At 39.4% G+C, this 72,089-nt stretch overlaps 2 protein-coding genes and 1 long non-coding RNA gene across 5 annotated transcripts; 1 reads left to right on the top strand and 2 right to left on the bottom strand.

Moving 5' to 3' along the window:
* Positions 1-16,016: 16,016 nt before the first annotated feature.
* LOC127942769 (uncharacterized) lies at positions 16,017-17,859 on the bottom strand. 2 transcript variants are annotated; one of them, XM_052538725.1, is made up of 8 exons: positions 17,729-17,859; positions 17,351-17,463; positions 17,175-17,254; positions 16,967-17,083; positions 16,802-16,849; positions 16,630-16,713; positions 16,482-16,547; positions 16,017-16,390 (listed from the first exon to the last, which is right to left on the bottom strand). In XM_052538725.1, exons 2-8 carry the CDS (start codon positions 17,391-17,393, stop codon positions 16,211-16,213), a joined length of 618 nt encoding a protein of 205 aa, XP_052394685.1. In that variant the 5' UTR covers positions 17,394-17,463; positions 17,729-17,859; the 3' UTR covers positions 16,017-16,210. The 2 variants fall into 2 exon arrangements, 1 of the variants encoding a protein (XP_052394685.1); XR_008149404.1 differs by lacking the exons at positions 16,802-16,849; positions 17,175-17,254; positions 17,351-17,463; positions 17,729-17,859 and having other exon boundaries at positions 16,020-16,547; positions 16,967-17,168.
* Positions 17,860-22,689: 4,830 nt separating this feature from the next.
* Positions 22,690-65,704, top strand: LOC127942767 (CD9 antigen-like). Its single transcript, XM_052538721.1, has 9 exons — positions 22,690-22,829; positions 48,289-48,367; positions 48,778-48,880; positions 48,955-49,052; positions 49,235-49,309; positions 49,395-49,496; positions 49,577-49,666; positions 49,767-49,850; positions 65,228-65,704. The coding sequence occupies exons 2-9, from the start codon at positions 48,308-48,310 to the stop codon at positions 65,300-65,302; spliced, it is 687 nt and encodes a 228-aa protein (XP_052394681.1). The 5' UTR covers positions 22,690-22,829; positions 48,289-48,307; the 3' UTR covers positions 65,303-65,704.
* On the bottom strand, positions 23,386-29,306 carry LOC127942772 (uncharacterized). Of its 2 annotated transcripts, none has more exons than XR_008149406.1 (6): positions 26,245-29,303; positions 26,084-26,145; positions 25,617-25,694; positions 25,217-25,244; positions 24,909-25,005; positions 23,386-24,187 (listed from the first exon to the last, which is right to left on the bottom strand). It is a non-coding gene; the product is annotated as an uncharacterized LOC127942772 (long non-coding RNA). The 2 variants fall into 2 exon arrangements; XR_008149407.1 differs by lacking the exon at positions 23,386-24,187 and adding an exon at positions 24,397-24,821 and having other exon boundaries at positions 26,245-29,306.
* Positions 65,705-72,089: the final 6,385 nt, after the last annotated feature.

The raw sequence follows: 72,089 nt of genomic DNA, 5'->3' as shown, positions 1-72,089 counted from the left end.
ATTTACAGCAGATTCTCACGATTGAAATAAGTCTAAAATCAAAACAACCCATTTCGTATTTCGTGTGAATAATAATACCTAAACCCATGAATTAAAGAAATCAGTTGGAAATATGCTTTGAACACTTGGCAAGCAGAATATAAACCCTAGAATGTTTCTGTATTTTATCTTTTATATAACTTATAACTATATATAATTAAAGAAATTAAATATTTTTTTTTGTGCCTTGTACCCTAATATGTCAGAAACATCATACAGCTCAGTTAGTTGTTGTCATATGTAATTTGAAAGGTCTCATAGTAAAATAAAACAAGTGTAACAACAATTTCTAAACTGTCAAGGACTAAGAGAAAGGCTACCTTGGTTCCAAATGCTGATTACTTCATGATATCACCATAAAATGTCATTCACATACATGAATGAATCATGTAGAACATCACCAAAAATGAAATTTTCTCCTACCTTATTTCAGACAGGAACCACTTTGGCAAGTTTACTTGAGTTTATTGAACACAATTTTTGTCTTTTGGCGGTATGGTTCCTTATGGGGGTTCTTGCTCCCAGAATAATTGGACATACAAGAGCTTTAACATTAACCCCCTGGAACCATGAATTTAGAAATACATAACAATTAAGACTTTTAATAAAGTCTTTAAAGCAAACGGTGATAATCATGTAGATGTGGCAGAGGGATGTCTATCCTGATGCCTGGTTGTGAAGATGAGTGTCTCTCAGCAGTGAGGTCCACCAGCTAAGATTTGGGAAGCCTTAGTGATCTGAAACAAAGAAGACGACAGCCAGAAGGTGCGCAGTAATGTGCTCATGTTCATAATGGGGAGGGAGGGAGGGTTGTGAGCCGTTGAGTATACTTACTGAGCAGTAGAGCCACGTATATATATATATGTCCCCGTGTCTAATAGGAGAGAGGTGGTGCCTCCGTGGCCTGACTGAACTAACGCTGTGCTCGATTTATCTTGAGATGAATATAAAAGAGATATAAAAAAATATCCCTTGACCACGCAAATCTATCTTACATTTTATCATCTATTTCTCCACATGAGAATATTCAGAGGGCAAAGATTTTTTCCCCTAAAAATATAGAAAGATTTCTATCAAATGACACCATCCTTTTGACTCTCCTTGCTACAGTTTTTGAGTTATGAGTCATTATTTTTGTGTATGTCAAAGCAAAAACAATACCTTCACTGAGGTGAAGCCTCAGGGCTTAAAGGGTTCAAACTGTCTATAATCAGAGTAAATTGGTAATAGGTCAGGGTATCAGGTTTGACTCATCAGACATCAATTCTATGCAGTGATGTTTATTTCTGTTAAAATTAGCCTCTTCTATGTCAAGATCACAAAGAAACAAGAAAGAAATGTAATTCAAGCAGAAATCATGCATTTCATCTCAGTTTTTCCCTACTTTTTGTAGCATCCAAGCAAACTGAACATTAATGTGCTGTACTTCAACACCAACTTAACAGATAAACAGAACTTATCAAACATAAACTTAAACTTAACATAACTTCATGCAGTAATTATTATGCACTATTACCTCGTTTTGGGAAATATCTTAATAACAACCTGTTACAAATGCATCTACTGTAATGCAAACTTTACATTTTGTGTAAAGTGACGTATATTGAGACGATGTATCAGGCGTCTTGTGAGGCTACGTATATTGAGACGGCGTATATATCAGGCGTCATCTAAGGCGACGTATATTGAGACGGCGTATATATCAGGCGTCATCTAAGGCGACGTATATTGAGACGGCGTATATATCAGGCGTCATCTAAGGCGACATAGCTAGTTCAGACGTACTTAGTACACATACTATTTTGATAAATTTCTTACGTACGCTGTCGTTACGTCGCGCCTATGATTGGTTCCAACAGTGACGTTACCGTGACGTCGCCGAGGGTCTGTCGTCTGCCCTCCCATTCAATCCCATTCAAAAATGGACACGGACTGACGGCGACGGAAGGGTCGACTGCTCCTTCTCCTTCTCCTGCTAAGCCTTCGATGTGTCAGAATCCACACTTCATAAACAAAACATCGTGGGCTGAGGGAGACTGACAACGCGCTGACAGACGGGACACACCAGAGTACTTTTGATGACACTAAGTCTCACCTTTCAAATTTGGTCATTTTTTAAAGAAATGTTAGCAATAAATATGGTTTTGTGGCTCTTTAGTGTGTCTGACAGATCGCTGTAAAGCCTCAGTTAAAGGCAGCTGCTCGTGAACCATAATCTCTTCCTTCTAGTTCATTTATAGCATCAAGTAAACATAAATGAACAGCAGGAGGAATGTTCTTTTAACCGTGGAAAGAAGTCTGTACACACCGTTTCTTAAGTTAAAACCCTCCAACGTTAACTGCTTTGTCGGAGAAAATGGTGGATTATGATTGGTCAGATCGCCTGTCAATCAAACTCCCTTTGAGGGGGTCAAATACGTATGATTCATTTTCCGGTCTTTCATCATTGATAACGGGCAGATTCAGCTTCACACACTTTTTTTTTTAATATATATTTTATTTACGATGTGTAAATGTAAGCTATGTTTTTGCTTTACATGATTACAAAAGTTAGTGTTAACGTTACTTTCATTTGCTGTGAGGGCACGCCGGAGAGAGAGAAGATTTGCATTATAAGTAATAAATAGGCCTATGTAATCAAAGTAAAACATTTAGGCCATGTTTACATCAGGAAAAGTTTGTAACTATTTTCTGTGCCACATGGTGATTTTGTACAGTTACAGTGCCAATGATCACACTTGTGTATTACATTATAATAGTATAGCATTTTGATATAATGTCTGTAGATACTGTAGCCTGTACTGATATGGAACATACACATATTCTAGCACATATTGTCCACCTAATTCTTTTTCTTTCCATATTTTGTTGTAGTATAATCTACTTATGATGTTCATATTCATAACATATTGGTGTATTCATTTCTATTGACTGTATAAAGTTCATCAGTACATTCTATTTCTCACTATTCTATTCAGACTTACTGTATATAGTATTGTAGACATTATATGGTCATAGGCATAGCAAATTGATTGGTTAGTGATGTATCTCTTTAGATTGTATATAATTAATCTGCACATTGACTATAGATGTTCAGTGATGTTTTTCTTCTACCTTTTACACTACAGATAACGGTCATTGCCTCTGCTATGTAAGTATTCTTTTATAACCATGTTTTCCAAATTCTCACACACCTATATAATATATAAGATAGTTTTTGATGATTTATTTTTCTTCTTTTTTTGTATTTCTCACAGCATAAGCGAACCCAAAGGCTCTTTTAAGAGCCATCTGCCATCTCCCGTCTGCCATCTCTCAACATCTCCTATCATCTCCCATCATCTGCCATCTCTCATCATCTGCCATCTCCCATCATCTGCCATCTCTCATCATCTGCTATCTCCCATCATCTACCATCTCTCATCATCTCCCATCATCTGCCATCTCTCATCATCTGCTATCTCCCATCATCTACCATCTCTCATCATCTCCCATCATCTGCCATCTCTCATCATCTGCCATCTCCCATTATCTCCCATCATCTGCCATCTCTCATCATCTGCTATCTCCCATCATCTGCCATCTCTCATCATCTGCCATCTCTCATCATCTGCCATCTCTCATCATCTGCCATCTCTCATCATCTGCCATCTCTCATCATCTGCCATCTTTCATCATCTGCCATCTCCCATCATCTGCTATCTCCCATCATCTGCCAGCTCTCATCATCTGCCATCTCCCATTATCTCCCATCATCTGCCATCTCTCATCATCTGCCATCTCTCATCATCTGCCATCTCTCATCATCTCCCGTCTCCCATCATCTCCCATCATCTGCCATCTCCCGTCTGCCATCTCTCATCATCTCCCATCATCTGCCATCTCCCGTCTGCCATCTCTCATCATCTGCCATCTCCCGTCTGCAATCTCTCATCATCTCCCATCATCTGCCATCTCTCATCATCTGCCATCTCCCGTCTGCAATCTCTCATCATCTCCCATCATCTGCCATCTCTCATCATCTGCCATCTCCCGTCTGCCATCTCTCATCATCTCCCATCATCTGCCATCTCTCGCCATCTCCCATCATCTGCCATCTACCACAGGTGCGAATATATTTGTTGGTGTCATTTAAGTTACTTCAGTTCCACATGCCCTGCTCATCCATTCAGATGAATGCATCACATTCTGCTGGTTTCATGCAGTTTATTTTTATTATTGAATTTAATTAATTTTTTGCCAAACTCCAGAGCCAGTGTTTCTCACACATAGACTTATTTGTGGCGATGTGCCGCAGAATCAACACCGGTCGCCACATATTGCATTTCGTTATAAAAAGAATTACAAAAAATATGCTATTTAAAACACGCAAGCGTATTCATTCAGCTACATTTCCTTTCCCTGCTCTCCCTCCGTCACTCTGTCATTCACGCGTCTCTCTCACAACACAAGCAATTTTTTATTTTATTTTTGTCTCGCCAAGACCTTAAGACCTTATTTGATCGGTGAGTGATGTAGGGCACATATTACTGAAAGAATGAGCAGAGATAGAGAGCAGAGGTCGTGCGCGCGCTCCCTCACCGTCTTCAAACTGTCTTGCTCTCTCTCGCTCCCTTGCACATATTAATACACATCAATTGAGAATTGACACGATGGTAAAAGATGGGAAGAACGAAGTTTCACATGAAGCATTCGGGTATTTTTTTCCTGAATTACTGCTGTGTGTTGTGCTAAAAAAAAAAAAAATTGACATTGCCTTATCTTCTCTGAAAAGCGTTCAGTCCGTTCAGCTGACATGAAAAACACTTTCTATAAACAAAACAAAACTTATCTAATGATGAAATGTTTTCTGTGTTGACAAATCTTGTGCGATGTCCTAACTGCCGGGATAATCGCACAATGCGTACAAGTCCGCTAATGACGTGTCCGATTCGTGAACTAATGACTCCTTTGAACCGATTCAACCAAAACAATCTTTTAGTTTAGACTGCTTGCGATAAATGCAGTTGGGTTCTCGAGGTCAAAACTCTAAATTAGATTAGATTAGATTAGATTCAACGTTATTGTCACTGCACATGTAGGTACAAGGCAACGAAATGCAGAATAAAGGTCTGTAATATGTACAATAACTATACAGGTAAGTATTATGGACATAATTTACAGATATTAAATACTGTAAGCACGATATACAGATAGGTGTACTATGAACATACTATACAGATGGGCTATGTAAAAGTGTATGTACACTATAGGCAGAACTATGAACATAATTTACAGTATTGCAATGGACAGTAAAGTGCATAGAAAAAAATATTTCAATGTGCAAATGGATTATACATTGTTCCTGGATGAACAGGCAGTAGTGCAAGTAATAACAAGTTACTTTTTGCTTGTTGTGAGTAAATAAATAAATCAGAGTGTTGAAGAGGGGGAGGACTCTATGTGTGGTGTGGGGGGTGTTGAGGGGTGTCAGAGGGCAGAGTTCAGCAAGGAGACAGCTTTAGGAAAAAAAAGCTGTTCCTGAATCTTGTGGTCCTTGTCCGGAGGCTCCTGAAACGCCTCCCGGAGGGGAGGAGGTTAAACAGTTCGTGATCAGGGTGAGAGGAGTCTTTGAGAATGCTGCGAGCTCGACGTAGACAGCGTTTCCTCAGGATGTCCTCAAGAGCAGGAAGTGGTGTCCCTGTGATGCGCTGGGCAGTTTTCACCACCCTCTGCAGTGCCTTGCGGTCAGCCACTGAGCAGTTCCCATACCAGACTGTGATGCAACTGGTCAAGATGCTCTCGATCGCACACCGGTAAAAGTTCACCAGGATGTTTGAAGACAACTGGTTCTTCTTCAGTGTCCTGAGGAAGAAAAGGCGCTGGTGAGCCTTCTTGACCAGGCTGGAGGTGTTTGTGGCCCAGGACAGTTCCTCCGAGATGGTGGTTCCCAGGAACTTGAAGCTGGAGACACGTTCAACAGCCAGCCCGTTAATGTGGATGGGGTCATGCGTGCTTCCTTTCTTCTTCCTGAAGTCCACAATGAGCTCCTTGGTCTTATTGGTGTTAAGGAGCAGGTTATTGTCAGCGCACCATGTGGCCAGGTGCTGTACCTCTTCCCTGTAGGCAGTCTCATCATTGTCACTGATGAGGCCAATCACCGTGGTGTCATCTGCAAACTTAATGATGGAGTTGGATCCATGCACAGGCTTGCAGTCGTGGGTGTAAAGGGAGTAGAGGAATGGGCTCAGCACACAGCCCTGTGGTACGCCAGTGTTAAGTGTGATGGTGGTGGAGTGGGTGTGGCCTGACCGAACATGCTGAGGCCTGTTGGTCAGAAAGTCCATTATCCAGTTGCAGAGGGAGGTGTTAATGTCCAGGTCTCCAAGTTTTGTGGTCAGCTTGGAGGGAATGACGGTGTTAAATGCTGAACTGAAGTCAACAAACAACATCCTAACATACGTGTTGTTATGGTCCAGGTGTGTGAGTGCAGAGTGCAGCACTGTGCATACTGCATCCTCTGTGCTCCTATTCCTACGGTAGGCAAATTGGTGTGGGTCCAGTGTGGGTGGGAGGCAGTCTTTGAGGTGTGCTAGGACCAGTCGCTCGAAGCACTTCATAATGATGGGTGTGAGTGCTACGGGGCGATAGTCATTGAGGCACGTTGGGGAGGAGTGTTTCGGTACTGGCACAATGGATGTGGACTTAAAACATGTAGGCACAGTTGCTTGGATGAGGGACAGGTTGAAAATGTCTGTGAAGACCCCTGCAAGCTGCTCTGCACATGCCCTAAGCACACGTCCAGGAATGCCATCCGGGCCAGCAGCCTTGCGTGCGTTGATCCGGCTCAGTGCAGTGTGGACATCTGTGGAGGTGAGTTTGAGAGGTTGGTGGTCTGAAGAGGCTGAGATTTTGGTGGCCGTCTCCTTGCTGTCGCTGTTTAAGCGAGCATAAAAGTCATTTAGCTTGTTAAGGAAGGAGACGTCCGTGACCGTTGGAGTGGAGTTGCTAGACTTGTAGTCACTAATGATCTGGATGCCCTGCCACATGCGTCGGGGGTCAGAGTTGGAAAAGTGTTCCTCTACCTTCAGCTTGTAGAAGTACTTGGCCTTTTTGATGCCCCTTTTCAGGTTAGCCCTGGATTTACTGTAGGCCTGAGCGTCGTCTGACCTGAAGGCGGTGTTGCGGGCTTTCAGCAGAAGTCGCACCTCCTTGTTCATCCATGGCTTCTGATTAGGGTATGTTGTTATCTGTTTTTCTGTAGTTACACTGTCAATGGTGGAGTTGATGTGATCCAGTACAGAGGAGGTGTAGGTATCAATGTCTGTGTGAGAGCCACAGGCAGCCTGTGAAGCAAACATACTCCAGTCAGTGTGTTGAAACCTGTCTTGAAGTAAAGAGTCTGCTCCAGTTGGCCACACTTTGATGGTCCTCACTGATGGCTTCACACGGTTGATGAGGGGTGAATACTTAGGGGTGAGAAACAAAGAAAGTTGGTGATCAGACTGTCTGAGGTGGGGGAGGGGGCTCGCGATGTAAGCTCCATTAATGTTTGTATAAACATGATCCAAAGTTTTGTCTCCTCTGGTGTGGCAGGAAACATGCTGGTGAAATTTGGGGAGTACTGTTTTTAATTTGCAGTGATTAAAATCACCCGCGACAATAAAAGCAGCCTCAGGGTGAGCAGTCTGTTGTTTACTAATGGCTGCATGAAGTTCGTTCAAAGCAAGCTTGGCATTAGCATCCGGTGGAATATAGACTGCGGTTATTATGGTGGAAGTGAACTCCCGTGGCAGATAAAAAGGTCTACATTTAACCATGAGAAACTCTAGGTTAGCTGAGCAGTGTCTCCCAACAATGACAGTGTTCGTACACCAAGCTTTGTTGACATAAATGCACAATCCACCACCTCTTGTCTTACCGGAGTCATCTGCCGTTCTATCTGCCCGGAGCGTGTAGCGTCCGGCTAGCTCAATAGCATTGTTGGGTACGTCGCTGTGTAGCCATGTTTCTGTGAAAACGAAGCCTCAGGTGTTCTAGCGATCTCAGGGATGAGTCGAAGATTGGTGATAAAACTGCTGGTAAAGTCCTCACCGATATCCAAAAGCTCCTGTCGGGTGTATGATGTTAAAGCAAAGCTGTTCAGTACGAACAGACCCGAGATGAGCAGGAATAAAACTGCAAAATTGCAAAAACTGGAGAGACGCTGAGCCTCGCGATGTGTTCGCGCCGCCATCTTGGTCTATTATAAGCTGTGAATCAAATAAACTTACTATAAATAAGGTAGGGCTGTGCAAAAAATCAAATGCGATTTTCATGCACATCTCATCAGTAAAGACGCTCCTGTAATTAGAAGTATATCTCCAGCACGTGTGTTCAGATCAGGGTTGCCAGGTTTTTACAACAAATCCTGCCCAGTTGCGTCTCAAAACTAGTCCAGTCGCGCTTGCAGGAGGTTCCCCGATAAAAAACTGCTTTCCGTGATTAAATTTAAGTTCTATGGCAGGGTTACCTTGGTAAAGTTCGCATTTTAGGGGCTAAATATCACGTTATTTGTATTGGGGTCGCTTCGACCTGCGAATATGGTTGGCATTTACTACACAGAGCCGTAATTCACTGACAATCTACACAAAATTGATTTTAAAATCGGTGGCGATTCTTTGTCGATTTTGAAAGCGATTTTGTGTTAGTTGTCGGTAGACTACGGCTCTGTGTAGTAACTTCAGCTCCACCTGAACCAGTGTGGCCAAGGCTGCGGTTGTTTTTCATGTCCGCGGTTTGAAGCAATCCCAATAACAATAACGTGATATTTTAGCCCCTAAAATGCGAATTTTACCAAGACGTATATTTTAACCCCAGGAAGCAATTTTTTTTATCTGGGAACCTCCTGGAATCGCGATTAGTTTTGGACTAGTTTTGAGAAGCAACAGGGCAGGATTTGTTGTTAAAACCTGGCAACCCTGATCTGAACACACGTGCTGGAGATAATACTTCTAATTAAAGGAGCGTTTTTACTGATGAGATGTGCATGAAAATCGCATTCGATTTTTTGCACAGCCCTAAAATAAGGTTGTAATTTTTTTTACTCTTACACTGAATTTTTGGATTTTGTGAAGGTGTGAATAATTAAAAAAAAATAATTAATATAATAAAGTTCTGTGTAACAGATTATTAACGGAGATTATTAACCCCGCCCGCCACAAATTGATTTATAATCTGTGGGAAAAAATGAAAGCTATAACTAAATTACTTAAAATTATTGGTTGAGTATCATCATGAATTTGTTTTGAATATCTTCTGACAGACTTTTCTAAAGTCTGTTTATTTAATGAGTAATGTTTTGTGTAGTGCTTTTTAACATTGTTATGATTATCTTTTAACGGAATGGAATTCTTTACATCTGTTTTCAGCATTGGTCATATCTGGTGACGCTCACCATGTAAGTATGACTGTAATGCTAATTAGTAATGCCATTTGCACTGCATACACTTACTGCTAAATGTTAATGCAATATTGGACTTCATAAACAATATATCTTGAAGGACATTGTATAACAACTTTTAGATGATTTGTCTCTTTTTTGTGGACATATTGGACATATTCTGTCCATCTAGGTGAGTAAAGTACCATTATTAAACATGTACAATTACACAGATTGTTAGCTTTATCATCATAGTGAATGAAACATGTTGGCAGTTTTGTTTTGCTGTTAAAACTTAAGATTGTTTTCTTGTTCGCAGTGTTGCTCATCTCTGGAGAAGCTCACCATATGTAAGTACTACTGTAATGCTAATTTGTAATGCCATTTGCACTGTATGTTCACTTAATTTTGATTGGTAGAAAGTTTTACAATCACTGCAGCATGTTAATGAATTATTATGGGACAACATAATATATCCTGAAGTAAAGTGTTTTACAATACAAACGTTTGATAAATGTGAACATGAGGACTTACTTGACCTGTGTGAACAAATCAAACCAAACGCGCAAACCAAAACGCAGTGCAATCTCTTCTACTATGCAAAACTAACCCAAACGCACTGAAGCAGCTTGCTAACGCATCTTCAAATTAGAGCCAGTAAACCCAGTTCTTGAACCGTATAACAAACCCAAACCTTGAACCAATATAACAAACCCAAATCTTGAACCAATATAACAAACCCAAACTTTGAACCCAATAACCATTTGATTTACAGTGCCGGACAGCCTGAAAGAGGGACCAGCTCCATCTCCAGTCTGCTCTCCTGATCTCTAGTCTGCCCTGCTGCCTTCCTGATGTGAGGACTGCTTTGGAAGATCATCCTCCAAGCACACACACACACACACACACACACACAGTCATTTGTTTGATAACCAACTGTTTAGCTTTATATTAAATAGTGTTTCATTTTCTATAGTCTTATCATTTATTCAACTTTATTTAGCTTTTTTTTTAAATGACTGCTTTGAATCGGCTCTTATCAATAAATCCCAGTTTATGTTCAGTCTTGGAACATCTATATTGTATAGTTGATTTCACAATTGTAATTCTATAAACCAGTCTAATGCCCAGCTGCCCTTCCTGATCTCCAGTCTGCCCAGCTGCCCTTCCTGATCTCCAGTCTTCCCAGTCTGCCCTGTTGATCTCCAGTCTGCCCAGCTGCCCTTCCTGATCTCCAGTCTGCCCAGCTGCCCTTCCTGATGTCCAGTCTTCCCAGCTGCCCTCCCTGATCTCCAGTCTTCCCAGCTGCCCTCCCTGATCTCCAGTCTTCCCAGTCTGCCCTGCTGATCTCCAGTCTGCCCAGCTGCCCTTCCTGATCTCCAGTCCGCCCAGCTGCCCTTCCTGATCTCCAGTCCGCCCAGCTGCCCTTCCTGATCTCCACTCCGCCCAGCTGCCCTTCCTGATCTCCAGTCCGCCCAGCTGCCCTCCCTGATCTCCAGTCCGCCCAGCTGCCCTCCCTGATCTCCAGTCCACCCAGCTGCCCTTCCTGATCTCCACTCCGCCCAGCTGCCCTCCCTGATCTCCAGTCTGCCCAGCTGCCCTCCCTGATCTCCAGTCCTCCCAGCTGCCCTCCCTGATCTCCAGTCCGCCCAGCTGCCCTCCCTGATCTCCAGTCTGCCCAGCTGCCCTTCCTGATCTCCAGTCTGCCCAGCTGCCCTCCCTGATCTCCAGTCTGCCCAGCTGCCCTCCCTGATCCCCAGCCTGCCCAGCTGCCCTCCCTGATCTCCAGTCTGCCCAGCTGCCCTCCAGTCTTCCCAGCTGCCCTTCCTGATCTCCAGTATTCCCAGTCTGCCCTGCTAATCTCCAGTCTGCCCAGCTGCCCTTCCTGATCTCCAGTCTGCCCAGCTGCCCTTCCTGATCTCCAGTCTGCCCAGCTACCCTTCCTGATCTCCAGTCTTCCCAGCTGCCCTCCCTGATCTCCAGTCTTCCCAGCCGCCCTCCCTGATCTCCAGTCTGCCCAGCTGCCCTCCCTGATCTCCAGTCTTCCCAGCTGCCCTCCCTGATCTCCAGTCTTCCCAGCTGCCCTCCCTGATCTCCAGTCTTCCCAGCTGCCCTCCCTGATCTCCAGTCCGCCCAGCTGCCTTTCCTGATCTCCAGTCTGCCCAGCTGCCCTTCCTGATCTCCAGTCCGCCCAGCTGCCCTTCCTGATCTCCAGTCTTCCCAGTCTGCCCTGCTGATCTCCAGTCTGCCCAGCTGCCCTCCCTGATCTCCAGTCTTACCAGCTGCCCTCCCTGATCTCCAGTCTTCCCAGCTGCCCTCCCTGATCTCCAGTCTTCCCAGCTGCCCTCCCTGATCTCCAGTCTTCCCAGCTGCCCTCCCTGATCTCCAGTCTGCCAAGCTGCCCTCCCTGATCTCCAGTCTGCCCAGCTGCCCTCCCTGATCTCCAGTTCGCCCAGTCTGCCCTTCCTGATCTCCAGTCTGCCCAGCTGCCCTCCCTGATCTCCAGTCCGCCCAGCTGCCCTTCCTGATCTCCAGTCCGCCCAGCTGCCCTTCCTGATCTCCAGTCTGCCCAGCTGCTCTTCCTGATCTCCAGTCTTCCCAGTCTGCCCTCCCTGATCTCCAGTCCGCCCAGCTGCCCTCCCTGATCTCCAGTCTTCCCAGCTGCCCTTCCTGATCTCCAGTCCGCCCAGCTGCCCTTCCTGATCTCCAGTCTGCCCAGCTGCCCTTCCTGATCTCCAGTCTTCCCAGCTGCCGTTCCTGATCTCCAGTCTTCCCAGCTGCCGTTCCTGATCTCCAGTCTTCCCAGCTGCCCTTCCTGATCTCCAGTCTTCCCAGCTGCCGTTCCTGATCTCCAGTCTTCCCAGCTGCCGTTCCTGATCTCCAGTCTGCCCAGCTGCCCTTCCTGATCTCCAGTCTTCCCAGTCTGCCCTGCTGATCTCCAGTCTGCCCAGCTGCCCTCCCTGATCTCCAGTCTGCCCAGCTGCCCTCCCTGATCTCCAGTCTGCCCAGCTGCCCTCCCTGATCTCCAGTCTGCCCAGCTGCCCTTCCTGATCTCCAGTCTTCCCAGTCTGCCCTCCCTGATCTCCAGTCCGCCCAGCTGCCCTCCCTGATCTCCAGTCTTCCCAGCTGCCCTTCCTGATCTCCAGTCTGCCCAGCTGCCCTTCCTGATCTCCAGTCTTCCCAGTCTGCCCTGCTGATCTCCAGTCTTCCCAGCTGCCCTTCCTGATCTCCAGTCTGCCCAGCTGCCCTCCCTGATCTCCAGTCTGCCCAGCTGCCCTTCCTGATCTCCAGTCTGCCCAGCTGCCCTCCCTGATCTCCAGTCTTCCCAGCTGCCCTTCCTGATCTCCAGTCTGCCCAGCTGCCCTCCCTGATCTCCAGTCTTCCCAGCTGCCCTTCCTGATCTCCAGTCTTCCCAGCTGCCCTTCCTGATCTCCAGTATTCCCAGCTGCCCTCCCTGATCTCCAGTCTGCCCAGCTGCCCTTCCTGATCTCCAGTCTGCCCAGCTGCCCTTCCTGATCTCCAGTCTGCCCAGCTGCTCTTCCTGATCTCTAGTCTGCCCAGTCTGCCCTGCTGATCTGAGGACTGTGTTGGAAGATCATCCTCCAAGCACACACACACAGTTACTTTATTTAGCTGTTGTTTAATTTTTGTGATTGCTTTTATTCAGCTATTATTAATTAAGTCCAGTTTCTGTTTAGTAAGTTCAGTCTTGTAACATCTATATAGTATAGTTCATTTCACAATCTTTGGGTGTAATTTTATAAAACAGTTTAATATTGTTCGGTGATTTCAGTGGTTAGCATTTTACAACTTTCTCATTTTATGAGTAACCTTTAACCTAAGTTACAGTTTAACAAGCAAGATCTGGTTTAGTATTGTGTTAAGTTCCTGTATTATTTATATCACATTTAACTATCGATTACAGACAGATTTTTTTTTGTAAAATTTCCTATATTGGTCAAATACTTTGATATACATTGTCTAAACTAATATTAGTTTCTGTTTTATTATATTTACTGTAAAGTATATTCATTGTTAGGTATAGTAGGTTCCTTTTCATAGATCAATTAAATTTTGTGTATTTTATATAATTGTTTTTTATTTGACTTAGTTGGAGTCCAACTGATACATTATAATACAAATATTAAGAATAAGAATTTATTTGTTTAGTGAGTGTTTTTATTAGGTGTTTTTGCAAACTGCTACCATTTGCGTTTTTACTTTTACTGGCTGAATCTTCAGAAACGGTGAGAGAGATATAAATTTACTTATACACGGTTTTCGTATTCTCAAAGGAGCTCCGGTTAATTTTTAAGTATTCAATAATCAGTAGTTCAATACATTTTCTTATATTTACTGCATTTATTTGTCAGCATTAAAACATCACCATGCCGAGAAAAGGTAAGAGGAGTGCATCTCAGAAACAGCACAGAATGCAAGAAGCTTCAGGTGGCTCCAGTAGCGGTAACTCCGTGTCACACAGCGTCGATGCAAACCCGTATGTTCTGTCTGTTACAGCATCGCACTTTCAAGGTGATACTAGGTATAAGATTTACTCCAGAGGCTATCAGTGTACGTGCAATGCTTTAATGTTCCTAGCTGTCCATAATGAACGCAATGAGTTGCAAAGTTGTGATTTAGACCGCATTTTACAGAGAGGTTTTGCAGTTTACACTAGTGTCAAACGAACACTGCAGAGCAAAAGACAATTTGTGGCTAATTTTTTTAAACTTTGATGAGCTGCCAAGCACAGTTAAGACCAGCTCGGCCTGTTACAACATCCTGAAACATCCTCCGAGAGTTGGATTTCTGGAAGATTCACCTGTCCTAGGTGAGTATGAAAACCTTGAGAATACTCTGCAGTGCCTCAGAGCTGAAGTGAGTGACGCGTTGCTGCTGATTGAAACCACGTGTATCGCCATAGTCAGAGATCGCTCAGGGAGGTTTGGTTATTTCGACTCTCACTGCAGATCAGCATATGGAATGCCTGAGTAAGAAAGCACAGGTACAGCCATGATGTTGACCTTCTTCCGTCTAGAAGACATGATGGAGGAGATAGGTCTGACTGCAGAACTGCAGAACCATTACGTCACAACAGTCTGAGGACGACAGCGCAAGCCCGACTGTCTGAGGGCGGAAGTGGGCGGGGCAAGGAATTACGCTCCTTCCGTGTTTTGGAACTTTTTAAGTTTAAAACAACGTTATTATTAAGACTTTGTTTTAAACGATTTATTTGAAAATGTATATTTAAGACTGATTAACAATATTATACATTAGACAAATCATAAAATTAAAAATAAATAATCCAATGAAAACAGAGCTTGAGAGTTTGAACATTTTATTCAGTTGAAAATAACTTTAAATACTCAAACAACATAGACCACCATACACAATAATATGATGGACTGAAAACAAAAAAAAAATATTAATTTAAATAAAATGAGTTTTAAATAAAATCACACACTAGCTGTTTTCTAATTAAATAAAATTACAAAATCAAACTATATAAATAAATTATATAAAACAAAATCAAAGGTTTAAGAATCAAAGTTTAAGAAGGGCCTCTTCCTGGTCTTCCTTCTTTAGGTCCAGATATGACGGCTCTTGCACAGAACCTCGGAAGGTGTGGCAGTTGTCCCGCAGCCATCCAACTGCGGTCCTGAGGTCTTTGACCATCTGTGGTTCCTTCATGAGAGAAGAGTACAAAAAAGGAATGAAATAATTAATTCATTTAAAATAATTATTCTCACAAGAGAAGAGATGCACCACATTTGGCTGCTAGCTCATTTCCATCTGTTGTCCCTGGGGAGATTGGAAGTGTCCTCAACAATACATTGTAATTTAATCAGGATGCATGAAAAGTAATGTTTTTAAATTATGCTCTTTCATGTGCCCGTTTGAGACAATAAAAACATACCATGTCGCCGGTTTCGGTGTCTTCTTGTGCTTTAGGTGGCTCCTGCACATCAACGGCAACATGTTTCCTGTGACAAATACATTTTTAAGTAAATTTATAGACAGAGAAAAACTTGAGAAAGCAGGAGAGTTACCTTTCAATGGCAAAATTCTCCATGAGAATAAGGCACCACCATTTTGGAATAAGAGGAAAATCCGACTTGCATAAGGGGAGAAAGTGTTAATAGGTCAATTTAATGGATTATATCATCTAGTTAAAATATATATTTTTAACAAAGACTTACAGCTGTAAAATCAAAGGGTGCCTCAAAGACCATGTGCAGAGCATACTGAAATTCCCCCCAAAAAAGGAAATCAGTCAAGTTCAGGCAACCATATAATGGTTTCATTCTTATGATTTATCTAACTTTTTTTTACTTTCCCTTTTTTCCCTCACCATCAGCATGAAGATCCCACAAATTCCCACGGAGCCAGTCAGCTGTTGTGGAACATTCTAAAACAATGCAATTATCATTAAGTTATCCCTGGAAAGGATGTGACAAACATATAAAAACACAATCTATATAAGTAGCTTATGTTTTTTGATAGCCTAATAAAACTAACCTTGTTCTTGATCAGCTTCCATGGTCCTGGAGCGATTCTGTTTGTCCATTTACTGCAACAAAATCAAACAGAAATATTTTAATATATTATAACCAGAAAAATTGGACAAAAAAGCAAAGTATATTTACTCTAAAGCAAAAAAAATTACCCCTGACTGAATTGCAAAAACAACATTTCAAATTTAGAAAATAAAAACAGCATGCAGATCATCATGCAAATGAACATCATGCACAGAACAATCAGCAGTGAACATCAATGAAGAGCAAACTTTGGAACAACGAACTTTGAACAGCAAACCTTGAACTGCGAACTCTGAACATAATATTTATATATGTAATGCAACCTGAAGACAGTCACATATTTTACATCACCAATCCCGTAGGGGTGAGTTGAATCAAAAAAATACATAGCCTTGTTTTTAGGCTTCAGAACCTGTGAAATACAGTTGTTAGTATATTGAATCCTAATATCACCATATAATCTTAAAGAGTTAGTTCACCCAAAAATGAAGGGAACAACATACACATAGCATCCAGTGTCCTGGCATCCAAGCAGGGAGCAGAATGTAATCCTTGGATCCTATGTTATCCTTGGGTGAACATAAGATCCATTCATTTGTTGTAACTGAATTTATAACTGTTCCAGTTTTAGATATAACTTGATGGACTTACTGGAAACGATAAAAATGGGTCCAATTCAAGTGGTGGTAGCCAGGTAACTACAACATAGGAATTTGCTGCAAACACATCTGTTCCCTAAGCATAACATTCATTTGCACATCCATTACAAAACACAATTACGTCTCCAGGTGATCATGAGTTATACAGTTGTAGGCAAAAATACCTTTTCCTTAGCCAACATGACGATCACATTAAGACAGCTGTTTGCAATCTGTTTTTAAATATATTATATATTAGTTATATAATAACATTAGTTAATTACTAACAAAATATATATTAGCTGTATGGTCAATTTTTCTATTTTTAAAATCATTATTTGTCCACTTACTGTTGCCTCAAGCGCTGCATTGAGGCCCAAGGTCAAGAAATCTTTTCGCTGCAGTTTAATGCTTCCAACTTGAGCAATTGTCTCATCTCTGTCATTTTTACTCAAAATCTGGTTAAGCTTTACCACAGATTAAGATAAAGAGACCAGAATTACATTCAGTATACATAAAATGTGTTAATAAAAGTGTGATAAAAACAAACAATTTTACCAATGATGACTGCCAATCACTTGGCTGGAAATCCCAACAACTTCTACTGGCAGACAACTGTTTAATGTCACAAACCATTCCTGTTGCAGTGAAGACATAAATTATACACAGAATAAAATACCACACAGTTTCTAAAGTATGTTACCACCATTTAACCCATGAATGAAAACACTCACCACCTGTTGTAACCATTGAAGCAGCCGGGGTACTGTCCTCCATCACAACATCAGTTCCACCTGCTTCCTCATGGTAGAAACAAGGCTGACCCTCTCTGAATCGATATGTGCTTCTATCGGTTAAATAAAATACAATTAATGCAATTCTCATGGTCAGAAAATTTAACAAATGCTGTAAAATACAACGCCAACAACAAATTAAATCACAAACCATGAATATGTAACCCAACAAAATGATACTGTGATATTGCTTAATATTAGCCTAACTTACAAAATACTTCCTTTAAAAAACAAATGTCAGTACAGAGCCGTCTTGTATAAGCATAACGTTATAATGTTAAGTATGTTGCATCTATCAAATATATAACTTCTTTTTACCTCTTTCTCTTCTTCTTTTCCTTGTTCTACAGTGTGCTCCGCCATAGTTAAACCTTTTATTGTCTATCTTTTACTGTCTAAAAACCTTTTACTGTCTAGTCTAAACAAACACGTCTAAACATGAACTTCCGGCATCAGACTGCTACCCCGCCCACTTCCGCTCTCAAACAGTCGGTCTGGAGCTGTCGTCCTCCGTCTGTTATGACGTAATGGTTCTGCAGTTGGTTATTATTGTGATCGAGAGGCTGATGCTATTGTTTCAATGGTGTTTCGATTTGAGAGACCAGCAACAATTTGATCTGATGCCTTTATCGTTCATTAACCAAATAGCTGAAAGCAGTGCACATCCTGAAGTCTCCCTGAACTGCTGTGAGCTCGAACGTGATGTACATCCATCTGTCTCTGCTCTGTCAAACAGTGAACAATGCAGGTCTGCTGATGTCTCACAACAGTGTGTCCAAGATCCGGAACAATCTGAGACGACAGCCACGTCAAATAATGATCAAGCCCACTTGACATATCAAGATAAAATGGACCTGATAACTTCTGTCACTCAGAATCAAGACAGTAACAAAATGTTGTCATTCAGTGAACTTTATCACGGCATGCTGCAGGATCAGTTGCCATTGTCGGCTCCAAATCACAATTATTCACAATCCACAAACAAGCAGACAGAAAAACTGAACAAGACTCGGAAGCGAAAGGCTTTCAAAAAATTGCAGAAAAAAATAGTTCAGATGCAAGGTGTATATGACAAAAAACAGGCGGTACGTAAACTCTATGATTATAAAAGAAGCAGTGATTCCAGGGAAAGACGTAAACAAGCCATGAAGAACAAGTATTGGAACAGTATGTTTTACAGGGAAGAACACAGACAAGCAATGGAAAACAAATATAGAAATATTAATGAATACGGAGAGAAAAGAAAGGCTTATGTAATTAGCAAGTACAGAAATAATGGAAAATACAAAGAGAAACAAAAGAGCTATGCAACCAACCAGTACAAAAATATGCAGCGTTTCCATCGAAATTACCCAGAGCATTTGTACCAGGAACTTTTTTCCCCCCAGACCTGTTGCTTTCTGCGTTTCCACCGCGGTGTAAAGTACCGGGAAGATTAGGCAAATAGACTGGTGACGTAGGTCTGCGCGCGTTTCTCAATACAATGCACCGTGGATAAAAAATAAATAAATTTTGGACGTGCATCATCGGTAGTTAGTTCTGACTTAGTGCATTCGACTGGGGAGTGATGTCCACGACGACGCAAATCCTGTAATTTTCCTCTCTGTATATTTACAATAAAACGAAATAGGATATCAAATACCACTGCCTCCTTTGGTTTTCATTCAAGCATAATAACAGCTGCAGAAATGTACTTAGTTCAGGGATATGTGTATATGCAGCCACAGAGCTGGGTAGATTACTTATGAATTGTAATCAGTTACTGATTACTTGAAAAAAATTGTAATCAGTAATATAATCTCTTAGATTACACATTTTTGGTAACGTAATCTGATTACTTTTGGATTAATCAATCAATCAATCAATCACCTTTATTTTTGTATAGTGCTTTAAACAAAATACATTGCGTCAAAGCACAGAGGCGACAGCGGCAAGGAACCGAAACTCCATCGGTGACAGAATGGAGAAAAAAACCTTGGGAGAAACCAGGCTCAGTTGGGGGTCAGTTCTCCTCTGACCAGACGAAACCAGTAGTTCAATTCCAGACTGCAGCAAAGTCAGATTGTGAAGAAGAATCATCTGTTTCCTGTGGTCTTGTCCTGGTGCTCCTCTGAGACAAGGTCTTTACAGGGGATCTGTATCTGGGGCTCTAGTTGTCCTGATTACATTTAGATTACATTTGTGCTTACCCTTATTTGATGTCACATATATTCAGTTAGCCTAATCTTGTACTTTTTAAAAATATATATTTAAATATATTAATTATTCAGCAAAAAAAGCCACAATTGCTTATTTGTCAAGTGCAATATATGGACAGTTAATACTTAGAAAATACTAACACTAATTTACCTTGCTGTTAAAGTTTGCTAGTAACACTGAAAAAAAAAAAAAAAATCACATTTTATGATTTTAGAGCATATTTACTTACATTTTAAAAACCAATATTGAAAAACATTAAATTCACAGCAATATCACTACTAGGTAAAATATTTAATCTAAAAAATTAAAATAAAAAATAAAAGTGAATAAGACAATGAAAAAACATCAAACAATATAGCTACACTGCGAACGTGAATTTTGAAAAGACTAAACCCACTCTGCGGTGACATTTCTATCCATCTCAAACCATTTTAAGTGCAAAGTAACAATGAGGAAAAGACAAATAATAACAACATTACATAAATGAATATTAAAGAGGATGAAACTCACAGCAATAACATTGCTAATACAGGGCTCCACATTAAGCTTTTTCATGAGCTTGTCCTTTGGACAAGTAAATCAATCATTCACTTGTAAAAAAGTATACTTGTCCAGGGAAAAAAACTTTTGTTAGTTTTTTGGCACAAATGTAATTTATTCTGAAACGGTCTCATCAGTGCTCTATCAGGTATTACTATAATCAGTATATTTTTTGATATTTGCCTTAAATTGATTGCTGGTACACTTTAACTTTATAAAGGAAAATATTTTCCTAAACTGATTAAATGTAGATGTCTACATATACGTTGAATTCTCACATGTGATCAATACATTACGTTAGAATAACAAGACATTAAGGTTATTGTTATTATTATTAAAATGAAATCAGTATCAACAAACTCCATCTGTCCAAATAAATAATTAATGTTATTACTTTTTTTACATACAAAATATGAAATGTTGAAAATGCAATGATACTTTTAAATATGATATTAAACCACCAGTAGGCGTCGACAAGTCACTGTCTTAATCAGATTAGCGCCGTATTGTTTACTCGCTGTATTATATTAGTCATCCGAGGCTGTCTTTGAGTTTCATTGCATTTAACTAAATGAACACAGCTGCTAACTAGTGTGATTAAACTCTGTCGTTCACGTGACGTGCCATAGACTTTCAATATATTCATTTCAGGTCAAAGATGTAAATTTGTAGTAAAATCATGGTAACCACGACACCTACAATAGTAACAAATTAAATTTGAAGTTAAAACCCAGGAACGGGACATTTACCATGTTTTTACCACAGTAACTGTAGTTTTACTATGTTATATTAATAATCAATACAATAGTACATTAATCATCAAACTAACTATGGTTGTACATGTACATGTGCGTTTATATTACAGATATCACACATTTACTGTACCATGCTTTTGATACCTTTTTATGTAAATCTAAAAAAATAAATAAATAAAAGGAGACATTTTTCCCCTCGTGCAGCTCATTCATATCAGTTTATAGTTTAAATATTTTGCAAAACATTATTAAAATTCTGTTTATAATTCTATTTTATTCTACCCCCCCCCCCCTTTCTTATTTTTATTATTTATGTATTTTTTTTTAGCTGAAAAGATGTAAAGGAAGCAGTCAGCCCAGTGGTGTTTGTGGAGAGGTATTCCTTCAGAAATGGAGAAGACAGAAAGCTGCGGAGGCAGACATTTGCAGCAGGAAGTCTGTGTTGGTTTTACCTTTTTATCAAACTGCTGTTATAAATTGCACAGCATTTGTTGTTTCTTAAACTTTTGCACTGTCCAAATACCCACACTTGCCTTCTTTGCACTTGACCACTTGATTATTTATTTGACGTCTTTCTTGTCAAAAACAGTTGGAGGGCCAGATAAAAACGATCTTTGTCATATAGAATTTTTTGTAACCTTTTTTTTTTTTTTTTTTATTTAGTCTTGTTGCGGTGTGCTGACCCTAACGTCAAATTTAAACGCTGCTGAGTTCTATAGAAGTCTATCGGACTAACCTGCACGTTGAAAAATAACAGCAAAGGTATACCCAGTGCGTCAAAAAAGTGACGCCAGATCCCTTGACCATGCATCAGACATTTGACGAGTAGGGAGTGAGACTGTGTTGCTTAAACTGATTAAAAATTATCTCCAAAATACAATGACACAAGACAGACTTGATGGACTAGCAACAATTGCAATTGAGCACGAACTTGCTGAAAAAGTTAAACTTGAGGACAGAATCTAAGCGTTTGCCGCTGCGAAAGCCCGAGGCGCACGCTTCTGAAATGCAGACTATTAGTTGTTTGAATGTGTGTATCAGTCAAAAAAAAAGAAAAAAAAGAAACCTCCAGTACTTATGAGCTAAAAGTTTTGTGCGTATGTTTAGTTTTATTCTGTACACTATCTATGATAAAACAGAAACTATATGCAGCTGTTGCATTGTGTACTTTTTTTCACATTGCAGAATGAAATAAAAATCTGAAAACATGCTTGCACGATTTTATTTTAGTGTAATTTTATAGATAAAGAAAATATGATTGTTTATATGCATCTTATCTAATTGTGAGGAGGGGGTGGCACGATCATGCTCTGCCTAGAGGGGCATTTGAGCTTGCGCCGGCCCTGATCCTTCATCACGAGACAGACCCATAAACTAAACCTATGGAAGAGAATTGATTAGTCCAACACGTGGTGTGTCAGCTTTGGATAGTGAAATTAATTCCCTTCAAAAGTGTGCATAGTTACTAATACTTATTATCATCATTATTATAATTATGATTTACTCTTAAAGTTATGTTGCGTTTTTGGCCTCAAATTGTAGCTTTTGACTTCTTACAGTATATAAATGTGTGCATTTCTGTCATAATGGTTATTTTCCACGCACTGAATGTGGTGACAAAGGTAATAAATAGTTGGTTATTATTATAATTGAGTCTCTTTCTGACTGCTTAGGTAAAGCTTATGGGGATGTCACAGGATGAACAAACGACTCGGAAAACCCAAAGACTCGAAAGAGGTGAACTAATTTCAGTACAGACCTCACAGAATGCTGCGCATGCGCTACTGAAAGAAACACGCCCCGAGACGACTCGTTCCCTGTAACATTAAAGATTCGTTTATAGAGAACTATGATTTCATCATCAACCGGACCGCAGACAGAAAAGCAGCAAGATAGCGCTCCTCATTTCCACATTACTGAACAAGGCAAGTTTATTTATCTATACTACCGGTCAAAAGATTGGGATCAGTAAGTTATTTAATGTTTTTACAGGAGTTTCTTCTGCTCACCAAGGCCGCGTTTATTTGATGAAAAAATATTGAGAATAATGTAATATTGTGAAATATTATTACGGTGTAAAATTAAGTTTTTAAAAATATATACATTAAAATTAAATGCATTCCTGTGATGCAATGCTGAATTGGCTGATTTATTATCAGTGGTGCTTTAATATTTTTTGGAACCTGAGATACTTTTTTCAGGATTCTTTGATGAATAAAAAGTTAAAAAGAAGATCATTTATATTAAATAGAAATATTTTCTAACAATATACCCACCCAGCAAAAACTCGTTGAAAAGACGTCTAAACAACATTAAAATTTAGTTGAAAAGTGAAAGGTGAAAAGACGTCTACTATAAAAAGACGTCCAAATTACTTCTTTTCCAGACCTAAGTACAACCGTGAATTATTTTTCATATTCCTAATTAGTGAAAATAAGACAATTCACAGTATATTGACACATTTATTAACACAATTCCTCCAGTCTTCAGTGTTACATGATCTTCAGAAATCATTATAATATACTGATTTACTGCTCAAGAAACATTTCTGATTATTATCAATGTTAAAATAGTTGTGCTGCCCAATATTTTGTGGAAACCATTACATTTGTCAGTATTTTTAAATTGACCTTGCAAAAGAGTAGTATTTATTTAGATTTAAAAGTCTTTACTATAAACTTATCAAATTAATCCATCTTTCTGTATTAATATCATTTTTCAAGACAATAAACTATGACCAATTATAACCACATTAGAACAACCAAAAATGTAAATTCTGTCATTATTTCCTTACCCTCATGTTGCCCCAAACCATGTTGCAGAACACAAATTAAGATATTTTTTTAACAGATGCCTTGTGTACGCAAAAAACAACAACAGCAAAAATAATCTATTCAGGAATTATGAATCCCCAATGGATTTTGACAAAAGCACCAAAAAGCACCAGCTCTCACGCCAATGCAACACTGATGCATCATGGTGCTTGTGTGAATGCGTTATTTTATATAAAAAAAAAATCTCCGATTTCATTAAAAAGTTCTGCATTTATGTTTCAAAGATGAACAAAAGTCTGGCTTGGAACAACATAAAGGTGAGTGATGAAAATCTTTGGTTTAACGAACACGTTTGGTAAATGGTTTCCCACAGGGACACCAGTAGATCTCTGCCTGATCTCTGATCTTCTGCTTCTTCTGCTCTTTCCTCCGTCCCAATTCTGGATTAATGAGCCACGGCAGATGTTTCCACTTTGAATGCTTTAGCCTCGCTGTTTTTTCTGCAGCATCTAAAGTGAGAAAGAAAACAGTAACTAAAATGTAAATTTATATTACAAAAACAATGGTTGTCCAAAATGTACAAAGGTGAGACTTAGGTCTCTGCAGAGTAAAAGTGGGCGTTTATGACTTAGTTTGTGATTTCAAACTGCTGGGTGTTTCTAGATCATGCAATCAAAATGATCCCCCTTACCTAACCCCACCCATAAACCTACCGGCAACATCACTACTGACATTAATGCACAACAGTAAAACTGATATCTTTCTTTTAATGCTATTTACAGCACATTATGATAAATACTTTATTACATGTATGTGCAAGATTTAATTCATAAATTAATTGGAAATGTTTACTAGATTAGACATTACCTGTCTAGTGATATGTTTATGCTGAAATATATTATTGGTTTGTGTTTTAAAATTTATTACGTGTAATCTTATAGTGAATTATCAGTGCACCGTAAAAAGAAAATTGTGATTGAGGCAGCCCTTCACCACTGAGTACTGAGCAACGGACCTGAGTGAAACACACCCAGAGTTTACGTCCACACCTGATCACACTCACCTGTCTGTGACTTATAGTTAGCAAAACTGAAGACCTTGATTAATGTGTTCAGGTGCACTGCACTAGGTTGGTGCAAAACTCTGCATGTAAAAGGACCTTGTGAGACAATGTTGAGATCTCCTGCAATATGCTCTGAACATTCACTATAAAGAGACAGAATGACTTACAACACTGGTGTCCAGTCCTGGGCTGGAGGACCACCGTTCTGCAGAGTTTCTGCTGATCCTTGATCGGCTGCTCAGGTCTGCTTAACTGGGGTTGGAGCTTAATTATGAAAAAAGAGAAGACAACCAATATTATAATGTTAAAAAGTTAAACAACGTTAAATAATTTGATCCATAAATATGCACAACATCTGAAAATGCACAAAGATGACAAGAAAGAACTTTCAACACTGAAAAATAAGAAGCAATATTAAATCACACATGCATTTTCTTTTCTTATTATTATTCCTCTTGCAGTAAGTTACAATTACCTTGTGGTTTATCAATGATTTTCAGTCTCTGAAATAGAAAAGATCTATCAATGATGAACTATTATTTACCCCGTTTGTATCTGCGAGGTGTTCATTACACATTTTACCAGTGTGTTAAGATCAGTAATTATGACTGTCGAATGTCAGACTTGACTCAGTGTATTCTGCCCCCAAACATATGATTAGACTATCAGTCGAATATCACCAAGATTCAAAAATTCTGATTCGACAGTGAAAAACCTTAGTCAAGGACACCTCTAGTAATTTCAAATATTACTATTTTACTGTATTTTAATCCAATAAATGCAGCAGTGGTGAGCATAAAAGATTTATTTTAAATACATGATAAATCTGACCCTTAAACGTTTGAATGGTAGTGTATGTTTGAGGTATTACTTACTAATGTTAGTCATATGTTTGATAATGTCTAAAGATGTTCTTCAGCTGGATACACGCACGGGCATCAGCATGGAAGAATCTAGAACATAAACATTGTCATTCTGTCAGTCTGTCTAAGCCAACAATATTTATTATACAATGCCAGGTTTATTATGAATAAACTATAGCAGAGGTGAAATGCAGAAAAGAAAATTAATTTACAGATTATACAAAAAAATTAAAAGAATAATAACAGAATTTAAAGTTTTAGGTTTACTAACCGAGTAATACTCTTATCTAGTGTGGACATCAAAATAACTAACAGGCAAACACACACACACACACACACACACACACACACACACACACACACACACACACACACACATATATTATGAAAATATTATATAAACACACACATATATAAGAAAATTACAGATTCATGCTGATGTAGGCGAAATATATTGTGAAAAATGCACATAAAGTTACCTCTTGTAGTTAGCATTACAGTTGAGATGCTAACGGACTTTTTCTGAAGACACTGACCATTTCTATAAAGTACATTTTCAACGAAAGCGTGTCATTTACATCAAAGAAAGTTTCAGGGACACTTTTATGTAATATTTGTGTAATTTAGGGATTAAACTTACCTGAAATTAGTGAAAACAACCACGAGAGACAGCGTCTGCAGCTGCTTGAAGGTTGAGCTGAGCCCCGTTTCCATGATGACTTCCTCCTCTGCAGTTCAGCGCGTGACCATCAAGTGTTTTTCAAAATATATTTAAATATATTTAACAGTGCTTCAGACATGATGTCTAATATATTTCTCCATTAGTTTATGTTAATGACTTTGTGGTGCGAAATAAAAGTTTTTTTTCTGCTAAATTTGGACTAAAGCCCATCTACATCTATTTTTGGGCTAAATAAACAAACAAAAAAAAGACGTTAAATGTCGCTTTTTGGGCTTAATTTGGACCAAATCCGATGGACCAAATGAAGACCAATTTTCAACGTCGCTTTTTGGTCTAAAAGATGGCCATGACGGGCCGACTTGATTTTTTTATTTTTTATTATGTCATACATCAAAACAATAAAACGAGAAACATTAAAATGAGAAGGAAAAAATATGAACAATATGGACAATAACAACCATAAACATTTTTTTTTAAATAAATCAATCAATATTTTTGGGGTGTCACTTTATACAATAGCATACCTGTTTACAATATTATAAGTTCGAATAGCTTTTTTACTTGTACAATTACATAGAATCTTACAATACAGTTTGAAATCATTTAGAAAATGAGAAAAGTTTGGTTTGGAGCCTGACCACTTCATTTTATGGATATGAAACTTAAAATTAACAATTGTATGAGATATGCTTCATCTTTGCCAACTCCATGAACACTGAAGTATATTATTACATCATATCCACTCAGCTGCAAAGAAATTTCCAATATTTCCTTAATAAAAAACTCCATATCAATCCAAAATATTTTTTATGTATACAATGAAAAAATAAGTGGAAAAATTGATTCCTTTTCACCTTTACAAAACGAGCCGACTTGATTTAGACCAGAAAACGACGTCTAAATGATGTCTGGTGCTGGGTGGGTACTACCGTCAGAGGCTTCATGCCAATTCAAAGCTAGGCAAGTGTCCTTTCAGATTGTTATGCCAAATGGACTTTAAATGCAGCTTCCAAACGACAAAAATAGCAGTTTAATATTTTCTATATTTAATACATTCACTCCGGGGTGATTATAACTTTCAGCGAGTCATATGGGAAGTTCTTTTCTTTTCCGCGAACCGGTTCTTTCGGACGATTCGATTCAATAAACTGGTTGAAAAAAAAAACGGTTCAGCGGTTCTTTTACACTCAACGTAATGACCTCATTGGAAATGACGTTATGGCATCAAATCTATCAAACATTCAAATATATAAAGTCAGTAATCATAACTTTAGTCAGTTAAAAACCTCATAATCATGAAAAGTTTACAATTAACTTTTGCAACAACGCACCCAAAATACAGTAACAGCAATAATGTATGGAGCCAAAAGAGTGTCAATAAAGATAAATGCACAGACTACATTCACATATGCACACATAGGATTCATACATGCACACACATGATTCCTAAATACACACACAGGATACACAAATGTGCACAAAATTCACAAATGCACACACAAAATTTAAAAAGCACAGAAGATTCACAAATGCATACAAAATTCAGAAATGCACACAACATTCAGAAATACACACACAATTCAGAAATGCAAACAACATTTACAAATGCACTCAAGATTCACAAATGCACAGGACAAGATTCAGAAATTTATTTCTGTTGAACACACACATATATCTTGATTTACAAACTGCTTGCGGTCTGTGAACTTCACTGCATTTTTTTAAACAGGGAATTATCAGCAACCAATCAGATATCTACCTTGTTTTAGCCAATCACAAGAACGCACTCCACGTGGGGGATTATTTACTTATAAGCCAATCACATGAACGCGTTTACACAGCGCGATATGCCTGTGGTGCAGTATATTATAGCCTACTTATTTATGCAATTGTATGAAAATACAGATGTTTAGATTACAATTCAGGTTTTGTTTTTTGTTTTTTTTTACAAAACATAAATTAAAAAATGTCTCAATACATATAGCCCAGTGACTGCAGAAAAAAAGTTAACCATGGATTCATAAATTTGCAATAGGCAATTATTTCATTTTATTGAAATATTTTAATGAAAGTAAAAAAAAAAATTGACACCTTTTTGAATATTTAAATATATCTAAATATTATTTTGGATGCAATATAGAAGTCACATTAATTACAATATTCGGTCCCTACATGAAGAGAGAGTCATTGGTCCGCTGAGAGAGGAAAGTGACTCTCCGGCTGCGCAAAATGGGTCTCCAGCTGCGTGAGGAAAGTGAGTCGTTCGCTTAGGAAAGTGAGTTGATTGCTTTGTGAGGAAAGTGAATCGTTCGCTCAACTTCGCTGCGTGAGGAAAGTGAATCGTTCGCTGAGGAAAGTGAGTCGTTCGCTGCGTGACTCGTGAGGAAAGTGAATCGTTCGAAGAGGAAAGTGAATCGTTCGCTGCGTGACTCGTGAGGAAAGTGAATCGTTCGATGAGGAAAGTGAGTCGTTCGCTGCGTGACTCGTGAGGAAAGTGAATCGTTCGCTGAGGAAAGTGAGTCGTTCGCTGCGTGACTCGTGAGGAAAGTGAATCGTTCGAAGAGGAAAGTGAGTCGTTCGCTGCGTGACTCGTGAGGAAAGTGAATCGTTCGATGAGGAAAGTGAGTCGTTCGCTGCATGACTCGTGAGGAAAGTGAATTGTTCGCTGAGGAAAGTGAGTCGTTCGCTGCGTGACTCGTGAGGAAAGTGAATCGTTCGAAGAGGAAAGTGAGTCGTTCGCTGCGTGACTCGTGAGGAAAGTGAATCGTTCGATGAGGAAAGTGAGTCATTCGCTGCGAGAGGAAAGTGACTCTCCGGCTGCGGAAAGTGAGTCTCCTGCTGCGCAAAGTGGGTGTCCGGCTGCGCAAAGTGGGTCGCCGGCTGCGTCAGGTAACTGAGTCGTTTGCTGAGGAAAGTGAGTCGTTCGCTGCTTGAGGAAAGTGAATCATTCGCTGAGGAAAGTGAGTCGTTCGCTGATTGGCTTATAAGTAAACAATCCCCCACGTGGGGTGCATTCTTGTGATTGGCTAAAACAAGGGAGATATCTGATTGGTTGCAGATCATTCCCTGTTTAAAAAAATGCATTTGTGTGTAGAGCCAAGTCAGGGGAGTCTCAAAATTCACACACAAATGCAGTGAAGTTCACAGACCGCAAGCAGTTTGTAAATCAAGATATATGTGTGTGTGCATCAGAAATAAATTTCTGAATCTTGTCCTGTGCATTTGTGAATCTTGAGTGCATTTGTAAATGTTGTTTGCATTTCTGAATTGTGTGTGTATTTCTGAATTTTGTGTGCATTTCTGAATTTTGTATGCATTTGTGAATCTTCTGTGCTTTTTAAATTTTGTGTGTGCATTTGTGAATTTTGTGCACATATGTGTATCCTGTGTGTGTATTTAGGAATCATGTGTGTGCATGTATGAATCCTGTGTGTGCATATGTGAATGTAGTCTGTGCATTTATCATTATTGACACTCTTTTGGCTCCATAATAATGTGCATACAAGGATTTAAGTCTTGAAGATATAAAGTAAATAAATTAGGTGTCAACACCGCAGAAACCATGATTCACTTACTAAACATAATCCATTGCGATGTATTTGTTATTAAATTAACTTACGTTTCTTCAGATTGGCCTTCATCCAAGCCCTCGGTTTACACGCACTCATTACATTAGCACAGAATCAGTTCAGAATCAATCACCAAAAGAATCAGTTCAGTTCAGACGCTCTGTGTATCAGGCTGCTTCACGCTGAATCACGCATGTGCAGTATCATCAGCTCCTCGGTTCACAAATCGGACCCATCCGAAAGATACGGTTTTCGGTTCAGTGTACTGATGATCTGAAAACCAGTGCAACTGGTTCTTGACTCTATAACGAGAATCGCTCTAACCGGCACATGCTGCAGTTCAGTTTCATCAGCTGCTCTACTCGTGTTCATGTTCTGTTTACTACAAACTCAATTTGTGAATGTGTCATCATTAACTATAAAAACAGTACACGGACCCATCCCTTATTCCTATTAAACATAGAGTCTATAGAGTCTTAATTATTGTCCAGTTTCCCTGAAAACCCCTTTGGCCTACACATAATCTACAATATACAGATAATAAACATTCATCTTGTGTCCGACAGATACGGTTCTCAGTTCAGTGTACTGGTGTTCCGAAAACCGAAGCAACCGGTTCTTGACTCGAGAACGAGAACTGCTCCAGCAGTGGGCGTGTTCGTTCATTATCTGGCTCGGTGTTCATCTTCAGTTCTCTCTTCACAGCAGTTCAGTCAGTGTACTGTTTGAGTAAATGAATTACTCCGGGATATTGGTTTGTTTAAACTCTGAGGGAGTGTCAGACACATTAAAAAAGTTAACAGTTTAAGTAATTTGTGGATTAATGCATATTGGAGACGCAAACCGTTTCAAATGATTCAGTTCGATTTGGTGAACTGGATCAACCTGTCACTAAGAAGAACCGGTTAATTTGAACGATTGGTTCGCGAATCGGACATCACTAGTCATATCATCAGCTGCCAAATCACATCTGCGTCTGTTCGCTGGCTGGCGCTGAGCCAGAGACAGACACATTTCTACCGAGCTGTGTATTATACAAAATCACACATGATGCTGTTGAGCTCATGAATGGATTGGCCAATCAGAGTTTACTCATCAGTTTACTGTTTAACTCTTTCTAGCTAATTCTCTCGTCAAGACAAGTCACCTGAACAGCATTAAATAAGAAATGATATATGTGAATTATGCAAAAAGGCAGTTCATCATTGAATAAAGTAATGTCATCATATCAGTTCAGTTTAAATAGTATCTGTGCAATCATTTACAATCAAGTCAATGATATTGCTGTAAATGAAGTGGCCCCAACTAAGCAAGCCAAGTGTAGATGTGTGTATGAATCTGTAAGATATTAATTTATTGTGTAAACAGCTTCAGTGATTTTAATGGGAGTTTTTGAGAGTGCTTGAACTTTGCTCTCTTTTTGTATAATGAAAGTAGCCTAACTTGCAATGTTTTTATTCACATTAACTTTCAATGATAAATTCCCATTAAATATAAACTACATCAGCTCTAGGCATGATCAGGCAGATATAGTCCTCTTTTCCACATATTGACGTAGAGATGTGAGGGTGTGTTTGAACGAGGCGTTAGTCTCAACTTTGAAAAAGAATATCTCGGTGGATTAGAAACTTTAGTCTTTACAACTTTACAGATCTTCTTTATGCACCAAGAGCTTGTATCACTCCAAAGAGAAAGGAAGAGTTGAAATCGCGTCATATGACCCCTTTAATCGATTAGCCTACGTTATTAGGTTACTTTGCTCAAGGTGAGAATCAAGATATTTCATGATCTAGTTCATGAGTTTGTGAATGTTTCAAATAATAATAAAATAATAATAATAATAAAACATAAATGCTGTTGTGGCTGCTGTATTTCATATGACGACCCCCCCCCCCCCAACTCCTGCCACCTCAAAAATAATGACTAACGTTCAAAAGTTCTTTCTTTTTTTGAAAGAAATGTATTCTTTTATTCAGCAAGGGTGTGTTAAATTGACAAAAAGTGATAGCAAAGACTTATATTGTTAGAAAACATAAACCTTTTTGCTTTGCATCACTGAAATACAGGTGTATCTCAATAAATTAGAATGTTGTGGACAGTTAATTTATTTCAGTAATTCAAATCAAATTGTGAAATTTGTGTATTAAACAAATTCAGTGCACACAGACAGAAGTAGTTTAAGTCTTTGGTTCTTTTAATTGTGATGATTTTGGCTCACATTTAACAAAAACCCACCAATTCACTATCTCAACAAATTAGAATACTTCATAAAACCAATGAGAAAAACATTTAGTGAACTGTTGGAAACTATGTTCATTTACTGTACATGTATAAACCTGATTCCAAAAAAGTTGGGACACTGTACAAATTGTGAATAAAAAACAGAATGCAATGATGTCATATCAAATGTTTAAACTGAGATAATGTATCATTTTAAGGGAAAAATAAGTGGATTTAAAATGTCATGGTATCAACACATCTCAAAAAAGTTGGGACAAGGCCATGTTTACCACTGTGTGGCATCCGCTCTTCTTTTTATAACAGTCTGCAAACGTCTGGGGACTGAGGAGACAAGCTGCTCAAGTTTAGGAATAGGAAGGTTGTCCCATTCTTGTCTAATACAGGCTTCTCATTCCTCAACTGTCTTAGGTCTTCTTTGTCTCATCCAGTAGCGGCGCCAGGATTTTTATTGTAGGTGGGCCTCCAGAAAAGTGGATGGGCCAGTTAAAATATGACCCCATAAAAAAAAACCCACGGGTTTCCCTTCATCTCCATCCAGCGCTATTCTGCGGTACTGAGCAGGACATCAACTTGTATCGCTGTCCTCAGCTCAGTGCTGAAGGCAAGCGGACAAATAAATACACCTTAATTGTTGGCAGTAAGCTAACTTCATTTATCTCCTATGAACGTTCAATACACAAAAAGACTGAAACGGAATTAAATCTTTCTGTCTTGAATGAATGACGTCCGCCAACGTCATTCATTTCATTGGATCACTTGCTGGTGGGGTAGAAGCCGCTGATTGGCTGAGAAGCTTTCGCTCAAAGCTTTCCTCGGGCTGCTTATTGGATGAACCGCTAGAATGAAAATCACTCACTACTCATAGGCCTGGGCCAAAATGGGTGGGCCCGGACCTTAAATGGGTGGGCCCAGGCCCACCCGGGCCCAATGGTAGCGCTGCGGCTGGTCTCATCTTCCTCTTTATGATGCACCAAATGTTTTCTATGGGTGAAAGATCTGGACTGCAGGCTGGTCATTTCAGACCCGGATCCTTCTTCTACACAGCCATGACGTTGTAACTGATGCAGTGTGTGGTCTGGCATTGTCATGATGGAGAACGCAAGGTCTTCCCTGAAAGAGACGACGTCTGGATGGGAGCATATGTTGTTCTAGAACTTGGATCTATCTTTCAGCATTGATGGAGCTCATCTTTCCAGATGTGTAAGCTGCTCATGCCACACACACTCATGCAACCCCATACCATCAGAGATGCAGCTTCTGAACTGAGCAACGATAACAACTTGGGTTGTCCTTGTCCTCTTTAGTCCGGATAACATGGGGTCCCAGTTTTCCAAAAAGAACTTCACATTTTGATTCTTCTGACCACAGAACAGTTTTCCACTTTGCCACAGTCCATTTTAAATGAGCCCAGAGAAAACACCTGCGCTTCTGGATCATGTTTAATTATGGCTTCTTTTTTGACCAATAGAGTTTTAGCTGGTAACGGTGAATGGCACGGTGGTTTGTGTTGACCGACAGTGTTTTCTGGAAGTATTCCTGAGCCCATGTTGTGATTTCCATTACAGTATCATTCCTGTATGTGATGCAGTGCTGTCTAAGAGCTGAAGATCATGCTCATCCAGTATGGTTTTCAGGCCTTGACCCTTACACACAGAGATTGTTCCAGATTCTCTGAATCTTTGGATGATATTATGCACTGTAGATGATGATAACTTCAAACTCTTTGCAATTTTTCTCTGAGAAACTCTTTTCTGATATTGCTCCACTATTTTTCGCCGCAGCATTGGGGGAATTGGTGATCCTCTGCCCATCTTGACTTCTGAGAGACACTGACACTCTGAGAGGCTCTTTTTAAACCCAATCATGTTCCCAATGACCTAATAAGTTGCAAATTGTTCCTTTAGCTGTTCCTTATATGCACATTATTGCTACCTGTCCCAATTTTTTTGTAATGTGTAGCTCTAATAAAATCCAAAATGAGCCAATATTTTGCATGAGATTTCAAAATGTTTCACTTTCAACATTTGATATATTTTATTCACAATAGAATCTAAATATCATAAGTTTATGAGATTTGTAAATTATTTCATTCCTTTTTTACTCACAATTTGTACAGTGTCCCTTTTTTCGAATCGGGTTTGTACTCAATACTTGGTCAGGGCTCCTTTTGCTTTAATTACTGCCTCAGTTCAGCGTGTCATGGAGGTGATCAGTTTGTGGCACTGCTGAGGTGGTCTGGAAGCACAGGTTTCTTTGACAGTGGCCTTCAGTTCATCTGCATTGTTTGGTCTCTTGTTTCTCATCTTCTTCTTGACAATAGCCAATAGATTCTCTCTGGGGTTCAGGTATGGGGAGTTTGCTGGACAGTCAAGCACACCAACACCACGGTCATTTTACCAACTTTTGGTGCTTTTGGCAGTGTGGGAAGGTGCCAAATCCTGCTGGAAAATGAAATCAGCATCTTCAAAAAGCTGGTTAACAGAAGGAAGTATGAAGTGCTCCAAAATTTCTTGGTAAACGAAACGGTGACTTTGGTTTTCAAAAAACACAATGGACAAACACCAGCGGATGACATTGAAAAAGTGAAAGTCGTGACATTTGCCAAGTATGGTGACCCATACTCAGAATTGGTGCTCTGCATTTAACCCACCCAAGTGCACACACAGCAGTGAAAAGTGAACACACCCCCGGAGCAGTGGGCAGCTATATATCAGGTGCCTGGGGAGCAGCTGGGGGTTCAGTTCCTTGCTCAAGGACACTTCAGTCATGGGTATTGAGAGTGGAAGAGAGCGCTGTTCATAAACTCGCCTCCACCTACAACTCCTTCCAGCACTGAGACTCAAACCTGTGACCTTCAGGTTACAGGTCCAACTTTCTAACCATTAGCCCAAAGCTGCCCCATGACTATCACAGACTGTGGAAACTTAACACTGGACTCTTCAAGCAGCTTGTGCTATGAGCTCCTCCACCCTTGCTTCAGACTCTAGGACCTTAATTTCCAAATGAAATACAAAACTTACTCTCATCTGAAAAGAGGACTTTGGACCACTGGGCAGATTAGATTCTTCTCCTTAGCCCAGGTAAGACACCTCTGATGTTGGTTATAAATGGCTTTATAACCACAAACAATCTGGGTTTTATGTTTCTAAACGAAACATGGCTAGAAGACAGCTGCAGTGCAACAATCCTAAATGAAGCAGCCCCTCCTAACTTCACTTACATGAGTGTTTGCAGGACTGTTAGGAGAGGTGGAGGTGTAGCTGTTCTATTTAAAGATGTCTATCAAAGCAAGCAAGTTTCATTTGGTCAGTACTTGTCTTTTGAATATCTAGGGATTGTGCTGAAAGGTGCTCCACGGATTCTGTTTATTATTATTTACAGGCCTCCAAAATACTCTCCAGCCTTTTTTGAAGAGGTCACAGAAATGTTATCAATGATTTCCTGGTTAACAGGAAATCATTGATACGTGTTCATTCATGCTTTCTCTCCGGAGCACATTGAGAACTCCTCTGTAGTAAATCGAGCGCTTTGCAGCGGAATGAGTTTATCTCCTGTAAACTGAGGTTTTGACTGTTTCTGCCCGCGAATTAAGTTGTGTGCTGTGTGCTTTGTGTTTCTAAGTATTTGTTACGCCTTAACATGGGCGAGATTAGTTTGTGTCTACCTTTTCATTCGCTCGGAGATATCTGTTAAAAACTGACATTCTGGGAAGAGAACGCAGGTTAGTATATCGCGATATACAGTATTGTTCAAAATAATAGCAGTACAATGTGACTAACCAGAATAATCAAGGTTTTTCGTATTTTTTTTATTGCTACGTGGCAAACAAGTTACCAGTAGGTTCAGTAGATTCTCAGAAAACAAATGAGACCCAGCATTCATGATATGCACGCTCTTAAGGCTGTGCAATTGGGCAATTAGTTGAATTAGTTGAAAGGGGTGTGTTCAAAAAAATAGCAGTGTGGCATTCAATCACTGAGGTCATCAATTTTGTGAAGAAACAGGTGTGAATCAGGTGGCCCCTATTTAAGGATGAAGCCAACACTTGTTGAACATGCATTTGAAAGCTGAGGAAAATGGGTCGTTCAAGACATTGTTGAGAAGAACAGCGTACTTTGATTAAAAAGTTGATTAGAGAGGGGAAAACCTATAAAGAGGTGCAAAAAATGATAGGCTGTTCAGCTAAAATGATCTCCAATGCCTTAAAATGGAGAGCAAAACCAGAGAGACGTGGAAGAAAACGGAAGACAACCATCAAAATGGATAGAAGAATAACCAGAATGGCAAAGGCTCAGCCAATGATCACCTCCAGGATGATCAAAGACAGTCTGGAGTTACCTGTAAGTACTGTGACAGTTAGAAGACGTCTGTGTGAAGCTAATCTATTTTCAAGAATCCCCCGCAAAGTCCCTCTGTTAAAAAAAAGGCATGTGCAGAAGAGGTTACAATTTGCCAAAGAACACATCAACTGGCCTAAAGAGAAATGGAGGAACATTTTGTGGACTGATGAGAGTAAAATTGTTCTTTTTGGGTCCAAGGGCCACAGGCAGTTTGTGAGACGACCCCCAAACTCTGAATTCAAGCCACAGTACACAGTGAAGACCGTGAAGCATGGAGGTGCAAGCATCATGATATGGGCATGTTTCTCCTACTATGGTGTTGGGCCTATTTATCGCATACCAGGGATCATGGATCAGTTTGCATATGTTAAAATACTTGAAGAGGTCATGTTGCCCTATGCTGAAGAGGACATGCCCTTGAAATGGTTGTTTCAACAAGACAATGACCCAAAACACACTAGTAAACGGGCAAAGTCTTGGTTCCAAACCAACAAAATTAATGTTATGGAGTGGCCAGCCCAATCTCCAGACCTTAATCCAATTGAGAACTTGTGAAATGTGAATGAATTGTGGAATGTTGTTAAAGAATCATGGAGTGGAATAACAGCTGAGAGGTGCCACAAGTTGGTTGACTCCATGCCACACAGATGTCAAGCAGTTTTAAAAAACTGTGGTCATACAACTAAATATTAGTTTAGTGATTCACAGGATTGCTAAATCCCAGAAAAAAAAAAATGTTTGTACAAAATAGTTTTGAGTTTGTACAGTCAAAGGTAGACACTGCTATTTTTTTGAACACACCCCTTTCAACTAATTGCCCAATTGCACAGCCTTAAGAGCGTGCATATCATGAATGCTGGGTCTTGTTTGTTTTCTGACAATCTACTGAACCTACTGGTAACTTGTTTGCCACGTAGCAATAAAAAATATACTAAAAACCTTGATTATTCTGGTTAGTCACATTGTACTGCTATTATTTTGAACAATACTGTACACTGCAACCGTAGCCGATGATTTGTTAGACACACTAGGTAAGAAGTGACACCATCCTTTGTATTTCTGTTTTATAGGTAATTTAGTTAGGGTGCCGGATGCACTGAAGATTTCGGTTTGTGTTCTACATTTTTGTTTTGGTTAGATTAGGTTTAGATTAAGGATTGTTTTGTTATGTTTTGTTCTTTCCTTTGGCACCACTTTTTATTCTTTTCCCATTTATTGTTTGTTGTTTGTCTTTGTTTATATCACATTGTACAAAGCGCACATTATTGTTGTTTTGACTGGGTCCAGTGGCCTTTTGGCTGGTTGTGAATAAAGCCCAGTTTATTTTTCCCTTTAAAAAGAGTCTGTCATGTGTTCTTCCACCATACCCCCAGCTTCAGCAGTACATTAATATATGAATGTTGCGGTACATGCCCTAGACACTTTCAAGTACGTAACAGTTTGCATCCTTCTTTTCTGAGAAGATCATCAATATCAGGAAGGTGATTAGCACATCCTCAAGTAATGCAGAGGTCAGACAGATTAGGCCACAATATCAAAAAGATACTATGTCTATTTTTAAAGCAATTGATAGAAAAATTCTGGAAGACATAGTGCAGCACCTAAAATCGTCAACCTGCTATCTTGACACACTTCCCACATCTTTTTTCAAAAGTGTGCTTAACTGCTTAAAAGCAGATCTCTTAGAAGTGGTGAACACCTCACTTCTTTCTGGGACATTTCCAAACTCCCTGAAAACTGTAGTTTTTAAGCCCCTCCTGAAAAAGAGCAATCTTGATAACACCATTTTGAGCAATTTTAGACCAATATCTAATCTTCCTTTTATAGGCAAAATTATAGAAAATGTAGTTTTTAATGAGCTGAACAAATACTTAAACTCAAATGGATACCTGGACAATTTTCAATCTGGTTTGCGACCGCATCACAGCACAGAGACAGCACTCATTAAGATAATAAATGATATTCGCTTAAATTGTGACTCTGCCAAAATATCGGTGCTGGTATTGCTAGATCTCAGTGCTGCGTTTGACACTGTCGATCATAACATACTACTAGAGAGACTGGAAAACTGGGTCTGGATTTCTGGGATGGTACTCAAATGGTTCAGTTCATACTTAGAAGGGAGAGATCATTATGTGAGTATAGGAGAGCATAAGTCTAAGTGGACGTCCATGACATGCGGAGTCCCACAAGGCTCAATTCTTGCACCGCTCTTGTTTAGCCTGTATATGCTCCCACTAAGTCAAATAATGAGAAAGAACCAAATTGCCTACCACAGCTATGCTGATGATACCCAGATGTACCTAGCCTTATCTCCAAATGACTACAGCCCCATTGACTCCCTCTGCCAATGCATTGATTAAATTAATAGTTGGATGTGGCAGAACTTTCTTCAGTTAAACAAGGTAAAAGCTGAAGTCATTGCATTTGGAAACAAAGATGAAGTGTTCAAGGTGAATGCATACCTTGACTCTAGGGGTCAAACAACTAAAAATCAAGTCAGGAATCTTGGTGTGATTCTGGAGACAGACCTTAGTTTCAGTAGTCATGTCAAAGCAGTAACTAAATCAGCATACTATCATTTAAAAAACATTGCAAGAATTAGATGTTTTGTTTCCAGTCAAGACTTGGAGAAACTTGTTCATGCCTTTATCACCAGCAGGGTGGACTATTGTAATGGGCTCCTCACCGACCTTCCCAAAAAGACCATTAGACAGCTGCAGCTCATCCAGAACGCTGCTGCCAGGATTCTGACTAGAACCAGAAAATCTGAGCATATCACACCAGTCTTCAGGTCCTTACACTGGCTTCCAGTTACATTTAGGATTGATTTTAAAGTACTTTAACTCGTATATAAGTCACTAAATGACCTAGGACCGAAATATATTGCAGATATTTTCACTGAATATAAACCTAACAGAGCACTCAGATCACTAGGATCGAGTCAGTTAGAAATACCAAGGGTTCACACAAAACAAGGGGAGTCCTCCTTTAGTTACTATGCCGCCTGCAGCTGGAATCAGCTTCCAGAAGAGATCAGATGTGCTAAAATACTAGACACATTTAAATCTAGACTGAAAACTCATCTGTTTAGCTGTGCATTTATTGAATGAGCACTGTGCAATGTCCGAACTGATTGCACTATTTTCACTGTTTTTTATTTATTTATTTTATTTTATGTAAAATCATTTTCTGTTTTAAATTCATTTTAAATAATTAAAAGTTTTAAAATTGCTTGTTTTATTCTTGTTATTATTTTTCTTCATTATTATTTTACTTTCTTTTATGTAAAGCACTTTAAATTACCACTGTGTACGAAATGTGCTATATAAATAAACTTGCCTTGCCTTGCCTTGATGTTGTCTGTGGTTCAGCAAATTCCTTGACACGTCTGTGTGTGGTGGCTCTTGATGCCTTTACCCCAACCTCAGTCCATTCTTTCTGAGGTTCACTCAAATTCTTGAATAGATTTTGCTTGACGATCCTCATAAGACTGCGGTTCTCTCGGATAGTTGTGCATCTTTTTCTTCCAAACCTTTTCCTTCCACTCAACTTTCTGTTAATATGCTTGGATACAGCACTCTGTGAACAGCCAGCTTCTTTGGCAATCAATGTTAGTGGCTTACTTTCCTTGTGAAGGGTGTCAATGATTGTCATCTGGACAAGTGTTAGATCAGCAGTCTTCCCCATGATTGTGTAGCCTAGTGAACTGTTGGGAACTCAGAAACAAAGAACAGGAGACTCTTGGGTATTCTTCAGAAGGATTCTTTATTGAGAACGCTCTGCGTGGCGCTGTAGTCATCAATAGTCTAACTTGTTCTTAAGACATTGTAGATTATATACATTCAAGTGGGAGGGTTCCATAAAGTAGAGGTGGAGTCACTTTAAACAAAGCATGCAAATGCAATCAAGAAAGTACCAGACACTGGCATCTTCCCAGCCTTGATCTTATCAGCATAACAGTGTCATTTAAATACAGAGGTGCCTGACAGTACACTGATACCTTCACATTATCATAGAGACAAAAGGCACAGCTGAGCCTTGAGCTTCAAAAGCCACATGGCAAGGAAGAGCACAGACAAAAGGACATTATCTCAGACACCTGATTTTCCTGATTTACCTCAAAACGTATATAAAAATGTTTTCAGTTCATATGCTATTACATTGGAACCTAGTTTTAACATTTTATACATTTTTAATCCCACAGTCCTCCCGTTGAGAGTTCTAATAACTCTCACATAATACAAATTTAAACATTTAAAAGTTCATTCTTATAACCTGTGATCGTTACAGGCACATAGCACTTGCTCTGTGTTGATTGTCTGTAGTGACGAATGGTATGTTGACTCAGAAACAAACATGCAGCTAGGGTCTGTCTAGTTCTTATGGGTAATAATCTTTTCTGGTCGGAATTGTCATTTCCTCGTGATGGGCATGAGTAAGTTGTTGAATAAAACACTTTACTGTGGACGCATAGATAGCATACCAGTAGTAAGAACAACAGCAGAATTGCTATTTCCTTGATCCACAGCCAGGGTTTACCTAACAGGTTTCCGAACCATGATGAGTTGTCTTCAGTCATCTGGTGTAATTTTGATGAAAGTTCAAGAATGTCTTGTTGAATTTTGTTCAAGTTCTTTGTTGGATCCAGTAAACCGGTGCAGCACTCAGGTCCGATAATTTTGTAAGGTGGTGTTGCCTGTTATTAGGACTGGAGTGGATTTCACATTTTCTCTGACTGCAGGTAGGGCATAGACTAAGGTGCACCTGCCATTCAACTTTACTGGTAGCACACTATAGATTGAGGTTCCACATAACCAAAACATGCCTGTTGGGGGGGAAATCCTGCACCATTGGTTCACATTAAATAGCTTAGGGAATGATCGAGTTTGCCTAATACATACTTCCACATCCTCATTCTTTTGTCGTGTGGATGATGAAATTTCTGTCTTCAGTGACATTCCCATTTTAATTATGAAACCAAATGAAGCACTGGGAATTTTTCCCAAATCTTTAGAGTCTAAGGATAGCTGTTCAACACACCAACTAAATGTTATTGGTAAGAGTAAGTCTGTCATAACAGGTGTGGTTGAGGTCAAATTGCAGGAACTTAAACCTGGACTGCAACACGGTGAGGCTTGAGGAACAGTCACGTCATGACATGTGCTTTGGTTAAAAATTCTATTAGTGACAACACCAAATAGAGTGCAGGTATCACAGTCAGAAATGGGGTGTGCTACCTATGGGATTCCTGCTCCTACAGAAGGTGGATGATGCATGCAAACGTTCTTTCCAGCAAACAAGGAGTTTCTTGACATATTCATCAGCTTTAAGAATATGTTGTTTCTGGAGTCTATATTTTGTGCGATGTCCATGATGATGGCCATCGCATCATAGCTGCTGCTGGCACATCATTATTTTTTTGACATGTAACACATCTCTTGACTCTTTCGGTTGCTACATTTCTGAATTTTGGATTCCACCATTGATTTGAGAACCTGTGATTCATTGTTGCTGGACCACTGTGACCCAAATTGTGAATTTGTTGAGCCAAATATGGCAGCAGTGATTCGGGAGCGACATACTTCCCCTCTTTGGTCCAGCATCCAGATGAATCTACTGTGGCCCCTTTGTCTAACCATGTCCATGCTTCATATAGAGGAGCGTCTTTGTACAGATCAATAATTGATTTAGGAGACAGAATTGTCTTCTGTGCTATACTATCTGAACACACTTGTACAGTTACATAGGAACAAGCCTGTTTAGCAGCTACATCAGCAAGAGCATTACCTTTAGCTTCTGCAGTGTTAGTTGTGAGATGTGCTTTCACTTTGATCACCGCTAATTTCTTTGGAAGTTTCATGGAAAACAATAAATCTTTTACTAATCCAGCATGCTTAATGGGGGATCCAGCAGAAGTTAGAAACTGTCTAGCTTTCCAAGTGACACCAAAATCATGAACCACCCCAAAAGCATATCTGGAATCAGTGTAGATATTTTCAATCGATCCTGAAGCTAGCGTGCATGCTCTAGTTAAGGCTACTAGTTCTGGAGCTTGAGCTGAAAAATTATCTGGAAGACGGCCTGAAGCTACAACTTCAGTGGTGGAAGTTACTGCATAACCTGCTCGTCTGTTTCCCTCAATGACTTGAGCTGAACCATCAACAAACAACTCAAATTCTGCATTCTCTATGGGAGTTTATTTTATGTCACTTATAGCTGCGTATGTAAGCGTAACACAATCGTGAGTTATTTCACCTTCATCCTCTAACAAAACTCCAGTCATTGCAGACATCATACATGAGGATGGGTTTGTTGTCGTTAACCAATTTCCCCAACGAGAGGAGGTGACAGAAGTGACTTTTGCTTGATTCATTAGTGCGGACACTGCATGAGGACATCTTACATTTATAGTCTGTCCTAGCACCATTCCTGTTGAAGCCTGAAGAGCTAGATGAACTGCCTGCACTGCTCTAAGACAAGGGCCCATGCCTTGAGCAACTATGTCAAGTTTACATGAATAGTAATGAATTGGGCGTAAACTGCCCCTATGATCTTGCATTAAACATGCAGTCATAAAGCCTAAGTGTTCATGTACATAAAGCACAAAGGGTTTATTAGATTGTGCAATTCCTAATGCTGGTGCTTGACATAGTGCTCTCTTTAAATCATTGAAAGCTTTGAGGTGAATTTCTTCCATACAAACAGTATCAGAATCTTTAACCTGGCCTTTCAACAAGTCATAGAGAGGCTGAGCAATTGAGGCATATTCTTCAATCCAAGGTCTACAGTAACCTGCTGTTCCTAAAAATGATCTGAGTGTTTTAATGGTCGTAGGTGGAGGTATGGCTTTGACTGAAGTGGCTCGATCCTGTGTAATAGATCTATTTCCTGCACCAATTGTTTGACCCAGAAATGTGACTTGATTTTTAGCAATTTGAGCTTTGTGAAAGCTGCATTTGTGTCCTCATTTCTGCAAATAGTCCAACAATGCTGCCAATTCAGTTTGATGTACCTCGTGATCTGTAGAGGCTACCAAAATATCATCGACATATTGAATCATAGTGGACTGTTTTACTGGACATTCTGGGTCACACAAATCACGTCTGACAGCCTGATGGTATAAAGTTGGGGAATTCTGAAATCCCTGGGGCAAACGTGTCCACTGATATTGTTCATAGTCAACTGTAAAAGCTAACCATGTCTGGCTGTCAGAGTGCAAGGGTACAGAAAAGAATCCATTAGACATATCAATTACAGAAAAAACCTTACAATCTAATGGTAAGCCATTACAAATTGTAGATGGATCTGCCACTAGGGGGGTGATTTTATCAATATGTTTATTGGCTACTCTGTAGTCTATGGTGAGTCTCCATGTCCCATTAGATTTCTTGATGGGCCATATGGGTGAGTTACAGGGACTGTTTGTTTTAACTAGCACTCCTTGCTTCAGCAATTTTTCCACAATAGGTTTTATCCCCTGTATAGCTTCCTTACTGATAGGATATTGTTTGGTAACAGGAGGTGGAGTTCCTGTCAATTTGACTGGTTCTACACCTGTCAAAAACCCACAATCATCTTTGTCTTTAGCCCAAATTGGATGATTCTGTAAGAAAGCGTACTCAGGAGTTTTACATTATTGGTAGAAACTTGTGCTGAGGAAAATTTTTATGCTAGCCGATTATGAGGACATGTCTAAAGTCAGGTGTACTTGTCTGAGTAGATCCATGCCTAGAATTGCACCTGTATTTAATGGAGCACATAGCAATTTTGTAGTCAGAGTCTTTGGGCCTAATTGTACATCTATGGACGGGGTTTCATACAAAACAGAATCTTTAAAAATTTAGTTTTCTTGTATGGGATGTTTAAGCCTTCAGCCAATTTTATAGGAATTACTGTAATTTCTGCACCTGTATCAAGCAAAAAGTCAATCTCTTTCTCTTGTATGCTACCTTTCACAAAAATTATTTTGTCATTGTGATGGATTACAGGGTAAAGGTAGCTACTCACAGCCCCAACAATTAGTTTTTTTTCCTTTTCTTTTTGTGCTTTTAGAAGAACCTGAGCGAGCTGTCCTAAAGTTTCTGTGGTCATTGAAGGGATTACTTCAGGATTGTAGGCGGGCTGAGAAGGAGCAGAATTATGCATAACATTTCTTCTACTATCTTTCAACTTCTTTCTACACTCTTTCTCCCAGTGACCTGATCTTTCACAGTAATTGCATTTGCCTTCTCTTTTAGGCCATCTATGGTCATGTTTCCTTGTGCTAAATGTAGCTGCTGCTGCTACTCTCACTTTTGTCTTAACATCCGCATCTCTTTCCCATGTAGCTAAACGGTCTAGATTATTTCTGAGAGTTTTGTTAGACCAAGTGAGATCTAGGAATGGCAAGGCTTTTCTGTACTCCGCTACAAGGCCATCTGACCAGATGCGTACTAATAGTCCCTTGTCATCTAGAACACTTTCAGGATCATCAGCAATTCCACTGTAAATTACTGCTGACTGACAAAATCTTTCAGTGTATTCACTCACAGTTTCTTCTTTCCTTTGCACACAGTTAGTGATTCTAGACCAGTCTATTTTGGGTCCTATAATATTTTTTAGAATTTTCAAAACACCTTCCCTCAAATCACCTTTACTGACATGTTTTAATTCAGAAGTAACAGCAGACTCAAAGGTGTTGAATTCAGATTCAGTTAGAATTTGTGACATCAGCTGTGTGACTTATGCTAACCACATGTCGTAGAGACGCATTTTGCTAATTAATGCTCTTCTAAATTCAGAAAAAATTGTGTGTGCTGAGGGTAAGCTCTGGGAGAGTCTCTCTATATCTTTAGGTCCTAGAACTTTGGTAACAGTTTGTACCTGGACAACAGAGGAGTTGGGAGTAACACTTTCAGTTCCCTCAATTCCCTGAGATCTCCTCCTAGCGCCACATACCTTTAATGAATCTACAGGCACATCAGTTACTGACTGGATGGCTACATCTGTTTCAAAGGAACTTTGTAAATCAGGATAAGTGCTATCAGTCTAACTTCTTCCACATCAGTTTTTGCTGCAGCTTTGTTGTGATTCAATTTCTTAGTCAAAGAGGATACTCTAGCCCTGAGCACTTTGTTCTGTTCCTCTAGTTCTGAGGTACGCTGAGACTGTTGCGTAGCTAGCGCTAAGGCTAATTCTGTGTGGCAGCAGATAATGCCTTTCAAATTGTTCTTGCGAATACATGCTCCTAGTACCTTTTTATACTCATCTACAGACCAAGTTTTGTCTGGATGGATATCATATTTCTGAGTTAGTTCTTGTATAACTTTCTCAGTGACTATTAGGTTCATTTTGCGCAGTGATTTGAATTTGCTGTCCGACCACAAAGGAGTCGCGAGACCATCTTTTTCAGTTGTGGGGATCAATCTAGTATTCTTTCTAAACTTCTTGTGAGTTTCCTTTTTTTTACCACACAATCAAAACACTAAAACTTCTCTGATCAACAGAGAGTACCAAAAAATTAACAATTCTTCTCTATCAGAGGATAACACAAACTTCTAGCACTTTATGCTAAACTTTCCTGCCGAGACACAGTGGGTAGCAAAATATTAGCATGTGATGCTAATCTTCCCTGCCTATACAGAGGATTATTTTCATCTCTAAAATATCATTTTTAGAGGGTCACTTAGTTAACCAAACCCTACAGCTGTCTGTTAACTCTTCTCTGATGGCGCAGAGGATAACACATTTGTTCTAGTCTTAAAGGTTCTTTTGGATAGAGGTACAGTCTGATCTTTGTCTGATCTTTGTTGAGATTGCAGTTTCAATCTGGATTCAGGTGAGAAGCTCTATCCGGGTCACGGCGCCAAAAACTGTTGGGATCTCAGAAACGAAGAACAGGAGACTCTTGGGTAATCTTCAGAAGGATTCTTTATTGAGAACGCTCTGCGTGGCGCTGTAGTCATCAATAGTCTAACTTGTTCTTAAGACATTGTAGATTATATACATTCAAGTGGGAGGGATCCATACAGTAGAGGTGGAGTCACTTTAAACAAAGAAAATAAAAAAAATGCAATCAGGAAAGTACCAGACACTGGCATCTTCCCAGCCTTGATCTTATCAGCATAACAGTGTCATTTAAATACAGAGGTGCCTGACAGTACACTGATACCTTCACATTATCATAGAGACAAAAGGCACAGCTGAGCCTTGAGCTTCAAAAGCCACATGGCAAGGAAGAGCACAAAGACAAAAGGACATTATCTCAGACACCTGATTTTCCTGATTTACCTCAAAACGTATATAAAAATGTTTTCAGTTCATATGCTATTACATTGGAACCTAGTTTTAACATTTTATAAATTTTTAATCCCACAGAACCAAACTGAGAGACCATTTTAAAGGCTCAGGAAACCTTTGCATGTGTTTTGAGTTGATTAGCTGATTGACATGTCACCAATATTCAATTTGTTGAGTTGAGCCAAAATCATCACAATTAAAAGAACCAGTCCTAAACTACTTCAGTCTGTGTGCACTGAATTTATTTAATACACGAGTTTCAAAATTAGAGTTGAATTACTGAAATAAATTAACTTTTCCATGACATTCTAATTTATTGAGATTAGTGATGTGTCGTTTGTGTTTTAGAACGAATCTTTTAGGTGAACGAATCGTTCTCGTTCACGTAATCCACTGACTCATATTTCTCGTTCAGTGAAGTTCCTCCCTCCACAGCAGCGCGGCGCTATAAGCAGCGCATGCGCAGCTCAGTGAACCGGGTATTTCATCCTGTCAAAGAATTACTCAACCTCGAGCCAATAGCCTTCGAGTATGAGATGTTACAGAGTATGTGATTTGCTGAATGTAGTGAACGAATACGCCCTTCAATGAACGAGATTCAAATGAGTCTGAACTAGATCTAGAGATCTTATCGTTCGTGAACGAAATGACTGAACTGGTACCCATGTCGCTTTTGCATGAGTTGAATGATTTATTACATCTCGTTCGTGAATGAAATGACTGAACTGAAACACGTCATTCGTGAACGAGCTGAATGAACGGATACATGTCGTTCGTGAATGAAATGAATTGGTAGGCTACATAGCTTATCTCATTCGTGAATGTAATGAATGAGAGTAAACCGGGTTAGTCTGCAATTTAGCATGTCAGTCTCGGAAAATGCAAAGGTACAGTACTGTGCACATACGCTTGTTTTGATATTTAGCAACTCCACGTTTAATCCCCGATTTATGAATGTGAATATATAATATACAAACTGCCTGACCAAACAATTAAAATGCTAATTAGGCAAGAAAACCTTGTGCTTTGTTCATCTAAACAACTTAATTAGACTTTATATATTGAATGCGATTATACACACATTTTAATGAAGCCAGATCAGTTTTTGTAACAAGAGAATACGTTCGTTGACTAAAGACATTACACATAATACACTCTTTTTTTGCCACCTGCTGGCATATTTTGTGTAATACGAAGAAATGATAACTGAACGAATCAGTGAACGATTCTGAACGAATCATTTTGGTGAACGAACTGAAAGTGAATGAATCTCTAGAAAGAATCATAATTTCCACCACTAATTGAGATGCACCTGTATATTATATTTTAAAGTATATTCAAATAGAAACCATTATTTTATGTTGTGACAACAAATTGCAATATTAAGTTTTTTTTCCTGTATTTTTGATCAAATAAACATAGCCTTCATGAGCAGAAGAGATTTCTTTAAAAAACATTTAGTCTGGCTGATCCCTAACTTTTGACTGGCAGTGAACCGCTTCAGGCTTCTCAAATTCTCAAAAAAAAATTGTATTAGTTCATTAAGAGATTCCTATGATGTTTTGTTGCAGTGAAATCAATCGGTTTGCCATGGACGGGTGTGCGCAGATGTGTAAATGTTTCCTGATCCTGTTTAACTTTCTGTTCGGTGTGAGTTTTCATCAATATTTACTCTTCTATTGGTTAAATGCCATCTCCCTAAATAAAAGCCTGCTAAAAGCATCATCAATACATTTGAATATGTAAATTAAGTGCTACCTAGACAGCACAAATACATCTGCAAGACGTCTGTAGAAGATCTCTTGATCTGGAAGCATCTACTGTGTGCAAACATCTGACAGACGTTTATAAGATGTCAGTTTTACATACATTCTAAATCATAAACATCTTAAAGTCACCTCAGAGACGTCTATTTGACATCTGATAGGAAACGTCTTGAGAGCTGTGACGGGTGTCTTCAGCACAGTAGAGTCACAGCAGTTGTTCAGTGTGTGTGTGTGTGTGTGTGTGTGTGTGTGTGCTGTTGTGTCTGAGGACTGTGGTGTCTCCATGTCTTGCAGCTGGTGGGGTTCGGTCTGGTGGCTCTAGGAATGTGGCTCCGGTTCGGAGCAGAGACCCGTGGGTTCTTCGACATCGATCTGAACACTGCTCAGTTCAACATCGGTGTGTTCTGCTGCTGTTTCTGTCTGGCTGGTGTGAAATAGCTGGTGTTTGAGCTTGTGTGTGTGTGTTCACAGGAGTGTCGGTGCTGGTGGTCACCGGGGGCCTGATGCTGGTGATGGCCATCATCGGTGACTGTGGTGCCTGCAACAACAGCAAAGCAGCTCTCGGTGTGGTGAGCTTCACTGCAGAAACAACAGCACTTGAGAAGAATCTGAACACAGCTGTTAAAACCCTTAATACAGAAGGACAAAACTCTCATTTTTAGACACATTTTTTTAAAACCTGTAAAATGCAAACCTCCTCTAATTTCACTAATCAATCCAACACTACAGCGCAACTCTTCTTGCCCTTCAGTTTTCTGGCCTGCTGACCGTTCTGATCATCATTGAAATCGCAGCTGGTGTGATGGCCTTCATGTGGAGTGACCGGGTAAACCACACACACACACACACACACACACACACAGGTGTCTGTATAACAGAGCTGGTTTTAAGGTGTGTGTGTTGAATTGCAGGTGTCAGGTGAGTTGGTGAACTTCTATGCCACAATCTACGCTCAGTATCTCAACACCAGGAGCCCCGCTCAAGCCGTCACCCTAAAACTGTTCCACAACACTGTAAGATACACACACTCTCTCTCACACACTCACACACACACTCGAACATGTGGTCTGACAGGGATGTGTGTGTGTTTCAGTTCGACTGCTGCGGTGTCGGTGGATCGATTGAGATGTTTGTGCGAGACACCTGTCTAAAAGCCAGCTTCCTGGAGAAGCTGATGTATTCTGTGAGTCACTTCCTGTTTTTCTTGCTCTGACTCTCTGGCTGTGTGTTATGTAAGGAGTGCGGGCTCTCATCTGTGTGTGTGTGTTTGTGTGTGTGTGTAGAGCTGTCCCAGTGCGATCGATGAGGTCTTCAACGCGAACGCACCGCTAGTGTTGGGAGGGTTTCTGGGGACAGCAGGAATCATGGTGAGTCCGTTTAGAGCTCTCTAAAACACTTAACAAATCTCAGTGCAGTAAACTGTCTTTTAAAATGACCAAACTCAGCAAACACATTATTGATGAAGTATACTATTCACAGAAAAACAGATATGATTCCTATATATGAACAAGTCTTTTCCTCCCATTAGGGATGTTAATTTCTGTTATTTTTCCTAAACAACGTTTGTTAACCGATAATTAACCTTTAACTGACAAGATTATTTTAAATTAGAATTTAATTAAATTAGAAAGGATAAGTGTCTGTGTGGCGTTAAAAATACTAAAATGTCTTTCCCAGGGATTAATTGTACATGCGCACATGAGGATTCACATGGTCTTCACATCACATCACATCACGCACCTGCAGCACTTCTGCGATCCGAGAAAAACATCAAACAGCTATAGATTTATTATAACATAATAAATAAATAGAGAATAAATAGGCCTACACAAAAATATTTATTTTTACTTGAATAATAAATTATGAAAATAAACAAAAAAATGTAGAGTTTCAGTTCATGTTTGTGCTGCGCGAAAGGAAGCCAGACGGCAGAAAGTGGCATCCTATTTTTCTTTAGGCTTATTTTACACACACAGATTTGTTTTATTGTGAATGTACACAAATAAAGGCAAACCGTTTACAATTACGCTTATCTTTGTGACTCAAAGAAGTTTCCTCTGTTAGAAGGGAAAAACTCAAGTGATTGCGCTGGTGCTGCACGCACACACAAGCTTTGATACCTTGACAAAGTAGTCTGTTCTTTATCATAATAAAATACAGCCTGTCAAACATATGAAAAAACACACACTGCTTCGTTTAAATATGTAATGAAATGTGTGCTGTTAAGTATTATCACTGTACCGCCATAATGTTATACAAAACATTTTGTTTTATGTGGATATTGGAACACGGCTATTTTTATCCTTATTCTTTTTTAATTAGGCTACTGTTAATTGAAAGGATTTGTTGTGGATTGAGGTGAACTAAAATAGCCTAGCTATGTTTACAGTGTTTATTATAATATTTGTAATAATTGCGCGTTGGCATTAGGCATATTTCTGGATGAAATTATCCATAGGCTACACAACATGTTTTTTTGTGTAAATTTAGAAGCAAACCTTTTTGAATATTTTGATACATTTCTGAAAATAAATTAATTACTTTTTTAACCATTTAACTGATTGTATTAATCTGTCAAAATTCTTAACAGTCGGTTAACATCCCTACCTTCCATAAAAGAAAACCGTTATAAGCACTTAACATGGCTTAATGCAAAACTAAAAGAATGACACATTATTATTAAAGTATATTAGTTTCAGACTAGCAGATGAATTTAGAAAAAGAACGCAATGCATTTAATTACGCATTAAGTCTTTTCCTAATGGGAACGGTGCTTTGCATTCTTATTCTAAAAAGTGAAAAGTGTAATAACGTGGCCAAGCATGGTGTCCCATACTCTGAATTTGTGCCCTGTGTTTAACCCATCCAAGCGCACACACACAGCAGTGAACACACACCTGGAGCAGCGGGCAGCCAAGGATGGAAGAGAGGCTGGTTATTCACTCCCCCCCACCGACAACCCCTGCCAGACCTGAGACTCGAACCCACACTCGGCTTACACTCATCCCACTCTATCCATTAGGCCACGACTGGGCTGCTTGTCTGTACATAGAATGATTTCTGAATAATTTTTACTGAGTTTGGTCTTTTTAAAGCATTTAGCCACGTTAAGTGTTTTTTGATGTTGTGTTCTTCATGTTAAATGTTTATCTGCTTAAGTTTTTTTCACGTTAAGTGTTTTTGATGTGAAGCGTCAATCCTCTTCATTCACTGCTACGAACTGATGGCGGTCATATAAGTACGATTTAAACCATGCTAATGCACTTCCACTGATGCCAACAAAGTGTTCAAGTCTATGCAAAAGAATGCTGTGGTCAATTGTGTCAAACGCAGCACTAAGATCCAATAAACCTAATAGAGAGATACACCCACGATCAGATGATAAGAGCGGATCACTTGTAACTCTAAGGAGAGCAGTCTCAGTACTATGATACGGTCTAAATCCTGACTGGAAATCCTCACAGATACCATTTTTCTCTAAGAAGGAATATAATTGTGAGGATACCACCTTTTCTAGTATCTTGGACAGAAAAGGGAGATTCGAGATTGGTCTATAATTAACAAGTTCTCTGGGGTCAAGTTGTGGCTTTTTGATGAGAGTGTGTGTGTGTGTGTGTGTGTGTCGCTCCTTGCCCGCCCCTAATCATATATCCTCTGTGTCTGTGTGTATTTGTGAGTGTGTGTATTTGTCAGTCCTCACCCATCCTTCATCATCCAGACACCCGGCCAATCATATAACTACTGTGTTTGTGTGTGTGTTTGTGTCGCTTCTCGCCCGCCTCTCGACACCCGGCTCATCATATAACACCTCTGTGTGAGAGGTGTAACATGAGCTTTTTTTGGCTCATTGAAGACAACCCTCGCTGCTGCATTCTGGATCAATTGCAGAGGCTTGACAGTACATGCAGGAAGAGCCAGGAGAGCATTACAATAGTCCAGTCTGGAGAGAACAAGAGCTTGGACAAGAAGTTGGGTTGCTTGCTCTGACAGGAAGGGTCTAATCTTCCTAATGTTGTATAAGGCAAACCTGCAGGACCGGGTCGTTGTAGCAATGTGGTCAGTGAAGCTTAACCCTCTGGAGTCTAAAGGTATTTTTGGGGCCTGAAGTTTTGTCATGCCCTGACATTTGTGCTTTTTTCAGTTTCTTATAAATATCTAAAAACTAAAGTCTAATCTCACTGTAATCAGCACAAACTGGGCTATAATAATATGTGAAATGCATGCATGTACATGATTGTGTTTTTGAGAAAAAAAATATTATGCATGGTTAGTGAAAAACTAAAAATGTTAAAACCATTGAAAAGGCCATAAAACACAAAGAACAATGGTTCCCATGATTTTTGAGAAATGGAGCTTGTATCCTAGAATTTTTCTTTCTAAATTATGTGAAAATCATCTTGTTTACTCACTCACAGAAAACAATATATTGATTTAAATTTTCTAAGGCACTTTTTGTTGGTAAAAGTCATATGCAACTATCATGAATATCATTGTGATTTACACCTGAGAAGACAAAGGCCTGCATAACGAGCTGCATAATGTGCTGCATAATGTGCTGCATAATGAGCTGCATAATGAGCTGCATAATGAGCCTCTCATTCAGCTGTCACTGAGAGGGAGGAGTTACAAGAAAGAATGTGAGAACAAAATAAATCTATATAATTTTATGTTTGAAGTTTATTAAGAATATAAGTTATCCCACAACATAATTTAATATCCACTTGGGGGAGCAGTTAAACAGTTTATTAGGAGCAATCAAAGCTGACTTTCAAACAAATTGTTTGGCATCATTACTCCAGTCACACAATCCTTCAGAAATTTTCTACAAAAAAAAAATAAAATTATTGTTATTATTATTATCATTATTATTAATGTTGAAAAGAGCTGAGAATATTTTTAGGGGGAATAAATTGAAAGAAAAGCATTGTTTTTACATTTGTTAGAGTTATCTCTATTTGTCACATTTATATTATTTACATCAAGCTTTTGAATGGTATAGTATTTTATATTGTTATTGAAACTTCATAATGTTTCACTTGATTATACATTTAGTCAGGAATTATAGTTTGGAAAAAGTCTAACTAGTAAAATGTTTACACGTTATGTGAAAACTAGTACAAGTATATAAATAAATGAAAAGAGACTTACTCATGTTTATGATCTCTGCTGAATAAAGTGCTTCATTCTTTTTTTCTGAGGAAATCCATTTCTCAAATCCTCAACCACATCACATCTTTTTGGGGTGATGTATGTCTTATTCCTCTCATCACGAAGCAAACAGTAAAATAAAAGAACGTGAAGAACAGTCTCGCTGCTTTTTCTTCTGTTATGGGCGTATTCAAGCCGCGCGCTTCAGTTTGAATCTGAATAGCGCGTTCGGTGCGGGGGTGTGGTCACATTAGAAATAATGAAGGGAGACATGAAAAACAGACATCGCGTTGTTTTCATATGGATTACTTTATCACAGAATATCTGTCTTCGGCGGCACTTGTTTAGTTTAAAAACAGACATGTCAAGCTTTCTATAGATATCTCTCTAATGTCTTTTTGTTGAGTATTCACGGAGTTACAGTTCATTTTAATGATGTGTTTGTAAATGAACATCAGCACTACAAAGGCTGCAGACAGCGCACCTTGTTTGTTATCTTTATTTTATAAGTGCACACAGTTTTGTTGTTATTATATCTGTATCCAAAAAAAGTAGACCCTTTACAGATTCGATTGATGTATTGCTCTTATCTGTACGATTAAAACTAAGAGTGTAATTTAAGTTCTTTTCGGGGTTTTCAGGAGAAAATGACTCAAAACGCGTATCCGTGTTAATCAACTCCAGAGGGTTAACTGATGATCCTTCACAGCTCCTAGGTTTCTGGCAGTCCTGTAAGGAATAATGGTTGATGAACCCAGCTGTATAGAGAAGTTGTGATGAAGCAATGGGTTAGCTTGAATCACCAGGAGATGGAGAAGAAAAGTGGTCCAAGTACTGAGCCTTGTGGAACCCCAGTAGCAAGTTGACTTAGAATCATCACCCCTCCAAGACACACTAAAGGATCTATCGGAGAGGTAGGACTTCAACCACAGGAGTGCGGTTCCAGAGATGCCCATCTTTCTGTGTGTGGACAGGAGAATCTGGTGATTAATGGTGTCAAAAGCAGCAGAAAGGTCCAGTAAGATGAGTACTGAGGATTTTGAAGTTGCTCTTACCAGTCTCAGGGCTTCAGTAACCGAGAACAGGGCAGTCTCAATTGAGTGGCCACTTTTGAAGCCAGATTGGTTGCTGTCCAGGAGGTTGTTCTGTACAAGGAACATAGAAAGCTGGTTGAACACAGCTTGCTCAAGTGTTTTTGCAATGGATGGAAGAAGGGATACCGGTCTGTAGTTTTCAAGAAGCGCTGGATTTAGAGATGGTTTCTTAAGCAGTGAATGCTGAGGGAAATGTTCCAGAGTGAAGAGAGGAGTTGATAATGTGAGTTAGGGAAGGTACGACTGAACAAGAGGTCGCTTGAAGGAGATGAGTGGGGATCGGCTCAAGTGGACAAGTAGTAGGATGATTTAAAAAAATAAAAAAAACAAATGCAGTATGGATAAACAAATGATAAAGCTTGGCTTATTGAATATCAGATCCATTTCTACGAAAACACTTTTTGTAAATAATATGATAACTGATCATAATATAGATGTGCTCTGTTTGACAGAAACTTGGCTAAAACCTGATGATTACATTATTTTAAATGAGTCCATCCCCCAAGATTACTGTTATAAACATGAGCCGCGTCTAAAAGGCAAAGGGGGAGGAGTTGCTTCAATTTATAACAACGTTTTCAGGATTTCTCAGAGGGCAGGCTTCAAGTATAACTCATTTGAAGTAATGGAGCTTCATATAACATTATCCAGAGAAACCAATGTTAATGATAAATCCCCTGTTATGTTTGTACTGGCTACTGTATACAGGCCACCAGGGCACCATACAGACTTTATTAAAGAGTTTGGTGATTTTACATCTGAGTTAGTTCTGGCTGAAGATAAAGTTTTAATAGTTTGTGATTTTAATATCCATGTTGATAATGAAAAAGATGCATTGGGATCAGCATTTATAGACATTCTGAACTCTATTGGTGTTAGACAACATGTTTCAGGACCTACTCATTGTCGAAATCATACTCTAGATTTAATACTGTCGCATGGAATTGATGTTGATAGTGTTGAAATTATTCAGCCAAGTGATGATATCTCAGATCATTATTTCGTTTTGTGCAAACTTCATATAGCCAAAATTGTAAATTCTACTTCTTGTTACAAGTATCGAAGAACCATCACTTCTACCACAAAAGACTGCTTTTTAAGTTATCTTCCTGATGTATCCAAATTCCTTAGCATATTCAAAACCTCAGAACAACTTGATGTTGTAACAGAAACTATGGATTCTCTCTTTTCTAGCACTTTAAATACAGTTGCTCCTTTACGCTTAAGGAAGGTTAAGGAAAACAGTTTGACACCATGGTATAATGAGCATACTCGCACCCTAAAGCAGTGATGGAGCACTCGAGTCCGACTCGAGACTCCATTCTCTGGACTCGTGACTCGACTTGGACTCGCGGACTGATGACTCGTACTTGGACTCGGACTCGAGGATTTGAGCATTCATCACGTTGTTTTTGACTAAAAGTTCTATAAAAAATGTTTTGTGCCGGGATCTATTATTTTCCCTCACAGACCCTGCTATCCCTCGCTCTCTTTGCTTGATAACACACTCACTGACGTCACTCACTTTACTTTCACTTTACTTTTGTTCCAAAGCGCTCGGGCACATGCGGGAAAGGATGAAGCTGATTGGTTAGTTCTTGTCACATGACCTGCAGTGCGCTTGCAGCATTTTGAAAAGTTGATATGTGAGGACGCGCATGGATGCTTCCATTATGCGCATACGCTTCCATTATGAGCACATAGCGCGCGTCTACATTGGAAATAACGAACTTGAGCGCGCAGAAGACGTGATATTTGAATGGCCCTTATCGTTACATGTTGCTTTCTGACCCGTCACACACACACATATACAAACGCACTCACGCTAAATCACTCGGTCACTCACACACAAACGCTCTCTCTCTCTATCTCTCACATACACACACTATCTCTCTCTCTCTCACACACACACACACACACACACACTCTCTCTCTCTTTCTCTCTTTCTCTCTCTCTCTCTGCATATCGTATTGATTTTTATGTTTTAAGTACAATGCACGCTGAGTGTATTTCTGTAATACAGTGTTAAAGGATTAGTTCACACAAAAATTAAAATGTCCTAATCATTTACTCCTCCCAATGTCATCCAGGATATCCATGGTGTTTTTTTTTTAAATTATGTTTAAGGAAAACATTTCAGGATGTTTTCTTTATATAATGGACTTCAGTGCCTACCAACTCAGTTGGTTGCTAATGTTTCCTCAAAAAAGTAAAAAATTTTCCAATACGGGACTCGAGACTCGACTCGGACTCGATCTCTGGTAATGGTGACTCGACTTGGACTCGACTCGGACTCTTCTTTGGTGACTCTGACTTGGACTCGGACTCGAACACTGAGACTCGACTCGGAATATAGGAATATAATTGTGAGGATACCACCTTTTCTAGTATCTTGGACAGGAAAGGGAGATTCGAGATTGGTCTATAATTAACAAGTTCTCTGGGGTCAAGTTGTGGCTTTTTTATGAGAGGCTTAATAACAGCCAGTTTGAAGGTTTTGGGGACATATCCTAATGACAATGAGGAATTAATAATAGTCAGAAGAGGACCTATGACTTCTGGAAGCACCTCTTTTAGGAGCTTAGATGGTATAGGGTCTAACATACATGTTGTTGGTTTAGATGATTTAACAAGTTTATACAATTCTTCCTCTCCTATAGTAGAGAATGAGTGGAACTGTTCCTCAGGGGGTCTATAGTGCACTGTCTGATGTGATACTGTAGCTGACGGCTGAATGGTTGCAATTTTATCTCTAATAGTATCGATTTTAGAAGTAAAGTAGTTCATAAAGTCATTACTGTTGTGGTGTTGGGAAATGTCAGCACTTGTTGAGGCTTTATTTTTCGTTAATTTAGCCACTGTATTGAATAAATACCTGGGGTTATGTTTGTTTTCTTCTAAAAGAGAAGAAAAGTAATCAGATCTAGCAGTTTTTAATGCTTTTCTATAGGATATGCTACTTTCCCGCCAAGCAATACGAAATACCTCTAGTTTTGTTTTCCTCCAGCTGCGCTCCATTTTTCGGGCTGCTCTCTTTAGGGTGCGAGTATGCTCATTATACCATGGTGTCAAACTGTTTTCCTTAACCTTCCTTAAGCGTAAAGGAGCAACTGTATTCAAAGTGCTAGAAAAGAGAGAGTCCATAGTTTCTGTTACATCATCAAGTTGTTCTGAGGTTTTGGATATGCTAAGGAATTCAGATACATCAGGAAGATAACTTAAAAAGCAGTCTTTTGTGGTAGAAGTGATGGTTCTTCGATACTTGTAACAAGAAGTAGAATTTACAATTTTGGCTATATGAAGTTTACACAGAACTAAATAATGATCTGAGATATCATCACTTGGCTGAATAATTTCAACACTATCAACATCAATTCCATGTGACAGTATTAAATCTAGAGTATGATTTCGACAATGAGTAGGTCCTGAAACATGTTGTCTAACACCAATAGAGTTCAGAATGTCTATAAATGCTGATCCCAATGCATCTTTTTCATTATCGACATGGATATTAAAATCACCAACTATTAAGACTTTATCTGCAGCCAGAACTAACTCGGATGTAGAATCACCAAACTCTTTAATAAAGTCTGTATGGTGCCCTGGTGGCCTGTATACAGTAGCCAGTACAAACATAACAGGGGATTTATCATTAACATTGGTTTCTCTGGATAATGTTATATGAAGCACCATTGAGATCACAGAAGCATCAAGACAGGCTGGTGCCTGTTGGTGTCGCTGTTGGACAGTGTTTTCTCTACTTCCTGTTGGCCTTCTGTAGCTAATCATAGCTCCATGTAGCTGTTTTTATTTTATATTTTTTCTCTATAATCTTTCTTACTATCACTGTCTGTTTGTTTGTTTTTTTAATTGTAAAATATAACTTAATTCACACCATATTTCTGATATTACCGATCAATCTTATCAGATTAACTTTGATCGTTCACTCTTCCGTGACTGCAGCACACCTGCAAAGCGTTAGCACTCGTTAGCTTGTCATTAGCGTTTTCTTTTCTCCTCTCCTCTCCTCTCTCACGCTGCAGTTTTCCACAAGTTCATCAAACAACCGCAGTAAGAATATTTCATCAAGCACGGTGAGTAATGGCTTCTCCTACAATTGTTATTTGCACCTCTTGCCACATGTACAGTTTATCTATCTCTGTCGCTGATGAGGGATTCACATGTGATAAATGCAGGGAAACAGTTAGGCTGACAGAGAAGATTTCAGAATTAGAGACACGCATCCAAACTTTAATTGAGGACAGTAAGAATGTTAGGGCTCTAGATATGGCTTTGGATGCGTCTAGCTCAGGGATTCCTGTACATTGTCCGGTTCCAGCAGAGCCCCTGCAGCAGGGCAAATGGGTGACGGTGAGGCAGCGTAGTCGTGGGTCAAAACACCGCTCTTCTGTTCCGATCAAAACATTAAACAGGTTCTCCCCACTCAGTGATGCACCCACTGAGAAACCTGATGAAAGTGCTCTAGTTATTGGCGATTCTATTGTACGGAACGTGAATATAGAGACACCAGCCACCATAGTCAAATGTTTACCGGGAGCCAGAGCGCCTGACATCTTGGCAAATTTAAAAGTGCTGGCTAATGCTAAACGTAAATACAGTAAGATTGTTATTCATGCCGGCGCTAATGATGTTCGACTTCGCCAGTCGGAGATCACTAAAAATAACTTTAAAGAGGTGTGTGAACTTGCAAGCACGATGTCAGACACTGTAATATGCTCTGGTCCCCTCCCTGCTTACCGTGGTGATGAGATGCATAGCAGATTGTCATCACTCAATGGCTGGATGTCTAAGTGGTGCCCACAGAATAACATAGGTTATATAGACAATTGGACGAGCTTTTGGGGCAGACCTGACCTGTTTAAAAGAGATGGTCTTCATCCCTCCTGGGGCGGCGCCACTCTTCTGTCTAGAAATATGGCAAATAGTCTTAGTGTTTATACTTGACTAACTGGGGCCCAGGTCAGGAAGCAGACAGACTGGCTAAACCGACCGTCTGCTAGCTGCCTCCCGTCACAGAGGTCAGTTAATTCTCAGCACATAGAGACTCTTTCACCTAGATATCACACTATAGAGACTGTGTCTGTTCCACGAACTAGAAAATACAAAAAACGTCCAAACCAAGTTAAGGTTAACAATTTAATTGAGGTTCAACAAATAAAAAACAAATGCAATATGGATAAACAAATGATAAAGATTGGCTTATTGAATATCAGATCCATTTCTACGAAAACACTTTTTGTAAATAATATGATAACTGATCATAATATAGATGTGCTCTGCTTGACAGAAACCTGGCTAAAACCTGATGATTACATTATTTTAAATGAGTCCACCCCCCAAGATTATTGTTATAAACACGAGCCGCGTCTAAAAGGCAAAGGGGGAGGTGTTGCTTCAATTTATAATAACGTTTTCAGGATTTCTCAGAGGGCAGGCTTCAAGTATAACTCGTTTGAAGTAATGGTGCTTCATATAACATTATCCAGAGAAACCAATGTTAATGATAAATCCCCTGTTATGTTTGTACTGGCTACTGTATACAGGCCACCAGGGCACAATACAGACTTTATTAAAGAGTTTGGTGATTTTACATCCGAGTTAGTTCTGGCTGCAGATAAAGTCTTAATAGTTGGTGATTTTAATATCCATGTCGATAATGAAAAAGATGTATTGGGATCAGCATTTATAGACATTCTGAACTCTATTGGTGTTAGACAACACGTTTCAGGACCTACTCATTGTCGAAATCATACTCTAGATTTAATACTGTCACATGGAATTGATGTTGATAGTGTTGAAATTATTCAGCCAAGTGATGATATCTCAGATCATTATTTAGTTCTGTGTAAACTTCATATAGCCAAAATTGTAAATTCTACTTCTTGTTACAAGTATCGAAGAACCATCACTTCTACCACAAAAGACAGCTCTTTAAGTTATCTTCCTGATGTATCCGAATTCCTTAGCATATCCAAAACCTCAGAACAACTTGATGATGTAACAGAAACTATGGACTCTCTCTTTTCTAGCACTTTAAATACAGTTGCTCCTTTACGGTTAAGAAAGGTTAAGGAAAACAGTTTGACACCATGGTATAATGAGCATACTCGCACCCTAAAGAGAGCAGCCCGAAAAATGGAGCGCAGCTGGAGGAAAACAAAACTAGAGGTATTTCGTATTGCTTGGCGGGAAAGTAGCATATCCTACCGAAAAGCATTAAAAACTGCTAGATCTGATTACTTTTCTTCTCTTTTAGAAGAAAACAAACATAACCCCAGGTATTTATTCAATACAGTGGCTAAATTAACGAAAAATAAAGCCTCAACAAGTGTTGACATTTCCCAACACCACAGCAGTAATGACTTTATGAACTACTTTACTTCTAAAATCGATACTATTAGAGATAAAATTGCAACCATTCAGCCGTCAGCTACAGTTTCGCATCAGACAGTGCACTATAGACCCCCTGAGGAACAGTTCCACTCATTCTCTACTATAGGAGAGGAAGAATTGTATAAACTTGTTAAATCATCTAAACTTACAACATGTATGTTAGACCCTATACCATCTAAGCTCTTAAAAGAGGTGCTTCCAAAAGTCATAGGTCCTCTTCTGACTATTATTAATTCCTCATTGTTATTAGGACATGTCCCCAAAACCTTCAAACTGGCTGTTATTAAGCCTCTCATAAAAAAGCCACAACTTGACCCCAGAGAACTAGTTAATTATAGACCAATCTCGAATCTCCCTTTTCTGTCCAAGATACTAGAAAAGGTGGTATCCTCACAATTATATTCCTTCTTAGAGAAAAATGGTATATGTGAGGATTTCCAGTCAGGATTTAGACCGTATCATAGTACTGAAACTGCTCTCCTTAGAGTTACAAATGATCTTCTCTTATCATCTGATCGTGGGTGTATCTCTCTATTAGTTTTATTGGATCTTAGTGCTGCGTTTGACACAATTGACCACAACATTCTTTTGCATAGACTTGAACACTTTGTTGGCATCAGTGGAAGTGCATTAGCATGGTTTAAATCGTACTTATATGACCGCCATCAGTTCGTAGCAGTGAATGAAGATGTATCATATCGATCACAAGTGCAGTATGGAGTACCTCAAGGCTCAGTTCTAGGGCCGCTACTCTTCACGCTTTATATGTTACCCTTGGGAGATATCATCAGGAAACATGGTGTTAGCTTTCACTGTTATGCTGATGATACGCAGCTCTATATTTCCTCGCAGCCCGGTGAAACACACCAATTTGAAAAACTAATGGAATGCATAGTCGATATAAAAAATTGGATGACGAGTAATTTCTTACTGCTAAATTCAGAAAAAACAGAGGTGTTAATCATAGGGCCTAAAAACTCTACTTGTAATAACCTAGAACACTGTCTAAGACTTGATGGTTGCTCTGTCAATTCTTCGTCATCAGTTAGGAACCTAGGTGTGCTACTTGATCGCAATCTTTCCTTAGAAAGCCACGTTTCTAGCATTTGTAAAACTGCATTTTTCCATCTCAAAAATATATCTAAATTACGGCCTATGCTCTCAATGTCAAATGCAGAAATGTTAATCCATGCATTTATGACTTCAAGGTTAGACTACTGTAATGCTTTATTGGGTGGTTGTTCTGCACGCTTGGTAAACAAACTACAGCTAGTCCAAAATGCAGCAGCAAGAGTTCTTACTAGAACCAGGAAGTATGACCATATTAGCCCGGTCCTGTCCACACTGCACTGGCTCCCTATCAAACATCGTATAGATTTTAAAATATTGCTTATTACTTATAAAGCCCTGAATGGTTTAGCACCTCAGTATTTGAATGAGCTCCTTTTACATTATACTCCTCTACGTCCGCTACGTTCTCAAAACTCAGGCAATTTGATAATACCTAGAATATCAAAATCAACTGCGGGCGGCAGATCCTTTTCCTATTTGGCGCCTAAACTCTGGAATAACCTACCTAACATTGTTCGGGAGGCAGACACACTCTTGCAGTTTAAATCTAGATTAAAGACCCATCTCTTTAACCTGGCATACACATAACATACTAATATGCTTTTAATATCCAAATCCGTTAAAGGATTTTTAGGCTGCATTAATTAGGTAAACTGGAACCGGAACACTTCACATAACACCGTACTTTCTACATCATTAGAAGAATGGCATCTACGCTAATATTTGTCTGTTTCTCTCTTGTTCCGAGGTCACTGTGGCCACCAGATCCAGTCTGTGTCCAGATCAGAGGGTCACTGCAGTCACCCGGATCCAGTACGTATCCAGACCAGATGGTGGATCAGCACCTAGAAAGGACCTCTACATCCCTGAAAGACAGCGGAGACCAGGACAACTAGAGCCCCAGATACAGATCCCCTGTAAAGACCTTGTCTCAGAGGAGCACCAGGACAAGACCACAGGAAACAGATGATTCTTCTGCACAATCTGACTTTGCTGCAGCCTGGAATTGAACTACTGGTTTCGTCTGGTCAGAGGAGAACTGGCCCCCCAACTGAGCCTGGTTTCTCCCAAGGTTTTTTTCTCCATTCTGTCACCGATGGAGTTTCGGTTCCTTGCCGTTGTCGCCTCTGGCTTGCTTAGTTGGGGTCACTTCATCTACAGCGATATCGTTGACTTGATTGCAAATTAAAACAGACACTATTTCAACTGAACAGAGATGACATAACTGAATTCAATGATGAACTGCCTTTAACTATCATTTTGCATTATTGAGACACTGTTTTCCAAATGAATGTTGTTCAGTGCTTTGGCGCAATGTATTTTGTTTAAAGCACTATATAAATAAAGGTGATTGATTGATTGATTGATTACTTCAAACGAGTTATACTTGAAGCCTGCCCTCTGAGAAATCCTGTAAACGTTGTTATAAATTGAAGCAACTCCTCCCCCTTTGCCTTTTAGACGCGGCTCGTGTTTATAACAATAATCTTGGGGGGTGGACTCATTTAAAATAATGTAATCATCAGGTTTTAGACAAGTTTCTGTCAAACAGAGCACATCTATATTATGATCAGTTATCATATTATTTACAAAAAGTGTTTTCGTAGAAATGGATCTGATATTCAATAAGCCAATCTTTATCATTTGTTTATCCATATTGCATTTGTTTTTTATTTGTTGAACCTCAATTAAATTGTTAACCTTAACTTGGTTTGGACGTTTTTTGTATTTTCTAGTTCGGGGAACAGACACAGTCTCTATAGTGTGATATCTAGGTGAAAGAATCTCTATGTGCTGAGAATTAACTGACCTCTGTGACGGGAGGCAGCTAGCAGACGGTCGGTTTAGCCAGTCTGTCTGCTTCCTGACCTGGGCCCCAGTTAGTCAAGTATAAACACTAAGACTATGTGCCATATTTCTAGACAGAAGAGCGGCACCACCCCAGGAGGGATGAAGACCATCTCTTTTAAACAGGTCAGGTCTGCCCCAAAAGCTCGTCCAATTGTCTATGAAACCTATGTTATTCTGTGGGCACCACTTAGACATCCAGCCATTGAGTGATGACAATCTGCTATGCATCTCGTCACCACGGTAAGCAGGGAGGGGACCAGAGCATATTACAGTGTCTGACATCGTGCTTGCAAGTTCATTTAGCCGTATCATAGTACTGAGACTGCTCTCGTTAGAGTTACAAAAAATCTGCTCTTATCATCTGATCGTGGGTGTATCTCTCTATTAGTTTTATTGGATCTTACTGCTGCGTTTGACACAATTGACCACAGCATTCTTTTGCATAGACTTGAACACTTTGTTGGCATCAGTGGAAGTGCATTAGCATGGTTTAAATCGTACTTATATGACCGCCATCAGTTCGTAGCAGTGAATGAAGATGTATCATATCGATCACAAGTGCAGTATGGAGTACCTCAAGGCTCAGTACTAGGGCCGCTACTCTTCACGCTTTATATGTTACCCTTGGGAGATATCATCAGGAAACATGGTGTTAGCTTTCACTGTTATGCTGATGATACTCAGCCCTATATTTCCTCGCGGCCCGGTGAAACACACCAATTTGAAAAACTAATGGAATGCATAGTCGATATAAAAAATTGGATGACGAGTAATTTCTTACTGCTAAATTCAGAAAAAACAGAGGTGTTAACCTACCGCTTTTGTATTTGCCTGATTACCTGTGATTGAAGTCACTATTTAGCAGACCGAAACTGGGCAGTCCCCCGAAACCAAGCGCCACTTTCAGCACGTATTTACCAGGGTAAGACACACAATTTAAACCAAAACTTTCCTAGCAATGACGGGTTAGGTTTAGGTGTAAGGTTGGTGAAAGGCAATATAATATACAGTTTGTACAGTATAAAGAACCCCTGAACCACTATATACATCATATATATATACTGTATACTATATACTGTGTGTGTGTTTGTGTCGCTCCTTGCCTGCCTCTCGACACCCGGCTCATAATATAACTTCTCTCTCTCTGTGTGTCTCTGCTCAACAGCTGGTGGCACTCGTCTGCAGCTGTTTGCTCTATGGTAACCTCAAGCCATCTTACTATTCTCCACCCATCCACTGAGCCTCCACTCTTCTGCTGATGGTTGGATGACTTCGGTCAAAGGTCAAGGGATTCACTCTTGTGTGTGTGTATGTGTCAATCTCTTCAAAATTCCTTCTCAATTCTTCAATCTAAACCGAGGCGAATAAAAGTCGACAGAATTTCACAGAAATCAAATTTGTTCTGCTGTAGTTTGTAATGCCTTTTTTAATTTATCACTCACATTAAAACTAGATGCCGTTTAGACTTTTGGTTTTACTGCATTAATGTTGTGGATCGAAGTCATTTCTTCAGTTTTGAATTCTGCATGATAATGTTACACTGTAACTCACTGTCTGTTACCATCTCGTCCTGAATATTGAATTGTCTTGCTGTACAATTAAACTCTGAATGTTTCTTGGTTGTTTTTACTGTGATACATTAAAGAAACTTCCACAAAGCCATCATGGTGCAGTTTGTTTCATCAGAGGTCAAAGTTCAGGAGTGATCATTACAGCACATGAAATCAGATCATCATTTATTCACTGAAAGCATCAATGCAATTCTCAAATGTAAAGACATGTACGGATTAAGTCAGTGTCATCACTGGAGCTCTCAGAGCGATTCTGTGTGCAATGATGTGAAATAAACTAAAGCAAAAACATGAGCTGTCACGATTGATGAACTTTAATGAATACAAATATCACGACCCTCTTCAATATCTACATTAATGAATAAGCGATGATCCTAGAACAATCAGCAGCACCTGGCCTCACACTACAGGTGCTGGTCATATAATTCGAATATCATCAAAAAGTTTATTTATTTTACTAATTCCATTCAAAAAGTGAAACTTGTATATTATATTTATTCATTACACACAGACTGATACATTTCAAATGTTTCTTTTGATTTTGATGAATACAACTGACAACTAAGGAAAATCCCAAATTCAGTACCTCAGAAAATTAGAATATTGTGAAAAGGTTCAATATTGAAGACACCTGGAGCCACACTCTAATCAGATAATTAACTCAAAACACCTGCAAAGACTTTAAATGGTCTCTCAGTCTAGTTCTGTAGGCTACACAATCATGGGGAAGACTGCTGACCTGACAGTTGTCCAAAAGACGAGCATTGACACCTTGCACAAGGAGGGCAAGACAAGACACAAAAGGTCATTGCAAAAGAGGCCAAACACATTAATAGAGAGGCAAAGGGAAGGAAAAGATATGGTAGAAAAAAAGTGTACAAGCAATAGGGATTACCGCATCCTGAAGAGGATTGTGAAACAAAACCAATTCAAAAATGTGGGGGAGATTCACAAAGAGTGGACTGCAGCTGGAGTCAGTGCTTCAAGAACCACTACACACAGACGTATGCAAGACATGGGTTTCAGCTTCGCATTCCTTGTGTGAAGATAGTTATGTTCTCTGATGAAAGTCAATTTAGCATTTCCTTTGGAAATCAGGGTCCCAGAGTCTGGAGGAAGAGAGGAGAGGCACACAATCCACATTGCTTGAGGTCCAGTGCAAAGTTTCCACAGTCAGTGATGGTTTGGGGTGCCATGTCATCTGCTGGTGTTGGTCCACTGTGTTTTCTGAGGTCCAAGGTCAACACAGCAGTATACCATGAAGTTTAAGAGCACTTCAGGCTTCCTGCTGCTGACCAACTTTATGGACCAACTTTCTTTTTTTTTTTTCATTTTCCAACAGGACTTGGCACCTGCACACAGTGCCAAAGCTACCAGTACCTGGTTTAACCTGTTAACCAGCACTTAAAATTGTAACAATTCCTTACTTCAGTGTGTTACACACACAATTGTGGTGTCTTTGGTAAGAAGACCCTTTGGGCTTTACTTATTATCAACCAGATTTGATAATGCTCTTAAAAGTCAAAGACCCTGAAGTGCCTTGAATTTTTTTTTTCACCGTACTGATGTGTTTTTTTGTGTGTGTTTTTTTTTTATAAAAATACATGAAATCAGTCCTGGAGCAATCTCTCAATGTCTCAAGAGTTTCTATTTCAAATCTGAAGAAGATATCATGAAAAATGAGATTCCTGCAAATATTATACTGAGACTATGTCTATAAACTATCTTTCCACCTATCTGTCAGTTTTTTTTTTTTTTTTTTGTGTGGATGGTCTCATTCTGTTTGTGACATTGTACGCTACAAAACCATGCTGTTTTTTTACTACTAAAATGCAGTTTCTGAGCGCGAGTTATTCCATAACAGACACAAACTGTTTGTAACCCAGGTTACTAGTGGTTAGTAGCAGAGAGAATAATGAAGCAAATATGAGATTAAATATGTATCTGTGACCTGAATAAAATATTTATAATCATAAATCTTTATAAATAAAAAAAATATATATTTATATTAAGGATTATAAACTCATCCAATGAAATTTCATTTTGAATGACGTCATTACGTTTTCTGCTATCGCGGCAAATTACAACGCAGTGCGCGTTCCAGATCCTTCTTTTTTCTTTTTTTTTTTTTTTCGTGAACTTGAGAGGAGAGCAGATGGCTGTCGCTGATCCAAGAGATTTAGTGCTTCAGAATTGAAAATAAATGACGTAAGATCAATTTAATACATCCCTATATCGTTATACATATGCTGATGTAAATTATCTTACATACATATTTCTAATGAAGGACTGAGAGAAAAGCAGGGTGTGTCTGATGGTGATATCTTCTAACGTGGATCATTGGGAGTTTTCTGGATTTTTCATATACATTTGAATGAGTTTCCTTGGTGAGTTGATGTGGTTTCATTTATTTCCTTTACAATATGGGTTAAGGTTTTGTTAAAAATGTGTTTCATAAATTAACCATTTATTTGGTGTAGTGTAAATGATGGAAACAGACCTAAGAGTGAAATAGAGACAACAGTAATGGTAATTCCTGTGAAATAGCAATAGTTAATATGCTTAGTGTGTCAAACAAAGAAATTATACAAGTAACTGCATAAAATTAAAGTGCAATGCTTATTGTTAAAAAGAAATACCACAGAAGGAAAAGAAAAAACTTGTACAAAGAAATTTCATACACAGAAGTATATGAATGTATATTGTTTATTTGAAATTTGTGTTGAATCAGTATATACATTGTAAAGTGATGATTGATTATTTCTTTATTTTTTTATTTTTATTTTTTTTGCCTTGTCTATTCAAGGCCAGGTTTTTTTTTTTTTCTCTCTCCTTGCTGTTCCATGTGATGTTCTGTTGATGCTCATCTACTGCATGTGGCCTGTTCTGGATACGGATCAAGTGAAGTGTGAACCTTTTCCTGGATCGTGAACTGTCTCAACTCTCTCCTGTGCGTGTAACGGTGGAGTTTGGACTGGCGAGCCACCCATTGGCTGAAGGTTGAGAACATTCCTGTTTTGAAAGAGCACCGAAGTTGAACTTGTTCATCTTCAAATGGTAGGAGTGGAATTTTAGACTTTAGAGACATTGGATTTCATTACTTCCTGGATTCTTGGACTAAATTTATGAACCGCCTGTTTTTTTGTTTTTTTCCTTCTCAAAGATGGATTCTGATTTGTTTGTTGCAAGCAGTGGACTCTTGTTAAATTTTGAGGTGTTCAGACTGAATGAAATTTTGTTTATTGGGTGTTTTAATATCTTTCAGAAACTTTCTTGAGGTTTATGGGTAAATAATCGCTGAACAATTAAACTAAGATTTAAATTTAGGAACAGAACAGTTAAAAAAAAAGAAAAGGTTGATTATAAATTAATGATAAACTGCTTTAAAATTTAACCTGTTGAATTAGATATCAACGAGGTAGAAAAACAGAAGGGAAACGTCAATTTACTTTCATGAGTTATATTGCTATAAGTCTGTAAGGGAAAAAAAAGAACGTGGTACAAATCCTTATTATTGAATGCAACTAACTGAGGTTATTGTATACTGAGTGAGGAAACAAAACTGTTTTTTTTTTTTTTTTTTTTTTTTTTTAATTCACTGTTAAAATATAATCTTTCTTATTCGTACCTCAACCCCCGTGTCTGAGTGGTTCACTGCTGTCGCACATCTCTCTCCTCGGACGAACCTAGACTGCTGAACTTACTGGTCCATTGACAAAATAACTTGAAAGATATTAGGGTGGCACGTGTTACAAAAAGTGGCGAGCCAGCCAGGAGAGCGATTGCAACAGCAGTGGCTGATTAGAGCAGCTGAGTTTTCTAGAAATAACATATTGAACAGAACTTTAACATCATGGATATCATTGAGAAAGAGAATGTAAACATCTCAAACGCAGTTATTGTTGGCGGTTTGACACTAACAGAGGCAGACACAGACTTAGAGTCATGGCTTTTGAGATATGGCAGTATTAGTCGAAATCTTCTCATTGATGACCCGAACTCTGAGTTCCATCATCATGCTATCATAGAGTTTACCTGCAGCTCTGCAATGAAAACATTGATGCCCCTGTTGCCTCTAACAGTTGTTAGTATGTCAACCCCAGGTACCACTTTTATTGTGCGTGCTTTAGGTTGCGTCTACCCTCATGTTGCTAGTGACAGTGCTGCTAAGGGGTATCTGGAAGAATTGCAAAACATTGCTAGTATAAGTGGCAAATCAATTGAGGAAATACTCCAGGCGGAATTACTGAAAATTAAATTCGGCCCCTCTCTTGTTGGGCCATCACCGTCTTCAGGTGAAAGACTTGAATACTCAAATGCAGCAGATTTTCAAATACATGATAGCTGCACAGTCTACTCACCAGATGGACAGTTGTCCCCAGCCATACCACAGAATGTGATCCCTGAACAAGTAGCTACTCTTCCATCGCAAAACTCACCATCTCATGAAATTGAATACACAAACTCACAAAACCTGGCCAAGGAAAAGTCTAACCATGGAACTAGTCATCCCGCAGTCACTGTGTCATCTCATCCAGAACTTTCCATGAATATAATTGATCCTCCCAGTGTACAAAAGGTAGTATTTGAGCACATTGTCCGAACCAATGACACAGCTCCATCATATAATACCTCACTCCGCCTCAGGTCCTTCTCTGGAAAGGTTCCTAGACCTGTTAACGAACCAGACTTTGACACTTGGCGTGCAAACGTCGACCTCCTACTGACAGATCCTTCTATTTCTGACTTGCATCGGACCAGGAAAATACTAGACAGTCTGCTTCCCCCAGCAGCAGATATTGTTAAACATGTATCACCAAACAGCTTACCTGCAGTATATCTAGAGTTGTTGGAATCTGTTTATGGCTCTGTAGAAGATGGAGACGAGTTGCTAGCCAGGTTCATGAGCACTCTCCAAAATCATGGTGAGAAGCCTTCATCTTACCTGCACAGATTACAGATTCTCTTGAGCACAGCAATCCGACGAGGTGGCATATCTGAAGGTGAGCGAGACCGCAGTCTTCTTAAGCAGTTTTGTCGTGGCTGTTGGAACAATGCTCTCATTGCCGATCTTCAGCTGGAAAGGAGGAAAGTTAACCCTCCTTCATTTGCAGAATTAGTAGTTCTTATCCGCACAGAAGAAGATAAGAATGCTTCGAAGGAAGAAAGGATGAGGAAACATTTAGGGCTAAACAAGCTCTGTCCTGCCCCCTCAAAGTTGAGACTGTCAACCAACCAGATATCTGCACACCCATGTGAAACACAAGATGACCAAGCTGATACATCTCTTGCAAAGCAAGTCTGTGAACTTCAAGCTCAAGTTGTTGCTCTGCAAAAACACTCAAGCCAGAAGGATAAGACCAAAAACACGAAACCAGATGAAGTGAGTACACTGAGAAAAGTTGTTACCGAGTTACAAGCCCAGATTACAGCCATGCAAACTGCAGCCACTTCAAGAATGAAGAGTGATGAGCAAGCAACTGAAATTTCTGATTTAAAGAGGCAGATCGCTGATTTGAAGGTTCAAATAACTGCTCCTGAGATGTACAGACACCATTCTGAGAAGTTCCTTCAGTCCAAAAGCAGCACCCAACACACACGACCTGAACCAGGCACAGCAGAGTGGTCTAGAGATGGTAGACTGCCTGATAGTAGACCTCGTCCAGGGTATTGTTTCAGATGCGGGGAAGATGCGCATCTTGCCAGCAGCTGTAGTAATGCTCCTGATCCTGCTAAAGTTGCAGAGAAAAGGCGCAAGCTGAGGGAGCGACAAGCCCAGTGGGATGCCCACCACGATGCAGCTATGAGACCTTTAAACTGAGGATGGTCTCTGTAGAGGGGCATACAGAGACTGGACAGGGAAAGAATTGCCCTAAGGAATTTAGACACCCGTCCAACCGAAATGCATATGACACATTCCCATTAAGGAACTTACCCAGAGGATTAGTAGGAGTAAAGTGCACTGCCCAAATTACTGTTGGAGAGAAAAAGGTTTCCTGCCTTCTGGACACAGGGTCCCAGGTAACCACAGTTCCCTGGTCATTCTATGAAGAACATTTGTCATATAGTCCTCTTAAGTCATTGGATAACTTGCTGCAAGTGGAAGGGGCAAATGGACAAACAGTGCCTTATCTCGGATATGTGGAACTAACTCTCAAATTCCCCAGAGAATTCCTTGGAACAGAGACAGAGGTACCTACTCTAGCCCTGGTAGTTACAGATTTGATGAACGCGCCTCAAGTTCTGATTGGCACAAATTCATTAGATGCCCTTTACTGTAACTATGTCCAGCAACCAGTATCCTTGCCTCAATCTAACTCCCATGGTTACCGTGCAGTCCAAAAGGTTCTGGAAGCAAGACACCGACAAGCAAGTTCTGATGTAGTAGGCTGGGTGAAATTCAAGGGACATGTTCCAGAGTTAGTACCTGCGGGATGTACAGTAGTCCTTGACGGA

This window comes from Carassius gibelio, chromosome A22, assembly GCF_023724105.1.
Source record: "Carassius gibelio isolate Cgi1373 ecotype wild population from Czech Republic chromosome A22, carGib1.2-hapl.c, whole genome shotgun sequence".
Lineage (NCBI taxonomy): Eukaryota > Metazoa > Chordata > Actinopteri > Cypriniformes > Cyprinidae > Carassius > Carassius gibelio.
This window is presented reverse-complemented; position numbering and strand designations above follow the sequence as displayed.

Coding starts and splice junctions, on each gene's coding strand:
- LOC127942769 (XM_052538725.1), bottom strand. CDS start 17,393: ATGGAGGACAGTACCCCGGCTGCTTCAATGGTTACAACAGGTG. Junction 17,255..17,350: donor TTCAATGGTTACAACAGGTG/GTGAGTGTTTTC, acceptor TCACTGCAACAG/GAATGGTTTGTGACATTAAA. Junction 17,084..17,174: donor GTGATTGGCAGTCATCATTG/GTAAAATTGTTT, acceptor TCTGTGGTAAAG/CTTAACCAGATTTTGAGTAA.
- LOC127942767 (XM_052538721.1), top strand. CDS start 48,308: ATGGACGGGTGTGCGCAGATGTGTAAATGTTTCCTGATCCTGTTTAAC. Junction 48,368..48,777: donor TGTTTAACTTTCTGTTCGGT/GTGAGTTTTCAT, acceptor CATGTCTTGCAG/CTGGTGGGGTTCGGTCTGGT. Junction 49,667..49,766: donor TGGAGAAGCTGATGTATTCT/GTGAGTCACTTC, acceptor GTGTGTGTGTAG/AGCTGTCCCAGTGCGATCGA.